Here is a 68,493-nt window from a genome sequence, read left to right as displayed (position 1 = left end):
TCCTCTCTCCTCCCGTAGCACATCTCACCCCTGATTGGTCGGTTTGTTCCATTTGCTGCTGTAGCTGCTGCTAACTGTATTAACATCCCACTGATGAGACAAAGGTAAAGTGGACATTTTACACTCATCAGAAGTACTTAATCCTAAGCATGTAGACAATTGCAGTACATCATGTGGCTTATTGTACCTTTGGTTGGGAACAGAGTTGTGCTAAAAAGAAAACGGCTGATGCAAGAAGTTAAGATACATTTTACAAGATACAAGAGTTTCACATAAATGCTATCATTTTAATTCTAAGAGGACTATAGTTTCAGTGTTGTGAAAACAGGCAGTCTGTAATCTTCGGGTCTTTGACAGCAGAATTCCTAGAATACAGGAAGTGTGTTTTTTAATGTAATGAATACATACCAAAATACCTGGTAAAATATCTGTGTATGTTTGAATTTATATTATTATTATTGTAGAAAGATAAACCAAGAATATTATATAAACTAGATGCTTTTCTGAGTAATGTTTACCTGTCGCAGTTTGTGCTAAAGAAATATCCTTGTTGTTTACATTCGTATCTGAAAATGTCAAACATGTTGGGCCATTACCCCTTATCTGTGTAATAAAAGGACAGTTGATTCTGATTGAAATATGCTTTTGGTCCTTGTTTTCAGAGAACTTAAACACGGCATTCCCATCACAGATGAGAATGACAACAGGTTAGGAGAGTCGACGAACGCTGCAAAGCAGGCTATCTCTCAGGTTGTGGTCTCCAGGATCCTCATGGCCTCTCCAGGAATGGGTAATATGTTCGGATCATTTGTACAATAAATACCAACCCACTTTATTGTGTTGTCACAGATTTAGTTGAAAGTGTTGAAATGTTAATGTGTGTCTTTTTTAGCTATCCCTCCATTTTTGATGAACCATTTGGAAAAGAAGGCTTTTCTGAGGGTAAGTTTCTGTTTTCTTTACGTCAACACACATCAGAGGAATGAAAAGCATTGAGGGCACGAGGCCACTCTAGTATGGGAATGCAACACTGCTTTTGTGCCCCTCATTCGGGTTTTCTTTCCTGCCTGGTCTTTTCAGAAGTTCCCATGGATGAGTGCACCTATTCAAGTCGGCCTGGTGGGATTCTGGTGAGTTGTTAGAGACGGTCCACTTCATTAGCTGCCACGTCAAATTCCATTGAAATTTCCAATTATTATCTTTTATATCGATATGAAATGTCAGCGATCATAAGATGTATGTGTCTTTTACAGTAATTGGGAAGTATCTCAATGGGAATTTGCACGTAAGAGTGGTTATTACCTATGCCTATCTCAGCCTTTTTACCATTTCTCAACGAGTCATTTCTACAAAGAGCTTCAGATCCGGTTTTTTCTTCCTCTGAAAAATGATCCACATATCTGTCAGGGAATAACTCTGTATCAATGTTTAACTTTTGCACTCTGACGCAGATGCCCAACCTTGGGCAACCGCTATCTCCCTTCAAGGAGGGGCTGCCTAAGCATTTTGTTGTTGTTACCAGTTTATGACCGGGCAACTTTCGTACTATAGTTATTGTTGTGGGACACCTGGAACACATCCTTCTCGGGGTGTAGATGACCCCGAGCCATAAGCAACAACAAATGTGATTCAGTGCCCTCAGCTGTTTAGTCTATCTTTTGAAGAATGTTTGATTATTACACTCTGAACTGTTAAAACCTGGGGACTTACAGGAGGGTTCTTCAGAATTGATTGTGGCATCTCATCCGTGTGGTCAACTCCTGGCCCGTGACATGTCTTGTGAATTCTCCGGCCTAAGCTCCAAATAAACCCTCAAAGCTCCAGCTCTCCTCGTGTCTCTCTGATTCCTGTTTCCAATTGCTTCAGAAGTTTCCCCCACAATATCCTCCCACATGTATTTCTGAGGATTTCCTGACTCCTCTTGTGACCTCAAATTGACCCGTTTAAAATCATGTGTCACATTCCTTCAGTTCAGTTTAGACTACATGACTTTGATTTGAGCAGCACATCCTGCCAACTAGCGCACTTATCAACATCGGTGGAAGTTGAATACTTGGTTGTTTTTTAATTGACTGAATACTAAAAAACATTATTAGCCAGGCTTGCAGTGTAGCTCCATCAGTACGAATATCAATCTGTCAGTTCCTTTGGTCCAGACTAAAATATCCAGAAATAGGCATTTTTGATGGATGCCATTTTATTTTTGCACATATATGGTCCACAGAGAATAAACCAGATGACATCAGGACAGTTAGTTCTGAGCTGTGTGTCTGTATGTTTCATAGATCTGTGTTTTTTTTCAGCCTGGTGTTTGCCACTCCACTGTGCTGTGCATTGTTCCCTCAGAAGAGGTGAGTGACACGTTAAAACTTGACCTTGAGATAAAAGTAGCTTCTCTCTAGGTTAATATATTATTCTCTGCTTGAGCAGTTGCATAACACGCCTGCAGTGTATATGTGTTTGACCCATTAACCCCCGCGTTTCTCCCATTCTTTCCCCAGCTCTATATCAGTTAGCCACCTGGAGCCCGAGCTGCAGGAGAAAATCCGGGCCAACAACCCAGGAGTGGAGAGGGTCTACTTCAACAAGGGGCTATGAGTGTGCAGTACCCCCATCCAAACACTGCCATAGCACAGCTGCAGGCTCAGTCCTCGCCTCTCGGCCAGCCCCTCCTCATTCAGTGTGCCAAAGTTAAGTTAGTGTCTCCTCATTTTCAGTATTCAGATGGATATCTAGGGACTACCTCTCTGTCAGTCTCTTTGTAACAAGATGTTTGCTTTTGTCAATGTGATTGTTGATTTTATCGTAACTGCTATAGAAGATTTTCTCCGTCTGGGCCGGATGAAAAGTACAATGTTTATCATGACGTATGTGTATAGTGGCCATTGTAAGGGTGTTTTAGGTGGACATTTTGTCTGTGAAGTATTTTATTTTTAAGTAAGCAACTTGTCGGTTGCATGTCGCTGCCAATTGATTTTCATACTCTATGTAAAGGTTGGCAGTCACCCTATTTCTCACCTGCATTATAATCAGACTTTAACATTGATTTTACGAAGACCTCTGCTGTTCATGCATTTGCCAAATCTGTACTCACATCAACAATCACAACCTCAAAAGGGTTATTCCTAATAATGACATCCACTTTGATCAGTTCATTTTGCCAAATGAGTGACGTTCAGTAAGCCTTGAGGCCTCTTGACGTCGTAACCATGAATCTGACAACAACTCTCCCGGGATCCACCCCACGAAATGTGACGCTATGATGTTAACAACCATCCATGGGCCAACATGGTGCTACTTGATGTCTTAATAATCAGTGTATCGTACTATTTATTCTGCTTGCCAACATGCATGAACAAACCGTTTGTATGAATTAACCTCTGTGAAAACTAATGATTTTATGTATACTTAGTCACACAGAGGCCAAACTCAGGAGAGCTGAATGCCAGTGACAAAATGTGTCAATAATAATAATTGAGCAAACACACAGGTTCCAACTTCCATATGTCCGAGTGTTCATCCAGGATTTAGTGATCACCATAAGTGACACCACAAACACTCATTCATACCTTACACAAACGTGTATAGTATCCATCTTCTGTAATTCAACGCAGCATCCTAAGAGGCTTGATTATTACCGCACAAAGTGATACATTTTAATGGTAATGTGGCAGTTATATCACATTGTTTTGGAGGTACTATATTCCACATGTTAGACATGGCTGTCAGTGTTTGGAAAACAATACCAAAATCATGCACAAGATAGTATTTTCCAGGGAAAGAATTATATATAAAGGCAGGGATCAATCTAATGAATGTGTTTTAATTATGACGGACATTATGATCTCTCCCTGCTGTTTGGACACGGTTGGTGTTTCCTGTGCTGTGTGGGCCTTCTGGCTTTTTAAAGCTGATTGCATTTTCATTTTGCATTTTCAGCTGCTGTAATGAAATATAACTGTGAAGAAGAATTCTAGGAGACTGTACAGCGGCATGGCAGATCTATAATTGGATATTTTAAATTAAGAGAGTGAAAAAGATGGACTTGGAGCCACAAAACTAACAGTATTAATTCTCCTCATTTTGAAAAGGTATGAAGGATCCAGTGTGTTAAAAGACTTGCTCCAAATAATTCAAATGTTTACTTTAAAAAAAGAAAAATCAAATACTTGTGAATGATGATTTGATTTCATTGCATCTTTTGCTCATCATGGTGTGTAATTTCTGTGAGGTGTTAAATGTTAAATATACTGTAAATCTATTACATATATTGCTGTACAAGTAACTTTTCTTTAGACAGTCAGTGTTTCCAGAGAGATGTGTTGAAGATGGAGCGGTTCCCTAGCTGGTTTGAAGTGAAGTTTGTTATTCTAGTGTTAAAGGTAACTGAATGTAGCATTTTCTAATTTCAGCTGTTAACGCTGTGTTTGTCCAGAAAGCACAATATGGTAACAGATTCTAAATGCTGCACATTTTAAATACTTGTTTAGACCTGTTCAGTTTCCTCACCACCACGCTTTTTAGCTTAAATCAGCAAGGGAAGATGAACTTGCTCTGACTGCATATAATGAGAACTAATCCCCCTTTAATGTGTTAAAAATATGAAATTAACTACCTAATAACTAACTAGTTTCAATCTACCAAATGAGATTGTCATTACAGCCAAAGCGATACAAATCAACTCAAGAGGAAGAAGTCATTTAAAGTCTGCATTAATCAAGATGAACATTTTGAAAAATGATTTAAGAAAATGTATCTGTTTTTCAGTAAACTGGGGTGATGATGTTTAGACTTACTGGAATAAATAAAGTTGATGAAATCTGGTGTCAGTAATGTTTAGCTGTCGGCTCCATGGCGCCACCTTGTGTTTGAAACTGCACACAGAGTGAGATTACAAATGCGTTTTATTCCAAGGCACATCACGTTCAGAAGAACTATGAAAGACAGCAAACATGGACTTGCTTAAATTTAAGTGCACACAGAGCCTAAGCCCTATGGACATCTTTACAAAGCCACGAACAAACAACAGATTGGCACCTAGCTGGGTGTGATAGCTACAGAACATAATGCATCATGGGAAAGTGGCAGGACAAACTGATGGCATTTTATATCACCAAACAGAAATACTATAGAAGCTTGGGACACAGAAATGCAAGGAATAGCTGGACTGTAATGATTATCTCCAGATTTGACACAGCAGAAAATAATTCAGCATCATTTTTGAAATACTTTTACATTATAGAAAAATAAAGCTGACCAGAAGCTGTCTTTGATTGCAAGATGTAATCTCAACCTTTCCTCTCCTACAATGATTTTAAAGAAACAATCTACTTAATTCTTCAACATTTGCCTCTCAGTAACTTGTTTGGTGGAACTGCTGAGTCACAGCTGTGTTTCCTGCTCCCCTGGGTTTACAGATGTTTCTTCGATCAAGTGCAACAGTGTGAATCACATAATAAAAAGCACAGATTTGCCACCACTGGAAACAGTAACAACATCTTATCTAGTGTGATGACAGAAAGAAAACAAAGGCTTTCGCAAAAGGCCTTTTCCACAGCAGACATTTTGAGTAGGAAAAGGATGTGTTACTGAAAATGTCCGTTCTATTAAAGTTTCCCAACATCATTCCTTATTAACTTCCCTTCTGCTTTTCCTGTGTGTGACATGTCAACATGTCTTCTGTGTAAAAAAAAAAGACACATTTTTCTTTTTCACAACGAACTGCATCCAACACAAAACCTTCTCTTTGCAACGAGCAAATAAAGCAATTTCAGCACAAAGTCACCTATGTAACAATTTCTGTTCATTTCTAACAATGAGCAGTGTTCACATTCATTGACAGACATATTGAATCATTAACTGAAGACGCAGACACACCTATAGAAACCTATGAGAGGTGTTCTATAGCTGCAGTCACCATTCAGCGTCTGCTGCGAGGCGTTGACCTTATCTCTGTTCAAACTTTATCCACATGAATCCAAAGTCACCTCTGTGCGCTGCTATCTTTGGAATGTGATGGACTTTGCCGAGGTGGTTCTTGGATTGGCACTTGGGTTACATTGTGACATTAACAGCTAACTCAGGTAGCACAAAATTCAGTCTTCAGCTGGTTTCTTCTTCGATTGACTTCACGAGTCTTCATTCCTTAATCAGTAATTACACATTCTGTGGATACATTTGGATTCGACAACTTCACTCTTCACATAGAATATAATGAAAAAAATAGATAAATAAGGGTAATATAAATACAACATATAATTATACAACATTATAATTTCCCATTTAAGGTATAAGTGTTCAAATATAGCCTGGTAGTGTCTTCTCTTATACCGGGCACCACGGTTAAAATGTCTTTGGAAAGATTGTACTGGCAGGTCAGAGGCGATTATCTCTGCTTCCTGGATGTGGACGCTTCAAAGCTCTGTAGATGCTTCATGCCCACAGAGAGTCAAAGGCTCGGCCAAAGACTGGGCCCTGGGGCGATGACCTCAACAAAAGATAGTCTGCAACTGAGGGAGAGAAACCCCCCCCCCTCCTCCCTCTCTGAAGTGCATGTGATCAGCTGGTTGAGCTAAAAGAAAACCCAGGGACATGTAAGCTTTTTTTCCAAGTCAACAGTGCCGCCCTAAGGCACCTACAGCAGCAGTTATTCAATTTCCTAGCCTAGAATAAATGTTGTTATCTAGTTCAGCTTAAAACCATGAGGGCCGTGTGAGCCTCAGCAGAACTCCTCCTCACACCGCGCCTCCTCCACCAGCAGGGAGTGTTTGTCGGGCTCGCTGAGCACCAAGCTGTTGAGGGAGTGCTTGTCGGAGCGCAGGGAGTTGATGGAGGCCCGGCTGTAGTTGACGATGCGGTCCAGCAGGCTGAGTCTGGGGGAGGGACGCCGCATCTCGCCCATCCCGATGTGGACGCTGACGTCGGACAGGCTGCCCGGACGCCTGCTGTTCCCAAGCCTGGCCTCCAGCTTCTCCGCCGTGGGCTTTGTGTAACTGAGCAGACCAGAAGACGGGATTAGACTAATGTGGACAGCGATGGGAAATGGTTTTAGAGGAATATTTTTAAAAAAAAAGGGAGAATGAAAAAGCACACCTCAAAACACGTTAAGGGGACACACTACAGGTGAATAGGGTTACAAACTCAAAATATATCATAATGAAAATGATAGACATTAACACAATTATCTTTTGTGTAACACTTTTCTTTCTTTTTTAAATGAATGAAGTGGGAATTTCTGTCTCTGACTGATAAAAAGCTAACTTGTAGAAAACTGCCTTTAAAGATAAGTATTGTAAATGAAGAACAATTTGTTTGAAGCGACAGGCAAATAGGGTAAAGCAATCACACTAAATTAAAGTAAACATACAGATGGCGTCTCAAAACTTCCCAATTACTTACAATAAGATCTTTTTTTGGTATGTTTTCCAAATGTGCAAAAAACAATACATTCATCCGTTTGCATTTAGCTAATTATGTATCTATATATATCATATTCCATTGACTTGTATATAGACTATTCTTGCACTATTTCTATTTTATGTCCTATCTATATATATATATATCTATATCTATATCTATCTATATCTATATCTATATCTATCTATATATATATATATATATATAGATATATATATATATTCATGTTGCACTGTTGGAGTAGCTTGTGACTTCATTGCCATATCTAAATGTGCACATGAAAATAAAGCCTTGAACCTTGAAGAGAAATGAACATACCGGTATGCAAACATGCTGACATGTGCAGTAGAATTAACACTCAAACGTGTATTTCAGAGAGTTTCATTCCATGTTACGGAAATTGAATAGTGCCGGACAAGAGGATGTGTTTACCAGTAGTTTCTCAGATGAAATATCTCTTACCATTTGAGCAGCAGGGAAGATAAGACCACGGAGACCGAGGACAGCGCCATGGCAGCAGAGCCCATCCACGGCTGTAACACCAGACCAATGGGGAGAAACACACCTGAGGAAAGACACGGCTCTAATCAGTGCGGTGATCCAAACAGTGGCACTGGTCACTGTCAATGAGAAGACATCATTCAAACAACAGTCACCTACCAGCAGCAATAGGGATGCCAACCAGGTTATAGATAAGAGCAAAGACAAAGTTGATCCTGATCCTCCGGACGGTCTTTTTAGAGAGGTCGATGCTGCCCACCACATCCAGGAGGTCATTCTGCACTCAAGACGAAACCAGCGTAAGAAAAAAGGGTAGATATTTCAGATAAGGAAACAGTTTGATTCAGTATTTATACTTAGATTTTTGAAATTTTTAAACCAGTGGTCCAAAGTGGATGAATATATTTTGTAAAGCTAAACTATTTTCTTTTTAAAAGCATTATTCTGCATTGTCATGTTATTAGCTATACATTGCTGGTTTTAAGATAACGAAATGTTTGGAAAAATAAAGCTACATTTAGGAAATAAAGACAAAAGTTACATAATAACCAACGTCTGTACTTTTAAGTAACAGTACTGCTAAAATAGAAATGTATGATTTTCTCTTGAGTTACCCAGAATTAGTGACCAGTAATAGATTTATGTCTTGCAAAAAACTGGCATATTACAATTGAATTTAACATCTTGTCTGAGGATACAGTGTTGTGCTCTGTGACACCGTGTCAAAAGATATTCATTTATTGCAACCAAAAAATAAAACTCCCCCAAACTCAAATCCTCACCCTGATCAACACCACGTCTGCTGCCTCTATGGCCACATCTGTCCCGGTTCCTATGGCGATGCCTACGTCAGCCATGGCCAGAGCAGGAGAGTCGTTGACGCCGTCGCCCACCATGGCTACGATCTTTCCTGCCTGCTGCAGCTGCTCCACCTTGGCCACCTTGTGGGAGGGCAGCACCTCGGCAAACACCTTCCTGATGCCCACCTGAGGAAATGCAGGGAAATGGGCTCAGAAACACAGAAATATACAAAAAAGAAGACCTGGACTATGTGTCTAAGAAGGTTTTCTGTTGCTGCCGGATTGCTGTATTTTCTGTGGGCTGGAAGTTAGCATCGCCCTGTTGCCTTGGACAAGAAGCCATTGATATTTTTCCATTGAATTTTGGATTATTGTATACAATAAGCTCTGTGGCGAAGATAACGGTACTTACAGTATATGTATTGTTCAGCAGCACAATCTTAACAAATGAACAACAATTTAATCTTTTTTTTTTAAAAGTGTAAATGATTCCATATTATTTGATTATTATCAATTTTGTAAATGAAAATATAAATGTTAATGTCAATGTCAGTGGTAGCATTATTTCAACGCCGCCACTAAGCTAGAAGCCGACTAGTGTTGCGTTTATGATGTTTTGCGTGATTACATTAATGTCCCAACAACCATTGTAGTCATATGGAATTTTTGTGACATTATTAACCACTCCGCTTATTTCTGGCATCTCACGAAAAACCCATTCAAAAACCAGAAGTGCAAAAATTCTCACTCATTAAAAGTGCTTAATATTATACGACTTGGATACCATGATGTCGTAATATATTGTGATTTGTATGTTGTTGTTTATTCCAAAAGCAACACTGTAATTTAAATTAACATTGTGTTCTCCCAAACAATTGATATTCACATCGCCCAGCTCTACGTCTCTGTCGTACCTGAGCAGCGATAGCTCGTGCCGTCTTGCTATTGTCTCCGGTCATCAGCACCACCTCCAGCCCCATGCTGAGCAGGGTGTGGACGGCCAGCTCCGCCTCTGGCTTCACCGTGTCCGCTATGGCTATCATCGCACACAGAGTGTCTACAACACAAAGTAACATGCTTAACAAAAGGAATACATGTCGTTTTAGACACAAAATTACTTTCAGCAATCAGACAATTATGACAAACAGCTAACAGTGTACATTTCATCTGAAACAGAGCTACTCACTGTCGACAGCCACGAGGACAGCCGTGCGTCCTCTGCGCTCGTGCTCGATCATGGCCTCATCGATGTCCGGTCTGACCTGCAGGCAGTTCCTCTTCATCCACTCTCTGTTTCCAATCAGGACAACGTAGGTGGCCGTCTGGACGAGGCCTTCACACAGAGATCAATGAGGTTAGACAACACCATAGAAACAACTGTCTCACTACCTACATTCATTCATTTACAACAGCTGTTTGTTTTGGGATCAGACAATGAAGACCACAGAAGGAAATGTAATTGTACTACTTTAAAGCAGATGTGTATTTAGGTGGTTGGTGTAAAACTGTGGAATTCTCCACAGAATGATCTAAAGAATTGTATAGGTATTTTTCAGTTAGAGAAATTGTATAAATTAAGAAAAATGAGACTATATGAAGCGGAATGTGAATACGTTTATGTACTCTGGTTCTGCATTGGTATATTTTTGTGATGTCTGTTCTTTATTTGCAGGTCCCATTATTATTGTTATTATTATTATATTAACATTTATTATTTTCATATATTATTATTCCCCTTCTTCTCCAGTTGGACTCAGATGAGGGTGTTGCACCTTTCCTTGTTCATGTGATGTTTTGGTGTTGTTGTAGTTTTTTTTGTTTCTGTCCCGTAACTGTCAAGTGGGAACTAAGTATTTTTTGTAAGTTTTTGTGTTCCTCTTATTTTCCTACAATACAGCAATGATTGCCAGTGAATAAGAAAATATGAAGGACAGACCATCTATTTCTATTTTTTTTTAGAGAAAGGGGCAGGTCATATAAGATTTTCTTCTCCCTGCTCCTTTTCGAGTATGGTATGTTTACAGAGACATGTTTTGTAAATAATTGTTATACATTGAGTTTGTGCATACCATGAATGGAACAAATACAAATGAAATGAAATATGAGAAGATAGATATTCTGCCGATGACTACACACANAACATTTCAAGTGCTACTCAACTGGCTTTAGATAAGCCAGCCCTTTATTACTTTAGACTCCACTTCGAGCGATTGAATTACTAACAAAGCACTTATATACTAATAAAGGGCTGGCTTATCTAAAGCCAGTTGAGTAGCACTTGAAATGTTTGGCTCTATGAAACCTGATGTACTTATATGATTCTGTTTTCTTCAAGGTTGTATCTTCCTGGTCGAATGCACTTATTGTAAGTCGCTTTGGATAAAAGCGTCAGCTAAATGCAATGTAATGTAATGTAATGTAATGCTCACTATCACAGATCTTTTCAGATTTGTGAACAATATTTGAGAGAAATGGTTATTTTGTGTATGTAGAAAATGTTTTAGATCTTTGAGTTCATCTCATGAAAAATGGGAGCAAAAACAAAAGTGTTGCGTTTATATTTTTGTTCAGTGTAGTTTGACGGTATTTAACAGCAGCAAGTTACACAATCTACAAAATACAAGATAGATACCTTGTAACAGTAACAAGGGTTTAGCAGCCAGGTATAAATTACACATTTATTAATGGCATATATATATTGCACATATAGCACATATTGCACAAAGTTGGTTTGTATTTAGCAGCATGATGATAAACTGACTTTTCTGAAGTCTTAAGCACATCCTTCACATTTTTGCAAAGCTAATAATGTAACAGATATGTTGTCTGCCGTTTGTAGCAGTCGGTTGGGGGGTTTCTGGGCTAATAGAAACCACTGAACCACTGAACCTCTTTTTTAAACTTCCCACACAATTAATGTGTGGTCTCTACTGCCAGTTTTATTTTTGACAGTGTGTCTATTTTGGGTTTACACGTCATATTATATAAACAGAAAAGCAACTCCAATGTTTATTTGCTTTTTACACTACTGAATGGCCCCACATTTGTTATTTTTAGAAATGTTGTTTATAGACCTGACCTGTCAGAATGCGCCACACTGGAAAGACTACATTACCCACAGTCACACTCCTTCCTCTCAAGGGCACATGCGCAGTTGTTTGTTCTACTCTACACAGCTGTAGGAGAAAATGGCAGCACTCATGCTAGGACAGCAGGTAAGACATTCAATGATTTTGGTGATTTTAATCATGTTACAGTGATTTTGACCGACTTGTTTATCATTTCAGTTGCACATCTTATTGTGTTGTATTGCCTTTGGAGACCAGGATGTAACTCTTAATGTACAAAAAACCCACACGAGGCCTTTGCACTTGAATGACTGCTAATGTGTTAGCCTACCAGCTAGCTCAGTTTAACGTAAACGGTACACTTGGTTCCTAAAGTTTAATCGGCTAATGTTCTGCTTTATCTGTGTTGACATCATTTATTTTTTATTTTCTAGGCCCGCCAGTTCAGCACGTCTGTCATCAGACAAAAACTGGTCAAGGTAAATATCGTCACACTGCAGGACGCTTGTTTAAGAATGATTAGAGTTCGCAGTTAATCTGTGTGTACATGTCTTTAAAGGCTCCCATCACGGTCTACGGGGTGGAGGGACGCTATGCCACTGCTCTGTTCTCGGCTGCCAGCAAGCAGAACATTCTGGACCAAGTGGAGCAGGAGCTGGGGAAAGTGTCTGTAAGTGAACAGTTAAGACCTTGAAGTGCAGTTTTAATTATGTAAAGGTGACTATGAGGAGGAGTGTTTTCTCAACGTTTTATCACAAGTTGATAAGAATATAATTGTTGGTAATCAATTTACAGTGTTACAATGTCCTGTGTATCAGACATAAGGATAATTATGGATTCATTTTCAGTTTTTGCTCATCCATGGTGTTTCAATTCAACATGCATTTCTATTATAGTACATGAATTGAGTGTCCTCTTGCCTTCTGCAATCTTGTTTTTCAGTCCCTGATCAAGGACCCCAAGGTTTCCAGTATTGTAATGAATCCTCATGTAAAGCGCAGCTTCAAGCAGAAGACCTTCCAGGATGGTCTTGCAAAGTCCAAGGTTTCCCCCATCACCTTCAACCTCATCAGTGAGTTACTGCCATCAATACTGCTAGAAGTTTTAGCATGAATTTGTACTAATTAAAGATGAGTAGAACACAGGTATGCAATGTGAATTGGTATGTGAGTGTAGTGTAAGGTCGTTACCATAAAAAAGCATAAAGGAGTCCAATTACAACATGCAAAACGTATGAAAAAGTAATCTTAAATGTGCAGTGTTTTCAATGTTGAATATGTAAAAACACGTTTGTTTGCCTAGCCTCAACCATTTTAATTATTTATAGTTTGTGCTAGATTGAAATTCTACTGACTTCAGTGTGTTGGGTATACACACAAATGTTTCTGTTGTTTTTATCTAAAATAAGAAGTCACATGGGAATGAAAACCATCTTGTGCAGCAAAATAGAGTAGTAGAACATAATATTTGTCTGACCTCCGTAGAGGTCAGAGACATACGTTAGCTTCTTGTGGTCATACGTTAGCTTCTTGTGGTCTAATAATCTCTGTAAGGGTTTTTTGGAACAAGGCAGTTAAACGGTAATTGCCTAAACACTATTTATATTATAAAGTTAGATATGTTAGGTTAAATAGGCTTTTCTACACTCTAGCTGAACTGAAGGCCATCCGTTGGTAATGCAGGGAAACGGACAGTGTTGCATCTTCCTCAAATGTATCCTCCTTTTTGTTTTGCAGATGTGTTGGCTGATAATGGTCGTCTTACTATAACTGCTGACGTTATCGCTGCTTATGGCAAAATGATGAGTGCACACCGTGGAGAGGTCTCCTGCACCGTCACCACTGCACAGGTATAAAATGAGTTGACACAATATCTATCTGACTCCACATCCTTGTGGATTGGACTCCACATTGACACTGGTCACCTTAAACCGCAGTCATTATTCTGTATCAGTTACTTTTGCATCTGTTTACTGCAAATATGTTATACAATCAACCAAGGAACATTTGTCAATTTTCAGCCTTTGGATGCAGCTAGCCTTGCTGACCTGAAAGTAGCTCTCAAGGGCTTTCTTCAGAAGCATGAATCTATCAAGCTGGAAACAAAGGTATGTTGCAAGATCACACACACATACAAATTAACATTCTGCAGTTGTCGTGACTCCAAGTTTATCTCATTTATTAAGCCTTTGGGTACATGGGATAACTTTTTTTATTTTATTTAAGAAACAAAATGAAAATACAAGAAATACTTTTGCATATATTCTATTAAAAAACTATAGCAGAAAAAGTTATATTCACATATATGAAATGGTAGACCTTTTAAAATAATCCTGTGAAATTCTTAGAGCACTGTTATCAATAGTCAAGGTTGACTGTTGCCCCAAAAAATGTTCCATGCCTAGAATTCAAGATTGGAAGCCAATCGGAACAAAAAATTATTTTCCGTACCATACTAAATATAGTCTTAGTTCACAAATGCATTAATATAAGTAAAGCTAATTTAAAAAAACACTCTAACCTAACATTTTAAGTGTTGCATGTAATTAAAACGTTGTCTCCTCTTCACAGCTGGATTCTACCATCCTTGGTGGCATGATCGTCAGTATCGGGGACAAATATGTGGACATGTCCACCAAAACAAAGATTCAGAAGCTCACCAAGCTCATCAAGGAAACATAAGTCCTATGGACTTTCATACGTTTGGAGAAGTCCATCGGGGGAAACACTGAAATGTATATTGCTGTCCTGGCACTGCATTTGCTCCATAAATCCAGTGTCTATACTTAAGTTGATATGGATGTTAATAAAACATACAAAAAGTGAAGGTGTGTCTCTGTTGTTGTAATTGTGGCACATGTACACTCTTAGTTCCTAATTACCAGCAATACTGATTTTAAAAGCGTAATTGTATTAGAGTACTTCCACACTTTGAACAATGTAGCAGATGATGGTATTGCTGGAGTTGTGTCCATTTTTATTTATTTGTTATAATGTAACTAAGGGTCCTTTGTTTAGTTACGCACGCTATTATGATGCGTCTTTGTTTAATCTGCCAGAGCCACAATGGGGGATGCCGATTTGTCTCTGCCGTTTCCGAAAATGTGCGCATGCGTGGTCAGCGCATCCTGTTTTATCAAAAAAAAATCCAGGCGAAAATGGCTGCTCCTCTCATCTAAACCTCTGCTTAAAGGATTAAATGGCCATGAAATAAACAGCCGAAATCGCAGCCCCGCTACAAGACAATACTCATGAATGCCAGGGCGTAGTTTGAGCAGCGTCTTCATAAACATGTTGTCGCTGACAGAAAAGGATAATGTATGCGTTCCGAAATTAACCCTTTCCATCTAACATTCACCAAACAAATGAGGTACGAACTATTTATTTTACGTTTAAAATAAACAAGGTATTGCATGCGGTAACATTTATTTTTCTGCGAGACTTGTTTGGCTTTATGCTAACTATAGTTGTAGTTTACCTCGCTTTGTCTTGACGTAAAATGTGTTTTGTTGCAACGCTAAAAGGCCTATTGGCTCCATCAAAAGTAAGCTACTAAAAATGCTTCTTTGGGTTTGTTTTTCTTGGTTCACATTTGCATGAGTAGCTTTTCCACCTAATGTTTGTATTTCTCTGCATTCCAACAGAAAATGATGCATCAAGTGACAAGCAGCAGCAGTGACTATTGTATGAGTGGGCTGGCAGAGGACTGTCATCCAGCCAGCCACTTTGATCTCTGTAGCACACAGTCCAACAAATTCTACCCATCTCAGACAACCCCTGGTTTGCAGCTGTCCCTTGCCGGCCTAGCCCCTTTGCCGCAGGGCATGCACAAAGCCATGATATGTCAAATGCAAGGCACCCAGAACGACTTCCACCCTCAGACAGTGAGGATCAGGAGCAGTGAGGCGGCGGGGCTGGATGGCTCTAAAAAGAAGAAGAGCATAGTTAAGTCGGGGAGGAGAGGGAGGCCATCAGGGACCACAAAGTCAGCAGGATACCGTACAAGTACTGGACGTCCACTCGGGACCACTAGAGCAGCTGGGTTCAAAACAAGCCCGGGAAGGCCCCTTGGTACCACCAAAGCAGCAGGATATAAGGTCAGCCCCGGACGGCCCCCCGGCAGCATCAAGAATCTAGCTCGGCTCAAGAGGCTGGAGTTTGGTTGTGACGGCACCAAGAAACTTGACTTTATTAACTGCAGTGTTCCCAAGAAACTGGACTTCACTGGCTGTGATGTTCCACCTTTTCCATACAACCTGATGGAGAAAAGACCCCTCTGTGAGCCCATTTGCAAAGTGGATGAATCCAGTGAATAGTTCTGCAGCTCTCTCTCCAGTGCTGGAAAATGTGCATGAGCAAGAAGATGCCGATGGGATCTCAAATGTTGGAGGAAATAACTTTTTGCCATTTAGAAATGGTTCTGACTGAGTGTTTGTACAGTGTTTGACATTGTCTTCATTTTATCATAATACATGAATCAATTACAAGTATGTTATTCCAGTTTGGCAGAGATGCATGTGAATGAATTAATCGCACTAATCAGTAAAGGCAAAACATGTATTTATCAGTCGGGTTAAAACCTTACTGAGAGTTAATCCTTTTTTTTCATCAAGCATTCTTGCCTTGAGTTGTTCTTTCTCTGCTTTAATGTGTTATGACCCAGTTCTTTGTGACATTTTCTACGTTTATAAAACTGCATTTTAGTACTTACTGCCAAACAAATATACTTTTTCCTGTGCATACATATGTTGAAGTATAGTTATCCTTTATGTGGCGTCTAGTTCCATCTGTGTATTATTTTGTGATATTATCCTGCATCATACCTAAAATGGCAGCACTGCAATATACTTTTAATTGCTTGAACTGGTAAGACTCACTTTATAATATTTTTTTGAACACAGTATTTGTTATTATTGCACTTTGTGAATAGTTTTATGTATTGTAACATCATCTCCAAACTCACTTTATAAGCACTTCCAGATTTACGTGTATGTTATGCTGTTTATTAGGGGGGGAAATTACTGAAAAACTGAAAAAAATGCTTTGTGGTTTGTGTAATAAATACTAATGTGTTGTATGTGAAACCAAAATAAAATACATTCTTTTCCACGTACCTACTGTACACAATTTCCTGTAAAATCGAAAGCATGTAATTCTCCCTGTGGACACAAGAGGGCCCGTATCCCCAGATAATATAATCACCTTCTAATAAATCCTTTATTTACCTTCTGTGAAATCAAATGACGTCCTAGCTTTCTGATATCTACAGTCTTACAGTTAAGTGTTACACCGTGAGATATCCGAACTGGTAAATAACAGTGTTTAGTGTAAACGCTAACGCTGACTATCAGGGTAGGTAAATAAGTTGCTTTCTCGAATCTGTTCAGTGTTTGTACTGGATCACTCACCAAAAATGTGTGAGATATGAGTGGCCTACCTATTTAAATCAACAGCCTTGATAGTATTTTTTAAAATCCGCACAGAGAGTTCCTGTGCTGTCAGGTCGGCATGTAACCGGATGGTCTTTGTTTGATCTTCAAGGACTGGCCCACTGCAGCGAGCCTATTGTGCTTTCGTGTTTATGGATATTATGTCAATTCAATCTCCAATACACGGATCAAATTCTTACTCGGGTCAAGATGGAAGACGATCAGTGGGGTTTTTAATCGGCGAAAATTCAGTTTTTGTGCACGCTTACAGCCACATTGACTCCTTTATTTTATTTTTCCTGAGCGCCTAGCGGCCTATTTCCTCATGTCAGAGGACTCAGTGGAAAGGCAACATGGCGCACGGAGTTATGACCGGCGAGGCCGTGTTGCTGTTTGCGCAATGCAATCATTCTGTATTCTCCATTTCCCTGCGACACACTCAGAAACACAGTCCTGTCAGTAGGGTTAAGCTCAGAAAACAATGAAAGACGCACAGAAATGGGTCACATATCCAAAAAAAGTCATTCATTACTGTTTATTATGCCATATAGCTATTATACACCATTAATACACTTCACCTGGATGCGCATGCACGTGAATTATTGTGTGCGTGCTTGATTTTAATTGTGCGAGCGTGCGTGTGTAAAGAGGGTGAGTGTCACGGCCCTGTGCAGACGGGGGGTTGGGTAGCAGTGCCGATTGGTTGCTGCTCACCAACACAGTCAGTCTGGGCTTGTTTTAACATAACCGGGGGCACTTCGACAGCAGGCAAAAATCATGTAGTAAATAAGCTGTTGTTAGGCTTACGGACCGGTTATGGCACATTTTAATTTCGGTGTTGCAGCGTAATGGAGATTTACTTGTTATTTTGTATTTAGGTTACAGTTTTCAGGGGGCTGATGAGGCGATGAAGTGCAGAGAATGAGAGCTGTGCCTTGGCCTACTGCTAGTGCTGCTGCAGCTGGGATTGTGCAGATACGCTTCCACAAACCGAGAAAAACACTCGCTTTGTGCCACATTATCAAACATCCGCTGTTGGTTTCACGTTGGCCGACCTCCAAATGGTGAGTTTCTCTCGTTTTTACACGTGTTGATAGTGTTGTAAACTTACTGCCGATCAGCCCTTTTTAGAGTTAATAGGAGCTTCCTCTGTCGGTGTGTGGCTGTAGCTTGTTTGTGTGAGCCACTCACTGTGATGGCTCAGTGTCAGCACCCCCACTACAGCGCTCCTCCATTGACTGTACAATTCAGCGATCGCCATGACCCACAATCATCAGACAAAGCGGTACTATTTTCTGATAGTTTGTGAATGAAATGTGCGATAGGAGCGGGACAGCGGATGTGTTTTGTCTTGTGCAGTCCGACCGGCCTCTAGTATGGAGGCCATGCAAAGTCGGCTTATTACTCTGTGTGAGCGCGCACAGTTCATGGTAGCCTGTGCTACTTTATAGGTGTCTGTTTACCCGAAATGCTTGTCGCTCTATTTCCTCAATGATTTGATGTGTCTACCAGATTTATTGTGTTTACACTATACAAGTCTCATTTGTCACTATTGTAGTTACTGAGAAACTTAAGTGGCACATTTCCCCCGTCTAACCTGCTTTTTCTTTATTTGACAGGATCTAGCCATGACAACATGAATCAGTCATACAGACCTGTTGTTAGGGTAGGCTCAGGGTTTGGCTCAGGCCAGCCAGAGCTGAGGCCCCGCAATGGTCTTGTAGGCACTTCCTATGGAAACCAATGCAGTGTGAGACGTGGATCAGACCAACTGCCAGCCGTGCAGCTGCCATCCTCCAGCATCAAACAGCCTGCTGTGCTGGGGTACACCCAGCCAGACCGATCCCACCGCTACAGCCCGCTGAAGAGGCTGCAGAACCTGAACACTGTGGTCAGCAGGCCGGACCTAGAGAGGGACCTCCGACCGAGGAACAACTTGCACTGTGCAAGCCCCATCAGTGATGATGGCGATGACGAATTTGAGGCACCGTCAGTGCAGCTGCCTTCTTCTCCAGGGATTGATGATACGGAGCCCTTTGAGACTATTCAGGATGTGAGCAGGAATGGCTTCTCCCCTCACAGTCCTGACAGCATGGAGCGATGTTCTCCCATTCCAAATGGCTACCTGCATTTCGAGTCCACACTGTTTGACAGCAGTGACATCAAGGAGGAGGAGGAGGAGGAGGAGGAGGAGGAGGAGGGGGAGGAGGATAGTGGTAGTGAGGACATGGCACCTTTTTACCACTCCCCAAAGCTGGGTCAGGACCAAACTGTGAGTGACAGTAGGGGCTCAGGGCTGGATAAAAGAACATACAAACCTACTGTCTTTAACCTCATGTCCAAAACTATATCTGAACTCAACCCTACACTAAGCCCCAGTGCACTGCCGGAAATCACTATGAGGGATGGGTGGAGCTTGGGTGAGGAATCAGACAGTGATGTTGAACTTTCCTCTCCTGTTGACCATGGACTTATTTCACCAGCTGGCACCAACTCCAATGTGAGTCTGAAACACCTTGGATACTTTCTTTCCTTTACCGCTGTACAACAAAATCTACATTATGTTTTCAGAATTTAAATTGGTTATGTACTGTTAGGGAGTAAGAATGTCGATGCGTTGAAGTCATCATTTCATTGTGCCTGGACCACCTTTCACCAACAGCTGTACACCTGTACCAATGTCATGCTAAAAATACTTGTATTGATCGTTTAGAGATTAATTGTGCCGTGTGTAGGGAGGAAAAGTTTTACATATGCACTCAAAACAACAGAGAAAAGTTTAAGTGCAACAGAAACATAAACTGTTTATTAGAAAAAAATATATTTGAATACTTTTGGGATTTTTTTTCCAGTTTGCATACAATATCACAGTTTTCTGGATTATACATTAAAGTTTTTTTATTGTCTTGGATAGTCCAACAGCCCAAAGAAAAAGCTTCTTTCTACTGCGAAATACGTGGAAGGGGACTTGGTGTGGGCCAAGTTCAACAGGCGGCCCTGGTGGCCCTGCCAAATCACCTGTGACCAGGGCATCTGCACCAGGATGAAAGGTGAGTAAAGCTGCAGAGGAAATTTAATTTGAATATGGATTCCATAACCAAATAGTTTCCCACATCAAAACCTTTACCTGATAAGTAACACCTTCCACAGGAATTATACCGTGTGTGCGCAAGTTGATTAATAAGTTGACCATTTATATATTATTATGTTTTATTTTAGTTCCCAGTCCTCGTCCTTGCCGGATGTATTTCCTGGAGACGATTGGGGAGACTGAAGAGTCTGCCTGGGTCCCCGGGAGTGCCGTTCTTCCTTTTGAGGGAGGCCATCAGTTTGAAGGCCTACCTGTGCTTAGACGGAGAGGGAAGCAGAAGGAGAAAGACTACAAGTATACGGTAAATTCAAGAAATTGGTTTAAAAATATCATATAATGTTATTGTGGACATTTTTTTTTTTGTGGACTAATATTATTTCTGTTCTTGGCAGATACCCAAAAGTTTACTGACTGCCTGGAAAGTCAGTGTGACAGAAGCTGAGTCTCTTCTTCCAAATCGACAAAAGAATACTGAAAGCGTGCTTTCAATATCCGTCAATGGAGAGGAGCGTGTGCCCAGTCCATTTGCTACTGAAAAGACACAGGAGGCCTCCGCGGTCTCTGTGGATTCTGCTCAACCTCCATCAGCTAATATGACCAACAATGGCAATGAGCATGATCTCATAAAAAACTCTGCTGCAGTTCAAAACAATAGGGGCAAAGCTTGTAAGAAGAAAAAGAAATGTTTGTCAGACATATTTGGCCATATAGTTGGTGGATCAAAGGAGTCATCTTCCATCACAAACACAGCGGATCCTTTTCATACAACAACTCGTGCACTGAAAGATGAGCCAAAGGACTCACCTTATGCAGATCTGAATTCAGTTCCAGTACTGCATCGTCCTAAACGCACAGCAGTGTCTCCTATAAAGGATGTACACAGATTGGTCAGGAAAGAACAGGGTTCCACAAAAGATAAAACAAAGTTGAGTGAAAAAGTGAACCACTCGACATTAAGATCTAAAGACAAACAACCTGAACAGAGTTTGGGCAGCTGTAATGAACTGTTGTACAGTTCAAATGAAAAGCACTCTATGAATCTTCCTGCCAGCAGTCGTCTGATGACGAGGGCTCTGAAAGCAGAGGAAGAGACAGATCTCAAAGATGCACTGGGCACAAACCAAATCTCAACAGGTGCTCATGCTGATGATTCTCTTGACAATATATCTACTGATGCAGCCGTCCAAACTGAAAAGTTGGAATTGCATAGCAAAGTATCATCCTCTGCAAATCACAGCTTTCCAAAAAGGCGTGCAAGGAAACCTGATAAGAAACAAATTCGTAATGGCTCATTAATGAGGTCTAAGTGTTTGGACTCAAGTGAACCCACTGTGCAGCCTGTTGAGGTCAAGAAAGAAAACCCAGATCTGTCATTATCTACTTCCCCGTCCTCGTCTCTGTCTCCAATGGACGCTTTCCAGGATGTCAAGGAACTAACATTTAAATCTCTTGTGAAGGAGGACAGCAGTGACTCGGAAGGGACTGCATTTCGGCCTGATTCCAATTATAAATTCAGTACCTTCCTAATGCTTCTGAAAGACATGCATGATACCAGAGAACAAGATGGTACACCCCTAGCTCTCCCTCCATCACCGGTCCTCATAAAGGAGGAACCTCTTGTAATCCCTACTTCTACAGGGGGTGACCCGCTGAAGAGTGATGGTTTCGCCTTCGGGGTGAAAACGGAGAATGGGAGGTCCAGGAAATCCATAAAAAATACAGTGGTGAAAACTAATAGGACTAAAGCTCTCATGACAGCTGACACCTACCATTGTGAGGGCTTTCCTGTTCTCTCTCAGACTGGGAACTCGGACAAGCAGCGTAGAAAACAAAGGTTACCTGCCAAACTGAAACTCGCCATACCTGGACTTTCTTCGGACCTGGCGGACTTGGCTTACGGCAGGGAGTTTGTTAGTGGCCACGCTGATTTAGCTAATCCTGGGTCCTGTCCTACTCTCACTACTGATGCCTTGGCCAGCTACCTCAATACGAACTCAGGATCCACAGTGGCTCCAAAGAAGCGCTGGCAGATGGTTATGGGGGCCGCTGAGAATAAGGGTGAAGTTATGAGTGAGGTGCCTGCAGACCTGAGTGGGTCTTACACCAGAGGAGCGTCACCAGATCTTGATCTGGGAGTTGAGAAGATGGCAGAAAGTGACTGGCACATCTCAGAGACAAGCAGCTCACCTGGTAAGAGACAAAAGGCTGCTGTTAAATGTGTTCACTAAGATTATAAAATGCGTAAGATAGTGTTTGAGTGTGTTGAGACAGTTTTTCTGAAAGGTTTTGCTTGATCTACTGTGTTTTGGATTGTACCTCGTTTGTATTTCTCTTACGAAAAATGATTACATATTTAATTGTGTTTATTATGTATTTACGCAGGTAATTCGGAGAACAAGCGTCAACGTAAACCAACTAAAAGGCTCCTCGAGTCAACTGAGGAGTATGAACAAATATTTGTCCCAAAAAAGAAATCAAAGAAACACAGCTCAGAATCTTCCAAAACGGTAATGATCTTCCAAAACTCGTTCTTTTAAACAGCAACTGGTGTTACTGTGAAGTGTCTTTTTCATTTCATTCCTGAATTTTCTATGTTCCAGAAAAACATAATCCAACAATATCCACACATGCAATCATTAAAAATGTTCACTTACATAATTTTTCCATCGTCATCATTTTTACTAGGTTATCAAGATATCATTGCAGACACAAATAGCAAATTCCTCTCTGAAAACATGTAAAATATAATTGGAACTTGATGGTTACTTTGCATGTGTGTACGCAGCAGGCATCAGGGATGACAGCACTGCATGATCCCAGCACCTCACCGGGAATAATTACCTCAGCGGCATCTTCTGTTGAGCCCTCCGAGGCTCCGGCAGAGCTGGAAGGGAGTCCTTGTCGGGATGAACTTTCTCCTGTAGCTTCCCCTGCTTCTCCAACCACATCACAACACCTCCTCGATGCAGAGACAGCAGATGAAACTGATCTACCTCCTGAACTTGGTAAACAAGTTTAAGTGTGTCTTTTAACCGGATATCGTGTTTAATTGAAAATGTAAACTCTCTAGCTGTCTAATTTAAAATAGAATAATGTTGCTGCAAGAATCAAATTAATTGATTTTTAGAAGGAACAGTTGTTCCCCAGAGATGTTATTTTTTACATTGAAGTTATACTGAGTTATTATTATTTTTTTCCTAATTTAGACACAGGGTCCTCGGTCCAAGAAAGAAAGCGGCCAAGGAAGCTTTCTCACAAGGTGCTTGACTGTACCATAGAAGAAGTGTCTGTTGCTCATACAAAGAAGAAGGTATGTGGAGATTCATTCAACAACTATTCCACTTAGTGTTTTGAACTAGAAATGTTAAATGAACCGTACAATCTTTTTTTTGGAGCCAAAGCAGCAAACTAGAGTTACCTCAGAAGCGAAAGAGTTTGTCAAGAAGACTCAGGTACTAATATTTAAAATCATTCACTGTCATTATTGGGTTCAACCAAACAGTATGATGCTAAAAATATCCATTCTAAACATGATTAAATCTCACATTGGATAGGTTGGATCTGTAAAGAGGGAGAAGCCTGTACCCGGCGCATCCTCGACCCCTGCTGCTGCCAGAAGACACTCGGAGAGCAAAGACCTCCCAGAAGTCCTCAGTCCAAACAGGCCGTCCAGCCCTCGTGGATCCAAGACCCCAAAGCAGGAGGCTGAGGTGGAGGCCTGCAGCACTGTGGAGAAACAAAACCTACACACTGGAACACTAACTCCCAAATCTGAGGTGTGCATTTTCTATTGTTCCGCAAACAAGACATTGGTCATCCATTAAATCTGTAGCCTTGCAGAAGTTTAAAGTATCTCCTATAGAGCTGCAATGATTGTCTAATCTTTTAGTGCGGCAAGTGAAAAGTAACTTCTAACTATTTTATTAATTCATTGATCATTAATGTAGTTGGTCTTGCAAAAATTGCAGAAAATAATATTATGGCCCCTCAAATCTGGATATTTGCAGTTTACCTCTGTTTTGTATCATATTTAAGTAAAATCTTTGGGTCGCGGACTGACCAAACAAGACATTCAAAGAAATGTTCTTGGACTTTGATGAACTGGAATTATTTAAAGATTATTCCGTTATGCAAAAAATGGTTAGTTGCAGCCCTCATCTCTTCTTTCATCTGTTCAGGTGCTCTCTGTCAGCCTCTCTTCTCACGTGGATGTCAAAGGGAAAATAGGAGCCACATCCTTAAAGGAGAATGTCTGTCAGGTGAGATAATCCACCAGAAACTCTATATCTCTAGCGTTTTATGGCATGGGACATCGTTTATTTGTAACGGGTAGATCGATAACATCTTATTGTGTGTGTTTGTGCAGGTGTGTGAGAGGACGGGAGACCTGCTGGTGTGTGACGGACACTGTTATGGAGCCTTTCACCCGCAGTGTATTGGCCTGTCAGTGGCTCCCAAGGGGAAGTTCCTCTGTCGTGAATGCAAAGCTGGTGCGTACACCTTGTGCCTGACTAACTGCTGAGTCTATGACCGCTCATAAAGTATCTGTCCTTACCCACACTTCAACAAATGTTAGTTATTGTTTTCTTTCCCTTTCAGGTGTCCATACCTGCTTTGTGTGTAAGGAGTCTGATAATGAAGTAAAGCGCTGCATGATAGCATTGTGTGGGAAGTTCTACCACACAGACTGCATAATGGCGTACTCCGCCACCCAGCAACACAACAAAACCTTCCGCTGCTCTCTGCATGTGTGTCTGTCTTGCCACATCACCAACCCTCTCAACATCTGTAGCTCTAAAGGTAAGCTCAAATCACATATTTGAAGCTATGTTGATTTTAGTGCCAGATATGTCCTTATTGTCTTAACTATGACCTGATGATCATAGATGATATGTTACTGTCAGGTTTCTTACAACATATGGAACTATGCCTTACTCTCCTCCATTAACTTGGCAAATATATACTGTATATACCTTGACTATTTATTACCAGTTTAGACAGTCCTGATCACCTTCTATAGTGTGTACTCTCCTGCAAAATGGATACATGTTTGAATTTTTAGCAAATTCTGAACTTGCTATCACTTAACTTGCTCTTTGTTCTTGTCTGTCAATCCTGGAGCAAATTAATGACTTTGTTTTGAGGTTTTCTAAGATGTTCTGGTTACACAACACAATCTGAAGCTAGTTGCATGTAACCAGTTTGTTTGGATAAACCTTGAGCAGCTTTTCTAAACCTACTTATTGAATGGCTTTTAGCTTTATGACTGGAGATATCAGGATTTGTTTAGGTGATTTGAATCTTTATGGGTGAATCACTGTCTGTAGCAATGAGCTGTTTTGAACAAAGACAGTGATACCTAACAAAGAGGCTGCAATTGATAAGTACCCCGAGATGCTTCTAGAACATCGTATAATAAGTACCTGATGCTGCACTGCTAACAGTGTGTTGCAATTACTATTACTGCAATTTGACCTGGCTCTATTTCTATATTAAGTGTTCCAAGAACACTATTTTGTCAGTTTATTGTTGCAAAACTTCCATTAGATGTCTAAATACTTTAAGAACTTTAATACACAAAGGTGTATTTGTGTCCTGGTGTCATAAGTGTGTTATTGTGTTTTGATATTTGTAGTGAATTGTGTTTTATGACACTCAAATAGTTTATTTTAACTATGCTATACTGGTAAAAGCCAGTTTAGGGACATGCGTGGCAAAAACTATAAACTCTCGGTGCAGCTCATCAGTTCCAAGCTCTTTAGTGGAACTACATTTGATTTCATCACCCTTATCAAATCAAGTTCAAGTGTGTATCGCTTAAGCTACCTTTGCTCCTCTATATTTGTATTGTAGGTCGGTTGGCTCGCTGTGTTCGCTGTCCTGTGGCCTATCATGCCAATGACAACTGTATGGCAGCAGGCAGCTTGGTGCTTGCAAACAACAGCTTCCTATGTCCAAACCACTTCACCCCCCGCAAGGGTTGCAAGAACCACGAACACATCAACGTCAGCTGGTGCTTTGTGTGCTCCGAGGGTAAGTCTCCTCCTGTTTTATGCTTATTTTAACCTGTCAACAGCTAAACTCCTGTGATCATGAATAAATTATAAGATGCATTTGTACCTAAAGCTATGTAAGTAAATGTAATCTGAATATGCGTCTCCCAAACACCCTGTTTCAAATGTTAATAAAAAAACATAAAAGTGGCTGATTTGGAAAATGCACTGTGCTCCAGAGCATATTCATGTCTATACCCAATATGTACCAATGTAATGCTCCCTCTTGGCAAAGTGATAATTTTAAGGCTCTTTCATATTTTAGTTTAATGAAATTGGCAGATAAGATCCAGTTATTGATCAGATTTATTTTTGAATGTTAAGCTTTACCTCCTTTTGTGAATAGATGGATGGTCTGATATTTATTTGCTTGTAGTAGCTAACTTTTGTTTGATTTTCCAGTTTTGTTTTATATTGTTGTATATCAAATAATTCATGCAAATGAGCTTTGAGCCCGGACACTGTGTGATGGCCACTAGTCTTCACACATCATTTTGAACATTTTATGGATAAAGCAAACAAACTGATAAAGCATATAACTTAATTGGTCTGTTTTGCTGTGATTGTGTAGGGGGCAGTCTGCTGTGCTGTGAGGCCTGTCCTGCTGCTTTTCATCAGGAATGTTTGAATATTGAGATGCCTCAGGGCAGCTGGTTCTGCAATGACTGCAAATCTGGAAAGAGGCCTCGTATTAAGGACATACTGTGGGTCAAATGGGGGCGTTACAGGTAAAGTCACAACATTGCCTGGCCTATACACACTGTAACGTTACAGCTAAATGTACCCGTGTTTGCATTTCTGAAATCTGGTCTGAATCTTCAGGTGGTGGCCTGCAGAGGTCTGTCTGGCCAAAGATGTCCCGAGCAACATCTTAAGGATGAAACATGAGGTTGGAGAGTTTCCTGTGCAATTCTTTGGCTCCAAAGACTTTGTGTGGACGTACCAAGCAAGAGTCTTCCCCTACATGGAGGGTGACACTCAAAACATAGAGAAAATGGGAAAGGGCGCAGATGCAGTGTATAAAAATGGTATGTAATTGAGTCCAGTTTTGTTTTTGTGTCTAAATCTGCTTTTGACATTAACTAACGTATTCAGGGTGTGTTTTATTAACAAAGGTCCTGTTTTGTCTTTTAGCGCTGAATATTGCAGCGGAGCGCTTCAAAGAGCTCCAGGCAGAGAAGGAGATGAAGCAACTTCAGGAGGACAGAAAGAACGACAAGAAACCTCCTCCGTACCGGCACATTAAGGTACTGTCATCAACCCTGATTTGTGCTTTTCTGCCCAGACTAAAACGCTGTTCAATGAGATGAACTGTGAAAAATGAACACCCCTGTGTCTGTCTCTTAGGTGAACAAGCTAATTGGGAAGGTGCAGGTCATTACTGCCGACCTATCAGAGATCCCACGTTGCAACTGTAAGGCGTCGGACGAGAACCCGTGCGGCATCGACTCGGAGTGCATTAACCGCATGCTGATGTACGAGTGCCACCCTCAGGTGTGTGTGGCAGGGGAGCGCTGTCAGAACCAGACCTTCACAATGCGCCAGTACACACCCGTGGACATTTTCAGGACACTGGGGTGCGGCTGGGGATTGGTCGGTGAATCGGACATCAAAAAGGTATGTTGGAAAAATGTAGATAGGCCATGGTCAAAAAGATTTATTTTTGGTTATTATCACTAATGAATGTATAATTTCATTTTTGATATCACTAATGTTATCTCTTTTATATAAATTGTGTTTATTTGTTCATCTCTTTATTTTTGTTTATTTATGATGACTTTATATTTATTATCAATATTCCTATCTTACCATGTAAAGGGGTATTTAGCTAATGACACTTGGTTAAATAACCCTTGGGGAAATGGGCTATGACACTAAACAACTGAACTGCTGTTCCATGCAAGCCTTGAAACTTTAAATAAACAAAACGATACAAAAAAAGAAGAAATAAAATAATTCCAAAATGCACGACTATGATATTTGCGTATCTCTCTACGTTTTTAATACTCTCTTTCTCATTCTTTTTCTGGTGCTTCTAAGGGAGCCTTTGTGAGTGAATACGTCGGAGAGGTGATCGATGAAGAAGAATGTAGAGCCAGGATCAAACACGCCCAGGAGAACGACATCTGTAACTTCTACATGCTAACACTGGACAAGGTGATCAAATACACCTCTCTGAGTCTTTTTATGATTTGGCTTAGCAACACACTCAAGTTAAAGTAGACGTCCGATGCAAACCTGTTTTTTATTTTTAATTCTAGGACCGGATCATTGATGCGGGGCCCAAAGGGAACCAGGCTCGCTTCATGAACCACAGTTGCCAGCCAAACTGTGAGACTCAGAAGTGGACTGTGAATGGAGACACCAGGGTCGGGTTGTTTGCTCTACAAGACATCCCACAAGGTCTGAGTGACAGCCTACTTTCATTTTGCTCTTTTGTGTTGTGTAGGATTAAAAATGCAGATTATTTGATAACTTTAAAAGAATCAAAGGTCTAATAAACTATGTACTTTAGGTGTGGAGCTGAAATTCAACTACAACCTGGAGTGTCTTGGCAATGGGAAAACTGCCTGTAAATGTGGAGCATCAAATTGCAGCGGTTTCCTAGGTGTCCGTCCTAAGGTAAAAAATGTTAGGAAACACTTTCAACCACCAGGGACACATTTAAACATGTGAAATGAGCTGCTGTTATAACCTCTGTTTTCCTTGTTCAGAACCAGCCATCAGTGGAGAAACTGAAACTAAAGGAAGGTAGAAGGAAGAAGAAGACCAAGCAAGAGGTGACCAAGGAGAGGGAGGACGAGTGCTTCAGCTGTGGGGACGGGGGACAGATAGTGTCCTGTAAGAAGCCGGGCTGCCCCAAGGTCTATCACGCAGACTGTCTCAACCTGGCCAAGAGGCCTGCAGGCAAGTAACGGGGAGGGGACGAAGAGCGTACCGAGTGTAGGACTGAAGGAAAACCTTTTTAGTATAATATATTTAGTATTAAGTATAATCTGAATTTTTTCGTACCTAAATGCAGATTATATTCTAGATTTGACAATAAACTAGAATAACTTTGTAAATGTAATAAATAGGCCAAGCCAACAAATTGCTTACTATAGTATAGGGCTTTGTCATTACTTCATTTGTCAACGTACAAATTGAACCACAATCTCAGTTTTTGGCAGCCATACTTATATCTCCGCCTTGTTACACAATGAGCGCCAATGGTTTATATACCGTTACGCCCCCATTCCTTTTATACTCTGTAATGACAGTGATCTTTTCCCCAGGGCGATGGGAGTGTCCATGGCACCAGTGTGACGTCTGTGGTAAAGACGCCGCCTCGTTCTGTGAGATGTGCCCCAGTTCTTACTGTAAGGAGCATCGTGAAGGCATGCTCTTCATCTCCAAGCTGGATGGCAAGCTGTCCTGCAGTGAACATGACCCCTGTGGGCCTGACCCCCTGGAGCCGGGGGAGATTCGTGAATATGTGCCCACCATGAGGCCCGGGGCCACGGCTGTGCCTGGCACCGTGGGCGCAGACTCAGGGGGAGATAGTTCTGCTCCCATTACCTCCTCTGAGGGTCCGGCCACATCGCCTGGGCCTCCTCCACGTCTCTACATCAACACAAAAACTGCTACCTCCAGCTTCGTCCCCTCCAGCAGGCCGCACCGCAGAGACAGGACTGAAGGGAAAGGGTTTTCCACTCCTACCTCCTCCAAGGACGAGAGGGAGGACGGTGAGGTGGAGGACGGGGAGGTGTGTGGGCTAGAGATGGAGGAGGTGGACGAGGACGATGATGATGATGATGATGATGATGATGATGATGATGAAGAAGAAGAAGAGGAAGCAGAAGCAGAGGCAGGGGAGGAAGATGATGACATGGAGGAGATGGAGATTGTTCAAGACGAGGAGGATGAGCAGCACTTTGGAGGTGGTCCTCTGGAGGAAGGCGGTGAGGAAGAGGAGGACGAAGGAGGCGATGTGTATGACACATGGGGGGATTATGTGGATGAAGAAGCTGATGATGGGGAGGTGGAGGTGGAGGGGGATGATGTGGAGGAGTGGGGGAGAGTTGAAGATGATGACAAATGACACCCAAACTCCCAAAAGACCCTCAAAGGACAACAAAACTTAGTAAAAGACTGAGAGTTTGATATTTTGGTACCTACTTTGGTGCTGCGTTGCCTTCTCGTCCCCAGACTGCTGGACTCGCGGTGGGGGGGTGTACTGGTGCTACGGTTCGAAGATTGTCTCCGTCTCTTTATACTTCTGCCGATACGTTTCTTTGTGTCTGGTGCTGTTCTGGGGCCGTATTCACAAAGCATTTTATCTTACCGCTAGGAGTGCTCCTAACTCGCGCTAAAACATTTTACGTAGGAGTTTTTTCTTAAAAGTTATTCACAAAGCCGCTGAGACCTACTCATACTAAGGATAAATCACTAAGAGTGAACTAAGAGTGACGCGCCGTTGCTATGGATTACGTCGATTCTCGTGCATGAGTTTAGAAGCGGTCAGTACGGTGATTGGTTGTTCAGAGCAGGCGATCTCGGTGAAACTCATCCGCAACATCCCACAAACGAGCCCACTAAAACAAGGAAATAGCCTAGGCTAGAAATGTATTCCTATCAAATAGTTATGGACAGTGCAGTTAGCAGAATACACGCATGATGACAAGTTTGTGCAGACCACGATAATGACGTTGTATATGCACGTTAAAGAGAGAGAGCAAACAATAAAAATATGTAAATTGCATTAAATCAAGGGGGCAATTAAAAGCACCCTGCAAACTATTATCCAATGAGCATATTTCCAGCACTTAAACACTTTCAATAACAGCCCATACCGCCGTTCAAGTCCCCCTATCATGATGAATGAAAACAATCTGCGTGTTGATGGAATGTACTTTCTTTCTATTGACGAACACGTCCTCATCTTTTGATGGCGCAATTATTTTTATGTGCGTCCCGTCAATAGCACCGACCACACCGGGCATACCTGCAATTGCCATGAAGTTGGCTTTGATCCTGTGTAGTTGTTGATTGTCCAAAGGAAACCGGATAAACTGTTGGATGATATGTGGTCTAGAGAGCGCGTTGATGGTTTGGTTTATGGCACGGCTGACTGATGGTTGCGATATCCCTAAATCGTCGGCATTGCAAAGTTGCATTTTCCCTGTTGCTAAATATCGTAGTGTTGCCAAACATTTTATTTCCGGACTAATCGGGTTATTCCTGTTAGTCGGGGATGTTATTGCATCCCGCACTAATTCCACAACAAGTTTGATACCCTCACGATTTAGCCTATATCTCTTGATCAATTCACAGTCTTCCATTGTCTCCAAAACATTTCGTCTCGCAGCCATTTTCAGATTCTTTGTGAATAGGTCTTACTGAGTTAGGAGTCCTCTCGAGGACTTTTAAGCTCTCCTAAACTTAGGTGCTACTTTTAGGCCTAAAATACTTTGTGAATTGCTCTTAGTGAATAAAATGAGGAGTCCTAAATTTAAGACTGACACGCCCATTATGTTTAGGAGTTTCTCCTAAATTCGCCAGTTAGGAGCTACTTTTAGCCCTAAGATCCTTTGTGAATACAGCCCCTGTTCTTTTGTTTGTTCTCAACATTGTTTACATTTGTTCTGCCTTTTTTTAATGTTTGGAGTATTAAGAAAAAGGTGAGAAGTTTCCTTCGACCAAACTGTCATCATAATGGCATCTTCTGTTGTTACTGTCTTAACCTTGTTTTTCTAATTACAAGAGTGATCAAAATAGTGTTCTCACTGGTCCATGTTACAGTTAGGCAGAGCAATGTCTGCCTGGTGCTTCTGAGGAATGCAAAAATAAACCCACTGGAGTCACGAAGACTTTAGATGATTCTTCTCACTACAAAAACAGCCTGTTCCTTTTGTGATTTACTGTTTTTATATTAACAGGTGCTCAGGATTTAAGTCACACAGAAATAAAGTGATGTAATTAAATGTTGCCATCTCCATTTAGACAATACAATCGAAGGACATGATCGCTTGGTATCTAGTATTATGTTCCTCACATATAACAATAAAAATCCTTTCTTAGAGTGAAGTCGATCAATTAAAAGGCTTTAAATAAGTCAGCATTATACATCATGCCATATTTTGTAAGCGTACATGTTTTATTAATGAGCAAACAATGTCGGCATTCAGGAGATGGGAAGCATAACATATATGTTCTTCTAAAATATGAATAACAAAACACAAAAAAAAACACACACTATAACTGTTAATAATCTGATTACATCCACTAATTCAGGAATTTGCAAAACACAAGCAGCAAATGTATTTTAAACGTTAATTCAACAAATACTAGTTACCACATAAAGGCCCTTATTTCAATTTCAATTTTACTTTGGTGTGGCATATTCCCAGAATAATGTTCAACTAATTGGCACAGACCAGTAGATGAACAGGAAGCCAGTTTCAGTTTGCATTGTTGGTAATCCAGCAATTAGTGGGCTTGTCCAGTTCACTGGTGTGAATTGAGCATTATTTCAGTTTTGTGAAAAAGTACAACAAAATATGCTATACTACACAGAAATAAAGAAGCATTTATAAGATCACTCAAGTCAATAATGGCAACAGTGTCCTTGCACCTGAGGTGATGGATTGTGGCTCATGGTGCTATCAGCTGTACCTATGATGTGGCAGCAGCGTTGTTACAATGGGAATTTAATAACCACTAATGTATTGTATTATAAAAAATAATAACTAATAATGCACTTTATCGGTATAGTAGTCTACTTAAAATAGGCCAGGTTCAAAAGTGTAGCCCATTGGTTTTGTAGCTTTCGTTAGTTGTTTCAAGGTTTGTATAACAATGGTGTAAGGAGGTAAAATCATACAATAGTTGCTGCATCTCTGAACGTTAGTCTAGTTATTTGCAATTATGTTATGAGTTATGAGGTGTTAAAAATATATCATTGGATTAACAGCTTTAGGTTGAAATGGCTTTATTTGAATATTTGAACAAAACATAATTAATTTCTAAAATAGAGCATAGTTTATAATTTTATAATTGTCTTTCAGTCTCGCAGTTTCACACTCCGGTACAGTAGGTGGCGCCATGCACCATTACACGTTGGTTTGCAGCCCGCCATAAATCAAGAGAAGAACAAGAGAGGACGTGACGTAGCTGTAGTTGACATAAAATGGCCACCATCGTGTGTTAGTCAAAACATAACGAAGGATCGCAAACAGACACAGAAAATCCCTTTTTACGGGGAAATATCATCCACTTGGTGTTTGTTGTGTCCTAACAAGGTAAGCAAGTTATTGATAAAATTAAATAATTAAATATAAACAATCTCCTTCACTCTCAAGTCACTCATCTGGTAAACTAAGGTTAGCTAACGTGAGAGGGATAGTTTCGGTTGAAATTGTATTATTGTGGACAACATTCAATCACTGCTAGATGGGGCTTCGGGACAACAAAGGGAAGTATAGTAAAATATTGAAATATGTTCACAGATATGTATCTAATAAACCCCTCGCTGTGTCACACGGCTGTACTAAAGCAAGATGTGGAAGAAATACTCAGATATTATTCTTCAGTAGAACTACCAGAGTGTAAAAGTCCTGCAATCAAGTATGTTAGTCCTGTACAAGTGCAAAAGTATTAGCATCAAAATGTTCCAAAAGTAAAGTGCAGATTGACGATTTTTCATAATAATATGTATGATATTTTTTGATTATAATTATTGATGCATTAAAGTGTTTATCAAAGCTGGTAAAGGTGCAGCTAGTTTTAATGACTTCGTATGCTGCACGTTAGCTGGTGAATTTACTCCTGGTGTAACTAAAGTATTTTTTAAGAGTTGATTATATTTCTCACTAAAGTAACTTAAGGTAATACATAGATGTAGTGGAATAAAGTGCACTATTTACCTCTGAATTGTAGTAGGACAACAAAGTAAAACATTTAAATACTTGAATAAATCCCCTCAACATTTTACTTAAATACAGTACTTGAGTAATGTACTTAGTTACTTACTGAAGCTTTATATGTCTGTTGGCAGGTTCAGCCATGGATGAGGAGGCGACAGTTGGCGCGAACCCGGAGGGGCTCGTGGCCCTGGATGAGCCCAAGAAGATGACCCGCGAGGACTGGAGGAAGAAGAAGGAGCTGGAGGAGCAGAGGAAGCTGGGAAATGCTCCGGCTGAGGTGGACGAGGAGGGAAAGTAAGTTCATGTCTGCCCAAAGAGAGGGTCCTCAGCAGAGGTGGAAGAAGTATTCTGATTATTTACACAAGCAGAAATACTCAAAGTCCTGCATTCAAAAGTGTTACCTCAACAACGTCCAAAAATGTATTGGAATCAAAATATACTTTAAGTACCAAAAGCAAAATTACTCATGGCTAGAATGGTCAATTTAAGCCCCCACATATATTATATTAGAATGATGTATTGTGTCCATCACTTCAATGTTGCACTTAATAAAAGTTGGGTTTATTTAAATTACTTTATACACTACTGGGTAGCTTACTATAGTTATATATAATAATGTATTGGTTGATTTATATTTTGTACTGAAAAATCTAAATCTGTAAAATAAATATAGTGAGTTAAGGTCTAATGGGGAATTATCACCATTTCTCAAAAGAGCACTCAGTGATTTACAACTGAACTTCCATTAAGTTCAGGAACTTGTGACTTAAAAAAAACCATTGTTCAACAACTGACTTAACTCCCTAAAACCCTGGATACTACTTTTCATGACCTATCTATTTATGTGGTTCAGAAACATGATCACGTGGTATGAAGAACAAACAGAACAGATCACACAAAGTGAAAATTCAATGGCTTAATTATATCAATGTTGCATAAACAGAGCTAGGACATTCTTTAAAGAGCACCTAGTTTACAGATAGCTTTTGTTTATTTCATTTGATTTAAACATAGGTCTGCAGTTTGACTTATTTACGATACTACTGTTGTAATTGGACTAACCTGTGCTGCTTCCTTCTTTTCCAGGGACATCAATCCTCACATCCCACAGTATATTTCATCGGTGCCATGGTACATCGACCCGTCCAAAAGGCCCACACTCAAGCATCAGAGACCACAGGAAGAAATTGCGGTGCAATTCTCAACCATTGGAGAGTGGTACAAGAGAGGAGTGAACGATGTAAGGGTTAATCAATCAGCTACTTTCATGTAGACGTTACAAATGAACTTGAAAGGTGAAAGCATCCTTTTCTTTTTTCTTCCAAACAGATGTCTGTCACCACAAAGTTTCGTAAGGGATCTTGTGAAAACTGTGGTGCCATGACACACAAGAAGAAGGAGTGCTTGGAGGTAAAATGGATAAAGCAATCTTGAATCTTCCACTAATTATAATCATTCACATTAATATAATTATATCCGTCACGAATAACCTCTGACCTTCATCCTTGTCTCATTAGCGACCCAGAAAAGTTGGGGCAAAGTTTACAGGCACCAGCATAGCTCCAGATGAACACAGTCAGGTGGAGCTGGATTTGGACTATGACGGGAAGCGAGATCGCTGGAACGGGTACAACCCTGAGGACCACCATCGCATCGTGGAAGAGTACGCCAAAGTAGATGTGGTAAGCAGTCTAGTGGTGAATCAAGCTTCAAGTGTTAACCTTTGTGTCACCATAGTCATTCTAGCTGAGTTGTCTGCTTCCTGTTTACCACTGGGATCTCACTTTGTATTTTGTTCTGCTTCACAGGCCAAAAGGACCCTGAAGGCCCAGAAGCTTCAGGATGAGTTGGCTTCTGGAAAACTGGACCAAGGTGTAAGTGAGCGGTCAAGATCGCAGTAGCAATGTTGTTGTGTAATGTAAAGCGATAAAAGGCAATCTCTTGTCTAGAAGACTAACTTTCTTTTTCTTTTAATAATTTCTCTGCAGCAGCGGGAACACGACAGTGAGGATGAGGATGAAGATAAATATGCAGATGACATCGACATGCCTGGTCAGAACTTTGACTCCAAGAGAAGAATCACTGTCAGGAACCTGCGTATCAGAGAAGACACAGCTAAAGTACGGAAAACATCTGGAGACTCAGGCCAACTGCATCTGCTGGACTGCTGTGATACCTCTGATGTCAACTGTTTAAATTGATTATGTAACTCAAGTGACAACCACTAATATCAACTTCTCATGTCTGTTTCTTGCAGTATTTGAGGAATTTGGATCCAGATTCAGCATATTATGATCCAAAGACTCGAGCTATGAGAGAGAACCCATACTCCAACACCGGCATGAACCCCGACGAGTAAGTTGTCGATACTGTATTTCCAAATAGTTAAAACATTTGAATTGTTTTATATTGATGACAATTTTTGAAATGTTTTTTTGTCTGACAGGGTTGGGTATGCTGGAGACAACTTTGCTCGTTACAGTGGGGCCACCATCAACATGGCTCAAACACAATGTAAGTCCTCAATTCCACTCTAAGATCTGTGATTTGTCTGATGTTGCAAAAACAGAGTTTACTTCTGAGGAGATAACATTAACCCCCAGCTAGCAGACAGAGCTCAATTAAAACATGATTTGGGGGGGATTGCTTACCCCCCCCCTCAAAGCATATCCACTCTTCTGATATGACACGGAGATATGAGATGGGACACAAAGAGAATCTGGGCTTTTTTTTGTCGATAGTTTTAGGAATAACCCGCACTTTAAAATGGCATTATAATTTTGTTATGAAAAAAAAGATACTGGAAATATATATCATAATAATATATTATAAGTGCTACTTACAGAAGCATATACATTCAAAATTAGCAAAAATGTTTATATTCTAGCAGCAGGTTTGTGTACACTTTTTTAATCAGATATAAGTATAACAATAGTCATATAATCCCATGCCTTATATCATGCAGACGTAATCCCTTAAACCCTGACCATAAAATAGACATACAAATGACATTCCCTCTCCCACTTGTAGCTGTTGTCTGTACTGTACCTCGTAAATAACTGAAAATGCTTCATCTTGTGCCAGTGTTTGCCTGGGAGGCCTATGAGAGGGGCTCGGAGGTGCATCTGCAGGCCGACCCCACCAAGCTGGAGCTGCTCCACAAGTCCTTCAAGGTCAAGAAGGAGGACTTTAAGGAGAAACAGAGGGACAGCATTCTAGAGAAGGTAAGAGGTCAACCCTCAGCCAACGTTTACGGTAGTTGAATTCCTCCAGATTGGAGACTTCACTGCTGATGTTTCTGCGTTTGTGTGCGACTCTCAGTACGGAGGTGAAGAGCACTTGGATGCCCCGCCACGGGAGCTGCTCTTGGCCCAGACGGAAGACTACGTGGAGTACTCTCGTCACGGGGCAGTGCTGAAGGGGCAGGACAAGGCCGTGGCTCGCTCCAAGTATGAGGAGGACGTGGTCATCAACAACCACAATGTAAGGACAGCAGAACACACCGGAGAGATGTCCCGCTGAGTTGTATCACATTTTGTTGTATTCTAAAAATCGTTCTCCTGTCTTTAGTGTATTTGGGGCTCCTTCTGGAACGACGGCTACTGGGGATACAAGTGCTGTCACTCCATGGTCAAGATGAGTTACTGCACAGGAGATGCTGGACTTAGAGTGGTAAGGAGATCAAGTGTCTGAAGGCTCTGTGGGATTCACACATCAGTTTTTATAACTTTAGCTCTGTGACTTATTTTGTGTTTTAATTTTTTTCATAACCTGAAGAACCACACAGACTGTGTTCCATTTGAGGAGGGACTGATGGATGACGAGGATGAAGAACCGCCCAAGACTCTGCTGGAAGTAAGTGGCGCTGAGACGCGTTTATGTTCATTTTGCCGCCTTAATTGTGTCTTTTGGGGGTTTGTACAAAGTCTTGGATTTAATTTATTTTTTGTTTTCAAAGTTAGGGATGTGCTTGAAATATATATGAAATATGTAATCCTTAAAAAAAATGCCTTATTCCCAAATGTATCTCGCTTTTTACAGTTATATAGTTGTTTTATTTTGCTTACTCACCATTTTGATTTCTTTGACTAGAAATAAATTAAACTCACGATCAAAACATACCGTCACATGCAAAACGTATATTTAACCACTAAGATATCTTTAAAAGGTTCAGTATACAGTTAACAGCTTCCGATATAGAGAAATTGTGTGAACTATTCATTTCTTAATTGCTTTAATACTAACAATTAAGATGTGATGGTAAGCGTGTGTGAATCTTATTGTTGTATCTTTTTAAGAGTACTTCAATGTATTCTTAAAGAGCTCTACCATCCCTGGGTTAGTAAGTTAACCGTGTCCATGTCCCCAGATGCATCGAGATAAGATGATGAAAGAAAAGAAGAAGAAAAAGAAGAGCAAGAAGAACAAGAAGCACAACTCTGACGGCAGCGATTCAGACGACGCAGAGAAGAAAAAGGAGAAACTGAAGAAGGTAAAATATTTTATGTTTCAGATTTGCCAAAATGTTGTTCTGTGTTCGTCTCAGGTTTTGCTGATTTCCCTCCAACTTGTTTCTTCCTCCCAGGCACTGGAAGCAGAGGACAAGCGGGTGAAGCACATCGAGGCGATCATGCAGGTGGAGGAGAGGAAGAGGCCGTACAACAGCTTGCAGGAAGTGAAGGCGCCCACTGAGGAGGAGATGGAGGCCTTCCGCATGAAGCGCTGCCGGGAGGATGATCCCATGGCTTCCTTCCTCAACCAGTGACCTGCTGACTCTCCCAAACTCTCCCAAGGACTCTCACCAGAGCTGCTGCTCGGTCAAAAATAATCAAGACTCCAAAAGTTCAGCAAATGTTTGGTTACAAACTCGACAAAACGTGTACAGTAATGTGTTCATTTCTTTTTGGAATACTTTTGTTTTTGAGGCCACAGGTTGACAGACCATAGGACAATACTGATATATGCTTAAGTTCCATGTGAGAGAATGTAAGTGCTGTTTTTAGATGACCGAGCCTCCCTCATGTCTCAATAGTAGCACATCCAACTACTTTTTATTCGGATTATTGCATAATTTTTATAATAAAATGTATGTTTGCCTGAATTCTTGTGTGAATAGTTGTTTTATTTGTTATGCATATTGGTCAACATCATTGCAATATGAAATGTAGCTCATGTCTTCAGTGGTTCTTAATGATGGATAGTAATTCAATAAAAATGTTTTCGACAGATTCTAACAAATTCTCTTTGGACATGCAAAGAGTAGAGCTTGTAAACAGCAGTGGATTCATGTGTGGAGTATGTCCATTTTACTATTGATTTGTTCCCCTCTGTTGCCCAATTTAATTGTATTCCTTTTATTAGTTGACAACTACATTTTAAAAACAACTACTAGATTACAGCATGTGCAGGTTTTACTGAGAACTCTTTTTTTTTTGGTGACCACGTGTTTTTATGAGATCATTCTTTAATTGTGTTTCCCAAAAACCAGCTGTCATGTTATTTATGTTCCCATGGCTCCAGTTAAAGGTAGATCTCTAAACAAGGCACTGCCCCGCCCAGCAGCTGGGACATTGTATTGACCTTTTAGATCTGGACCACATCTGTAAACACATCTGGTCACATCATTACGTTTTATACACTTCTATACCGCAGACCATCTTGTTGTTCTGTTGGATTTTGCACTTGAACATCTTGTTAGGGAGTTATATTTAAAACGCACACAGTTGTAACTTTATCAAAATTGTAAACAGTATAACAAACCTTAAATGCTTTGTTCTAAACATGTCTGTTATATAACATCCGTTCTCTCCAGAGTTTGACCGAACAAGCGATGCGTCACCACTTCAGCTGTGCACCCCTGCTACACTGACTGGAGTTTAATGACGTCACTGTGAAAGTATGTGTTGGCCTTGTACTTGCTAAACAGGGCGGATGTTAAAGATTCACTGGGCTGCACTTTTCTCTGCAGCTCTTCCTGAAGAATGCTATCTCATCCGGTTATTGGAAAACATTGTAGGAAAGTCTGTGCCCTTGTGCAGAAAAAGGACGTAGAGCTGAAAGATGCCTATGGGTCATACATTCTCAACTGGTGAGTTCTTTCTCTGATTAAGAAGCGTTTTATGCACTCCCTTGGCGAAAAACATGCTGTAGGCAGATTTTATTGATCTCATATTCATCAGTAAGACCTGAGTCAGAGCATGACGGTGACTAAAACATTATGATAATAATTGTTTTCCTCAGATTATAGCTGATACTATGCATTTACTCACCACTTTCCATTCCCTTGTTTTTGGCAGATGTTTTATGATAAAAGACAGTGAATCATATTTTTCAACTTTCTCATAAAACTTGAACACATTTATTGATGTAAACATTTACATTACTTCATCTTCTTGTGGCTCCACAGTTAACATCATGCTCCAGATGTGTGTGATGTTGTGTTTGCCGTCAGTTGTCTTCTCCAAATCAACGTATTCCTGGCCTCCGAGAGGTCGCAACATCACCATCCACTCCTCCCAGCTGCTCTGCAGTCTGCCAGGTCCAGAGGGGCCTGCCGGGCACCCCGGAGCCCCTGGGTCTCCCGGGGCCATGGGCCCTGAGGGGCTTCCAGGGAAGGATGGCCCGGACGGGAAGGGTGGAGAGAAAGGTCAAAAGGGAGATAGAGGTAGTTACTGTCTGAATCTCTTCTATCGTAATGCGAATCGTTTGGGGTTGTAGAGACGCTCAACCCTTTACAAAGATCACATAACACAACATCTTACCGGCTTGAACCTTAATGTTGATTTACGGTTTTCTGATGATTGGGTTAGATAAAAAAGTCTTCTACAGAGACACATTACTTCTGTTTGGGTTCTCAGGGACAACAGCTGTAGCAGCTACACACATTTTTATTAAAATCTGCCCTACCTATGATTGGGGTAATCAATAGTTTTTTCTATGAGAAATGGAAAGGAATAATTTAATAAAATCCTGTTAATTGAAACACATGTACACAGCAAATAATTTGCATTTAACCTATTCTATTGTTAGGAGCAGTAGGTAGCTACTAGGCAGCGGCCGGGGAACAGTGTGGGGGTTGGATGCCTTGCTTCAGGGCACCTCGGCAGTGCCCAGGAGCTGGACTGGCATATCTCAAAGTGCCAGTCTATAATCTGTATTTAGCCCTTTAAATAACCTGAACCTGAGCCTGAAGATTATGAACTGTGAGTATCAAGTCAGACTTCTGAGTTTTGTTGATACATGATGAAGTCGTGGTTGTAAGTTGTAAAAATACAAAAACGTCCTCATTTGTTAGGTGATCCAGGGAGGACAGGGAACCCAGGCAAGCCAGGTGTGAATGGGCGTGAAGGTGTCATCGGCAAGGCTGGACCTCGAGGACTGAAGGGGCTGCGAGGAACACCAGGGGGTTTGGGAAAACGGGGCCCTAAAGGAAAGCTGGGTGACGTGGGCCAGCAGGGAGCTCCAGGAGGATGTAACTGTGGCAGTGCAGCTCGATCAGCCTTCTCTGTGGCGGTGACAAAGAGCTACCCCAAAGAGCGATTGCCCATCCGCTTCAACCGGATTATGCTGAATGAAGGGAATCACTACAATGCCAGCAGTGGGAAGTTTGTCTGTGCTGTCCCCGGGATCTATTACTTCACATATGATATCACTCTGGCAAACAAGCACCTGGCCATTGGGCTGCTACACAATGGACAGTATAAGATCAGAACATTTGATGCAAACACAGGGAACCATGACGTGGCGTCTGGTTCTACTGTCCTCCAGCTGCAGCAGTCTGACCAGGTGTGGCTGCAGATCTTCTACGCAGAGCAGAACGGACTCTTCTTTGATCCTTTCTGGACAGACAGCACCTTCACTGGCTTTCTCCTCTATGCTGACCAGGAGTATCTGAATGAGGCTGATAGAAAAGCTAATGCTAAGGATGACAGCTAATCCTGAGATATCTTTTTTCAGTTTGTAACACTTGCCTTTACTTAATTTCAAATGTAATGAGAATGTGAAGAGATTGGTAAGCAATGGCAGGCTTCAGTGAATTTCAGTGGTTCGGACACCAGGGGGCACACAAGGGAGGAAAAGTCAGCCACAGTTGGGGAACCCCTTTAAATTGTATGGAATTTGAAGCCATGGGTTTTATCAGCAGTATCATTCATCATGATGGTATTAAAACGTTTTACATTTTCCAATAACATTTGTTTCCATTCCTCTGGTACTGTCTTACATAGGAGCTGTAAGGTTTCCACATGTTTTTTTTTCTTTTTATACAAAAAGACAAAAAACAGTTGGAAGTGAAATTATACCAGATTTTCTATAGTACTTATGCAGTATAATGTGTTTTAATGAGCAGACATGATGTTATGATGTTTTACGGAAGAGGATTGAGGCCTCATGATGCAAAAACCTGGGGTGTGACCAAAAGTTAAAAAATAATTGAGTTCTGACTTTAATCTCTTTTCTGAGATAAAAGTCATAATTCTGAGAAAATATTTAAATGATTAATGCGTAATATTGATACAAATACTTTGAATATTTATAGGAATTTGAAAAATATAGTAAACAAAAAATAATAGTTTAATTGTACATTAAAACTGTTTTGGGAACATCTGCTGCACAACCCTACTTTTTTAAAATAAATATTGCAGTTTGTCATAAATTGTCATATTGATTGTACTAAGATTTCTTTTGTATATTTATATTTGGTGTCAATACTTGTTTTTATTCTTTTTAATGTTAAAACGTTTGTATATTTGTTATAGTCGTTGTCTTTTTGACACTTTCTTACAATTTATTTTCTTATGTTTTTTGTACGTTTGCACTTCCATACACCAAAGCAAATTCCCTTGTATGTGTAAACGCTATGGTGTAAACGTACCTGGCAATAAACTCGATTCTGATGTGTGGGTGTTTGTAGTACTGACACTCAACTCTAAAGGACTACAACTCCCATGCAGGAGGAGGGCCCTTCACGTCGAACGCATGAGCCCACCGCAACAGCAGCAGCTGGTGCAGCCGAGGACGTTACTTTGTTACCACGGAGCTACCGGAGAGAAAACGGCGAAGCAAAACCTCACGGAAAAGTGTAAACAGTGGGGGGAAAACGGCGCTACCTGACGCCTGTTGCTGGAATTTATCGGTGGCAGCTATTTTATGAACTTGCCAGCGGATTCAACCGTTGTCTTGTCGCCGAAAAAGAGAGGTGTTTCTCAAAGTTGAGCCGAAGAGGAGTTCAGGATGTCGGACTGAGACAAAGGGGTCTGGGGGGCATTCCCGTCGTACTGGTAAGTGGCACATGGAATAACCTCCGAGATGTAAAGTTCATTAGGTTGCTGTCGTGTTCGGAGAAATTCTCTGTGTTTGAGCCGAGATGTTTATTTTCATCGCAGTGTGATGTGTTTTAAACAATGCGAGTGTTTATGAGCAGTTAACTTGTGTAGCCTCACTCGTGGTGCTCGTAGTGTCTGAATGTTAACCATAGTGTGAGATGTGGTATTTATTTCTCGCTGGAAGTGTACCACCGTGTGAAAAATGGCATTATGGAAAGGCTGCTTTGATTCCTTTGACCTACAGCGTGGTCGAGCGGGCATTTAACTGAGCCTTTTAAATTCCCGAGCAGAGAAAATGGCCTATGCGGGGAAAGAGACCACTGCTATCGGCTTAGCAAGGTGTTCACAAACCTCATGAAAACGACTGCATTTCTCAACAATTACTATTTATTTAATCGCCCTATTTTAGATGTCGACACAAACACAATCACCTAGTTGTTTGCATGCTATAGTCAGAGGTGGGAGAAGTACTGAGATCTTGTACTTTAGTAAAAGTGTCTGTACCAGACTGTAGGAATACTCTCTTACAAGTACAAGTCCTGCATTCAAAATGTTACTCGAGTAAAAGTACAAAAGTATTAGCGTCAACATATACTTAAAGTACCAAGCAGTCATTATGCAGATTGATCCATTTCAGAATAATTTATTATATATTTGTATTATAATTATTGATGAATTAAAGTGTTTATCAAAGCTGGTAAAGCTGCAGCTAGTTTTAATGACTTGTATGCTAGCTTGTGAATGTTACTCCAGGTGTAACTAAAGTCTTATTTAAGAGTTGATTACATTTTACATTATTAATCCGAATTTGCAAAGTAACTAAAGATATACATTCAATGTTGTGGAGTCAAAGTAAACGATTTACCTCTGAATTGTAGTGGAGTAGAAGAAGAAAGTTCAACAATTAAATTACTTGATTTAATGTAATTAGTGACTTAACCACTGCCTATAATGAAAACATTTGTAGAATAACTTTGATTAAACTCTTCTCTCCATTGTCTGATGGTTTTCTTAGTATATAGGCTATACAGTTAGAAAGCATATATATTTTTATTCTTGCCACTCTCAGTCCAGCACACAACTTAATTTTTTTACACGTTTGTCTCAGCAGGTTAAACTTGATTCTTGAAGTGTCCTCTGGATGGGAAAGATGGAGAGAGAGTTGCAATGGTGGAAAGGACAACTAGCTGCAGATATCCATCAATCGCTCCGCATCAAGGTGAGTCTATTATTATTGAGCAATACTTTTTTGACTTGTTTTGTTGACAGAAGGAGCCCCAAACGTGTGTTTATTGTGTTTAACAAAGCTAACCTTTTAGATCCAGTAATCCCATTTAGTCTGTCTAGCTTTTTTCATCTTCATAAACCTGAAGATAACAGTGTTTTGTACACCTCTGTTTTTGACCATTTTCGACTCTATCTCTAAACTTCCTTTTATGTCCAAAATTCTGATTGTCTGCAGGACATCAGAGCCTGGATGGCCTTGAACTTTTTAAAATTCAATGAAAAAAAGACAGAGGTTATAATATTTGGACCCAGTGGTGGCCCCAATGCCCCGCTTGTGCTGGATTCTCTTGTCCCATATGTGAAACCCATTATCACAAACCTGGGTGTACGGATTGATCATGATTTCAAACTAGACAAACAGATCAATTCTGTGCTAAAATCCAGCTTTTTTCAGCTAAGAATTTTAGCAAAGGTCAAGTATTTCCTTTCTTTGAATGACTTTGAGAAAGTAATACATTGTTTTATATCCTCCAGGTTAGACTTGCTCCAACTCTGCCTGTTTTTAAATCTCGTTTAAAATTCCACTTATTTCCCCTTGCCTTTACAGACCAGGTGACACTTGTGCTTTTACATTTGGGCTTTTATCTTACTAGTGTTTTGTGTTGTTTTTAGGTCATGTAGGAGAGTTTCTCAGTCTGTGGCTTCTGATCTGGTTTCATTGTCTCGTGTTTTACGTTCGTTTCATGTCCTGTCTGTTCTTTATGTATTTCTGCTATGTTTTTATACAGTTGTTGATGTACAGCACTCTGTTGTTTTTAAATGTGCTATAGAAATAAAGTGGATTGGATTTATATCTCCATTTAAACAACAGACGAATAACTAAAGCTAAACGTTTAGCAACTGAATCGGCATCAGTATTCAAATCTAATTATTTGTTCCAAGTACATTTCTTTTTTCAAAGGGTAAACATGAACTGCTTCACTCAAATGTGAATATCTTTCTGTTTCTCTCTATCCTAACAAATTCAATATTCTGAAATGAGGTTTTTGACTGTTGGTGCTGACATTTCTTTCAATTTTTTTTTGATTAATTAAGAATTGTATCTGTCGATTTATCAGTAATGAAAATTACTACAAGCCTTTTTTAACTAATTGATGAAAACAACATCAAGAGAGTACTTGTATGTTCACAATTTTCAGAGAGCTTAGTTAATAAATGATCGATTGAAAGAATACACCTAGTTTCTAGCTCCGTGTGTAGATTATCAGTCTAATTAACTTTTCTTCGAGGATGAAAATAATAGTTTTGTAGCCCAACATGTATGAGCCAGCAGGCCTGTTCCACAGCAGCATCCTTGACTTATAAACCGCACAATATATTGAAAGGTGTGAAGGAAATATAATTACGTGGTCATGTTTTCTATTTAAACCTGATCTAAATTAGATTACACGGAGGAGTTAAGGCTCATTAATTGAAAATGTCTTAATTAACCTCAAGCGTGATCATATTTCTCCCATGTGTCACATTTAATGGAGACATCTGTCACTCGACTGGCATCTCTGAGCCGGCACGCTGCTGCCAGTTTCAAGCTGAGGGAGATTACTGCAGATCAGGTTTAGATATCGGGTGCCTGAAAGTACTAGAGATTGCATTTATGCGTAGGGCTGTATCAGATTGTGGATAGGATGTTTGTGAGCCATATATATGATTCATTCTTATACACACAGTTTACTCATGCTGGGCACTCCTGACTCAGTGAGACATCAATTAGACTGAAAATCTGCACACAGAGCTGGAAACTAAACAACACACCCACTCTTTTCTCATTCTGTAATGAGAGAGAGAGTGTCAGTCTAATGTTAGGTTTGATTGCCCCATATCAGCATTTTAGTGAAATCCCAAGCGACAGGCTCAGCACAGTATATACTGTGTAATGCAATACCCTCGCAAATACTGCAACGTCTTGCATGGGGAATTGAGAAATACTTGAGACTTAAACTATTAGAGTTGATTGCTTTGCGAAATCACCTGTAGAAGACAACATGTCTAATTGTGTCTGTGTTTTGACGAACAGTAGGTATGTTTATTTCTGCTTCTTAAGGGCAGATTTGCTGCACTTCTCTCATATACATGACTACAAATTGAATGTGTTTGAATGTTGATCTATTGTTGGAACACAACAGTTAGCCTGGTTTTGTATAGGTCTCACTATCAATATATTTTTCTGTCTTAATGAATTCAAGTCAACCTGGGCTCTTAATGTTTTTCATTTGGGTTTATTTGATTATAAAAAAAGTTTGCAGGGTTCTGGTTTTCTTACTAAATTGCCTATTTTCCAGCTACAGCCCTAATATTGTCCTGTTTTTAAGATATCCACATTGACAAGATTGCTTGCATGCTTTATAGTATTCAGTAAGTTGTAAGACTGGATGTGTTCAGACGTTGGTTAGCTGAAAGCTCAGTAAAATGTGCACTGGTAATAAATGGTAGAGAGCTGTGTGTAAAACGGCCTTCAGAGTGTTCAGGTTTCCTGCATGGCGCCTGCTCCCCCACAGCCTCCCCCAGCCTTAATGACGCTTGCTGCTGTGCTAATGCCCTGATGTGGGAGATAGCTGTGGTGTATAGCATGTGGCAAATTATCAGACATGCAAATCAGACGGAGGCAGCTGTGGAATCCTTAATTATGGTGCGGGTCCCCCACAAAGGCACCTTCTCCACCCCACACAGACCCCCCCGGAGCCCCTCCAGACTCCAGCAGCCCCCCCCCCATTCTCCTGCTGCCCTTGTACCCCCAGACAGACAGATGGACCAGAGGCTGAAGCAGTGGGAGGAGAGCAGAGTTTGGGAAGGACTGGGTGTTTGTGGCACATGCCGGGGTGGAGTGGATTTGGGTGGGGGAACTGTTTATTTATAGATTTCAATTGAATTGTCAGTCTGAGGATCATTGTTGTTTCGGTTACGTTCAAACTAAGTTTACTTTGCACAAACCTGACAGTGTTGGTAAATTGCATTATTTTAAGTATTGACTGTAACGTGTTTTTCTTTTGAAATATGAAGATTTAAAGCCGCGTTGTGGGCTTTTATGACAGCCTTCAGTCAGGGATGTTCCTAAACAACAGTCCTGATATCGTGTGGATGTTTTCTGCATTTCTCCTCGTGGAAAGACCCCTCACTGTTTGAACCTAAGCAGATTATTCTGGCAATCCTCAATCTCTTATTAAATCAAATCCCTTGTTTTTACACAGTCACAGAACATTAAAAAAAAAAAAAAATGTTTTCATGTAAGCAGCTTAAATCAAAGAAAGTATATGCTCGGAGTTTGTACATCCACTACTTAATGTTTATTCTTTTTAACTGTCAGGCAGATTTTGAAACTGGAGCCTTTTTGCTCTGCGGCTTTCTGTTGCTGATAGTGAAGATACCCGAGGCTGATTCAATGATAATGCCCCCGAGTGTCTTCCTTCCACTTTGAAACACATGCAACTAATTGAACATGAATAGGAGATATGCTAGGGGTGAAACCTAATCCTATCTACTCTTCAACCTCTACTGGAGAAACCATGCCCCCCCCCCCCTCACACACAAACACCAGACACACACGCACACACTCCCTCAGACCCTGAACTGACCCAAATTAGCTCCTCTTCTCTTCAGCAATGGTGAATTAAATAGAATTTAAATGAGGCCGAAGCATAATCAATAATATCTGACGGTTAATGGAATTTTATTCTTCGAGTATTTTACACACAGCAGTTAAACCCAGTCAGCAGGGAACATGCATGGCTCACTATTATGCATATCCTTTACAACCCCCATGACTCTCCACCGCTTCCTCCTGCCCACCCTGCTCCTCTCACCCCCCATAGTTTGCATCCCCCTTCATCTCTCTTCTTTTTCTTCTACAGGAGCTGAAGCTACCGGTCTACAGAGCCCACTCTCCACAGATTGGTATGCGGCGGTACTTTGCAGACCTGTTGGCCATCCTGAGTAACCGCTACCAGCTATGTCCCACAGCGCGGCACCTAGCCGTCTACCTGCTGGACCTGTTCATGGACCACTACGATGTGGCCGTCAAGCAGCTCTATGTCATCGCCCTCTCCTGTCTGCTCCTTGCAAGTAGGTCCATTTTTAAACTCCTACCTTGTTTTTAAAATCCATTTTGAATGGTTTGTTGGTTGCTATTAAATACATGCTAAATCAAAACTCAGACATGTGTTTGAGTTGACACTGGAAACGTTATGGATCTAATCTAAACCTAAGTCTACTTCAGAAGTCACTTAACTAAGATCATGCTTTGTGGGTGTGATCTTGAGCATTCTATTTGGACTGTTCCTGTAAATGCTGAAGAGCCCCATTTTAAGTTTGCTGCGCTAAGAGAGATACTGTGACTGTGGTTTATGCACAGATGGTACAAGGTGAAACACTTCCTGCAACAAGGCTAATTTGAGATACGCTCAAGAGACCGCTGCAGCTTTTTTTCCTTCCAGCTACACTTTTCAAACTGATCTGATAGCCTGCGTCGCCAGTTTACTGTAGCTGTTGGTTAAAAACAAACATTGCTGTGGGATGAATGTTTGAGGACAAACTGGTGGATGATGCTTGTGTCTGCAGAACTTCTTGTATGTTTTTGATTCTGGCTGCAATAACATGCCTGCGGCGGCTGCTGTTACTTCAGCTGCCAGCTAGTCGGTTTGATATGAACTAGTATCACACCTGCCAAGGTCAAATGTCCTCTAATCAAAGGTGTGATTTAGTTTTTCCTTTCGTCATTGTAAAATGTGATTTGTTGCAGAGAACCACCTATACGCAATCCTCATACAAATGCATTTTGTCCTTAGGCTGATTCTCTAATGAAACTTTAATTTGTATTCAGCCTTTTTGTTCATACCTTAAGGATAAGTATGAATTGGTGGCAGCAATGGACAGGTATAGGCGAAGCCTGATGTAGCTAATTCCTCTGTGTCATACAGCCCTATGGTTGTACAAGAGCTACGATGACTGTGTAGCTCAATATTACTGGATAAACGCGGTCTCTGTAGTTTATTTTGACTCATCACACATACACTCTGGCTTCCCCAAAAACCTGAACGCCTCATTTGAATTCATCTGGGACTTGATGTCATATGTCATAGAGAAATGAACAGTTTCTTCCTGTTTGAGTTATGTTTGTTTAAAACTACGGTAAGCTGTTTCAAAAGATGATGGAACCTTAAAGAAAAGGCTAGCAGTCTTCAGTTTTAACTAAATGTATTGAGCTGGAGGATAGGGAAGTATTTTTTAAGAAACCCGCATTATCATTCAAATGTCATACTTGTTGATGTCATTCGTCTGTGCCGATTTTAAAACAATCGTTCCTTAGACTGTTAACCGGTTGATGTGAGACCTTTGCATGTCTCTTTCATTCTCAAGCGGCCCGTGTTTCTGCAGAAGTGAACTAGAAGCCAACATGCCTCTCTGCTGTGAAATGTAAAACTGTGTCTTTGTGTGTGTTTCGTGTAAAGCAGGTATGGTAATCATTCTCCCCCGCTGATGCGTGGTTCAGGTTGTGTGGTAGTTATTAGTGTCTCTGCGTCTGTCTTGTGATTAACAGACTGTGAGGTTTTCTGTACATTAGTGCAGCCCTTGGCATCATGGGTAATTAGACTAATGATGCCGTCAAAGTGGGAGTCTGGAAAAGGGCCCGCTCACTTGGGGGCGCTCAGTGTATGCGCTTTTGTGTGTGTGAAGTCGCACACTGGCCATCTTTGCAATCAGAGCAGTTTCTTTGGTGCAATACATTTGAATACGACACTTGAAAGAGGTTTTATTTAAAAGCAATCTCAAGAGAATCCAAAAATAGCTTTGAGAGATGTCTGTTGAAGTTAAATAAATATTATCAAGCCAACCTGGACAGAGGTGCTTCTCCTATCCTTCAATAGATGAATCTGGTTTTATACTGAGTCCTTTGATTGTGGCTCTCGGTTAGTGAGACTCTCTTCTCTCTGCTCTCCTGCCTCTGACTCCTGCTCGACTCTGGGGAGTCTCAGCCGTGATTGATGAAGGCTTGAAAGGGCGTTTGAATCAAAGTTGTCTTGGTTTTCTTTTCTGTCCTGAGGTGCTTTGGAATCTGGCCTAGTTATTGAACAGCGTCCCCAGGTCCCACTGCCTGCCGTTGACAGCCACTTACATTGTCTTTCTTTGAAATGTTCTAATGTTCTCTGTTAATTAATCTCTACTTCTTTTGTCCTTCTCAGCAGTCAATGCTTAATCCTGTTACTCTTTTGTGTCTATATGTTTTGAGGGTGCTTGAGTGTGCATGTGTTTGTTCATGGATGAGCTCTCCTTCATTAGCAGGAGTGAGATTATGGTCAGTTTTATTAACTGCTGGGATCCTAGTTAGAGACCTTACTTAATTCCAGAAAATCCAGTTACTCCACGCAACCAGAATACTGGGGCATATTAATGTGGATTTCAGGGAAGACCATTTGAGTATACTCTGCATATTTCTATTTAAAAAAATCGGCTCGCATACCCAAACCTAAGTTTCTATTGTGTTACATTCCATGAAGTCCTGCCGTGCGCACATCAGTCTTCCTGACAGATCTCGGTCCCTGAAGTCAGAGCTCTGCATACTGCAGCTATTTGTTATGGTAAATGACATCACAGATGGGCCTCTGTTGCCAGCTAGTATACATTGTCCCAAGGTTTAACTCTGTCTATTTATATATTTTGTTTGTTGTTTGGCTCTTTGTTATGATCATTGGATGCTTGGTGTATATCTCCCGCAAGGTTATATTGAAACTGGATTTAATCTACTTTGTTCAACGGACTTGATTTAGTAAAGGGTCTCTAAAGGACACGAAAAAAGAGCATCCTGCATGTGGAACGCACAAGAAGCTCAATGATATGGACTACACAGTGCACTCAGACAGGCCTCAGAGCCCAGAGGCGGGGAGGAACTGTGTGCTGAGGGGCACCTGCCATATGCTCTCCGAGTCAGGCCTCAAACAAAAGCCCGTCAATGCAAGCAGGACAGCCAGCCAGCCAGCCAGACCATTCGCTGAGAGGGGGAGGGGTGCTGAGGCGTGGAGGTTGTTGTTTGTATGGAGGAGATTTGCTGTAAGCTAACGTTGCTAAATGAGTAGATGTCGCTGTGGCAACCTTGTGATGAACCTATCATGTTGTTGTTTATCTACTTGAGATTCATATTGACGTGTTATTCACTAGAGATTGTCCCACAAAAGGTTACTGCTTTACTCCCACAGTCAACCGAGCGGGCTCTGGTGTCCTTTTACCTTTGGCTGCTGGCTCTGTTTCCTCTTGGTTCTCTCACCTTGTCAGGGACAGGCAGAGCGAACCAGTCCTGGGACAGGGCGGCCAGTAAAAGCAGCCCCACATCCCTGGGGGGTTGGGAAACGAATGGAGCTGTACTTCAAAGGCAGGTCGGCTGCTGATGTTAAACAGGGTAGAAAGGGAGAGAGAGGTGGTGGCCTGCAAAATGGGACATGTTAGAACTGAACCACCCAGCAGGGGGCCCTGAATTGTAGATGAATGGGGAACCCACCTCCCCTTTACCCCCTCTCAGAGGTTTGACAATAATTCTGATTGAACTCTTGTCATGTGGGGATCTCATAATTAAAGGAATTATGTAAAAATGTACAGATGGGCTTAAAAAAGTTAATATTATTCATTGTAATCACACACCACTCCACCATTGTGTTCATCTGAGTGATTCTGTGTGATTATAATCCACAATCACAAGTCATATTTCGTAGTTGTGTCATGCCTGAGGCTCTCTTTGCCCATACCCCCAGTCGATAGATACCCCCAAAACACACCACACATACTCACACACACATCATTGCTGTGGGCTGGGTTAAGATTCTCCTAAGTCACCCAGGCATGAGCATCAGGGGTCAAGGGTCGGCCCGGGCCTACATTGTGAGAGGTCCCGGGGCCAGGGGTGGCCACATGGAATTCTGTGACGGAGCTGTGACCAATTTCATTGACCCAATGAAAAATGAACCAGCAATTAAAAGGAGTTTCAGCCGAAGAGGAAATTCCTTGAATTCACTTTCAAGTCGAGGAGAAAAGATGAAATTGGAGAGGAACATTTCAATAAATTATAACAAGAGGAAGCATGGAGAAAATGTTGAAACATAAATTCACATGTTTTTTTAATTTATTTTTAAAATATAGGATTAATGTGTAGCTCAGCTGCAATGTCCCCACTATGTGTCTTCTATGATGTAACTTATTCCCATTTCTTCCGGTTTCGCTGTGTCAGTTTTTCAATTAAGAAATGTTCAACATTTACTAGCCTCCAGCTCTGTGTTGCAGGGAAATGATAAAAACTGTAAAAGCCTAACATTTATTGTAGTGACCCTATTTTTCTTTTAGAGGAGTTTAACTTTTTGAAAGGGTGACCAAAATGGACGAACGAAGCGCAACAGAAACAGAGTTCTTTGTCTCAGTGTGAGAATACAGCTCTCAGGTTTCCTAGCAGCCCCCATTACTCAAAACCCCTCTGCCCCTCCTCCTCCTCAAACAGCGCACCTGGGAGGGACCCTTACCTCTCCCTAACCCCTGACTCCTAACTTCTCCCTGTTCCCTTGACCTTTCTCTTCACCTACATCACCTGCGGGTGCCCTGAGCGATGGTAGGTGTCCTCTAGTCACAGAGTATTCAAAGGTAGATTGTGTTGATGAAAAGGAAGGCAGTTTTTTCTCCGTTAGCAGTGTCTCTTTCCTGCTCGCGTACTTAAGATATGATCATTTAGCCCCCTGCATTCCAGGTAGGCTGTACTCAGAGCAGAGGAATGCACCGTGTCTCTCGGGCCACATCCACACTGACTACCAGAACAAAGGGCTGCATTTGGGTTGTTGCTACATAATACCAACGAGAAGATGACATGCAAATCAGGACGTCCAGTTTAAGGACTAAACCGTAAGCACTGAATCAGGGTTTGTTAATGTTTGATGTGCCGTAATCCTACAAACAAAATAAACAGTTTGATGCTCTTTTTTCTCAGGACTTTTATCTAACTTTCTGTTGTGCTGCAGATAAAGGCGAAGCAGAATCAACTTTGGTGCCCTGTGTTGTTTTGCTGGAGCCCACCCATGCTGTGCCAACTCATTGAAATGAATCAGACCACAGTCTTGTCACACAGGCTGTGATAAACACATGGGTCCGTTTTCTTTTTAACAGTAGTTCAAACCGCTTTGTGGCTCTCATCATACTGTACTCCTGTAGGTCCCTCTGAAGTGGCTTTGTGTTCTTTTTTCAAAGCTTTCGGGCATCGCGTGTCACTCATGTGCCGGGTCACCCTCTGTAGTAAACCAGAGGAGTAATCACAGAACACAATGAGGAGATTGACTTGCACAGTGTCTCTCTTAAGATCAAAGCGGCTGGGGTTGTGTGGAGATCGGGGAGCATTGATGGTGTTTTATGGCAGCGTCTGTGTGGACATAGCAGTCTAGCAGCAGACAGGTCCAGAGGATATGAGGGTGAGAGAATGGGGCGAGTGTGGACTGGGCTGTGGAGGGAGCCCTGATGGCCGTAATCAGCGCTGTTTCATTCTGCTTCCTGTTCTGGTGGGGAGATCTCATTATTGCCTCTCTGCTAATTACCCCTTTGGCCGGTTAGGCTGCCCCCCCTTCAGGCTCTCTCAACCTTTCCCTGTCTCCCTCTCTCCCCTGCTTAATGGTGGGTCGCAACATCAGTGGTAAAACTCGCACTGTATAGGAAGACGACCCACTCACTCAGACATGAAGAAGTAAATGAGGTCCTTGGAAGACGCTGCACACAGTTGTTGATTGAAGGACGCACTTCTAACTGCAGCTCGGAAAGCCAATACAGCCCTTATTTTTAATGTTTCGTTGCCATGGATCCAGATTAGAGGCTAATATTTACCCTAACAGAAGGGTTGTTGTACTGGATGCATATTTTGACAAAGCTGATGCATAACTTCAGAGTCCTACCGAGTGGATATCATTCCTAGAAATCCTGAAACAACAGCTAGGAAGCAACGATAAAGTAAGATAACAACTCAAGAATACCCAACAACAACAAAAAGCAGATATTTAATGTCTCTAAAGGAATGAATTCAACACAATCATGTCTCTTCTTTTTGAAGTATTTTATTATTAAACTTATAAAATAATCGAAGTGCCCGCCTTAGTGTTCATACTCCATACCCGCCTTAATTACCAGAATAAAACAAAAGAAACCACAAATAAAAAAAATAACGACATATCCTGCACCGTCTTAAAAAAAATAAAGGTTGTTAAACGCTGTAAATGTTTTTGATTTCCTCACTAGAGTTGGTCCATAAATAAACCCATTTTAAATGTTCTACTATGACACTTTGCTTTAGTCTAAGCTGATTGTGTGTTTTGCATACAAAGTGTCTCTTATTTGAAACCACATTTGAATACCTTTGGCTAATGATTGTTGTTTAGCTCTCTACATGATTTCAACCGTTTTCATAAACCAAATTTATACATTTAGCAAAATTACGGCCTCAAATAACCATCACTGGCTGCAATGAGTCTCCACGTCGTCCTTCTCAAAGCGAGTGTAGCTAAAGCACATGCTTGAGAGGGAAGCCTGTATCAGAGTAACCTGATACCCCCTCGCCCTCATTCTTAAGTTTGAGCAGAGGAGGCCTGTGGGACTCTTGGATTAAAGGCAGAGTCACCCCTCTCCATTGGTCACATGGACCCCCTAGGCCTCAGGGCTGTTGCCATGGAGAAGAGGATATCTTGGGGTGGGGTTCACTGTAATGCTACGCTGCAAAGTCTTTGAGGGCATGGAGAGGGACAGAAATGGGGGATCTGGCTGAATGTTTGTTTTTCATAGAAAGCGTTAGGCTTGTTTAATCCACAGTTGGTGCTCCACACTCTGCAAGCCGGGAGCGATGTTTCCTGAGAGCGTTATAGCTTAGCGCTACAGCCAGATGTTCAGCAATAGCCAGCTTAATTGCTAATGCTAAGCAGGCTCTTGTTATGTTTTGTTGCACAGCATCCTGTAGCTACATGATGATTATATTTATAATGTAATACTGAAAGGAACAAAGAACTATCATCACCTCATGTCAAAACATGACTTTTTTTAATGAAGATATAATGACCGGGAGTCCGGGCAGTTGTCCCTTTTGCCTTTTCACATCCTTGTTAGTGTGACTACTTTGGCTATGATTTACAAAAAGAGGATCTTACCAATTACATATTAATATAAAACATATAATATTTTATATCTTAATTTTCAGTTCATCTATATGGATTTTTCTTTTTGAATTAAAACAACATTTTAAAGTCCTAATAGAGAAAAAGCTGTCCTTGCGTTTGAGGAGCTGAATGTGTTCTATTATTAGTTTATGATTAGTTGAAAATTATGAATTGATTATAAATTGTTGCAGACTACTCCTCTGTTCTGTTGCAGTCCATCTTTCATGTGTAGTCTATCTTCGTGTCACTTTGAAACCAATGCTTATACACAAATTGCACTAAACGGTGTCCAGTGACCTGACTGCATCTCTTTCTTTCTCTGCAGGTAAATTTGAGGAGAAGGAAGACCGGGTTCCCAAACTGGAGCAGCTGAACTCTCTGGGCTTTATGTGCAGCCTGAACCTGGTGCTCAACAAGAAGGATCTCATCAAAATGGAGCTTCTGCTGCTCGAGACCTTTGGCTGGAACCTGTGCATGCCCACACCCGCCCACTTTATTGACTACTACCTCCACGCCTCGGTCCAGGAGGGCGACCTGTACAACGGCTGGCCGCTCTCCTCCCTCTCCAAGACCAAGGCGTTCATGGACAAATACACTCATTACTTTCTGGAGGTCTCACTGCAAGGTGGGTGTAAAAGGACAAAGGATCAAGCCTTGTTTCTTTCAGAGGTGTTTGATTAATTACCGTAATTTTCGGACTATAAGCCGCGCCTTTTTCCCCATTTTTCGACGCTGCGGTTTATATAACGGTGCGGCTAATCTATGGATTTTTACAGCCAACGGCCAACACCTTTAACTCTATGGGCTCTATGGCCGGTCCGCGGACCCCCACCTTTAAGCGGCGGGTTCCAGCAGGAAAAGCTGGAGGCCGGAAAAGAGTGAGACAGGTAGCGCGTAAAAGTGGAACCGAGAGTGGTATGCCGCTGCTGCGGCTTATATTCAGGTGCGCCTTATAGTCCGAAAATTACGGTAGCTTGTAGAAATATTTTCTGATCCTTATTTTCTATTGTCTTTTTTTTTTTTAGACCACGCCTTTCTAAGTTTCCGACCATCCCAGGTTGCTGCTGCATGTGTGGCAGCATCTCGTATTTGCCTTCAGATTTCTCCAAGCTGGACGACTGCTCTGCATCTACTAACAGGCTACACTTGGGAACACCTCACCCAGTGCATCGAGCTCATGCTGCTGTAAGACACACACACACACACACACACACACACACACACACACACACACACACACACATACATACATACATACATACATACATACATACATACACACATACACACATACACACACACCCAAAAGGTCTCATAGAAAGCGAGTCTGGCAGTCTTTTGAAGTGTAGTGGGGGGCAACTCAAGGTAGATGACATCAGGGCCCCTATCCTTGTTCATTTTTAGTTGCCATGGTTTTGGATTACAGGATGCCTGTGTTTTTTAAACAGGTTTTTTTCATCAGGTTAAGCCTGTCCACCTTTCTGATAGCCTTAGTGTCATTTAACAACTGTCATTAAATCGCACACTTTCTTGGTTGGCAGCTGTGTGCATTTATTTGTGTGCATCTGGGTTAGTGTAATTGTTGGCACATGTTCACACTAAATTGTGGACGATTAAAAATGGTTGGTAGAGACCAATCTCTACCCCATAAATGGATTTGTAGCCATTTATTCTGGAAAATGTTCTAACCACGTTGCTCTCTACACCAGCAATGCAAGCAAGGATGGTTTAAGTTATAATTAGATTGATTCATCCAAATTCCTGTTTGTCAAGTCCCTTGAACCACAGAAATAAGTGTGTGAGAGTGTTGATGAAGCGTTAACTATTAGCCAGCGTTTCGCTAGCTTTACCTTAGCTAACTTAAGCTGTGAAAAGAATGTGGCTTTACTTAGTAAGGTTACCTTCTTAAAGACATGGCATTATAAATAGGCAACAGGAAAGAAGAGAGCTGGTTGAGGTTTGCTCAACTATTATTGGAGCGCAGAGCAAAAAGAGTCAATTCTTCCATATTTGTTGACTCATTTCTCATCTCTTTTTTATGTCTTACCTTTCCTTCGCACAGTGCTCATGACAATGACGTGAAGGAGGCCAACAAGACCAAATCCACTCCTCCTCACCGGCCCTCCTCCCTGCAGTCTCAGCCTCAGACCTCTCACCTCTCCCCAATGTCTGCCATCCAGAGGCCAGCCTCCTCCACCTCCTCCTCCGCCTCCTCCACACCACAGCTGCTCTTTCAGCCGGACAGTTTCGCACACCTTACCCAGCATTCCCCGTCCCTGTCCCAGCTGCAGGCGCTGGCTGACTCCCAGGCTCTGGGGCCCATGGTAAACATGTCTCAGGACTTCCTTCAGAGCCACAGGATGGGCCTCCTCACTGGGGCTTCTTCCATGACTCCTGGGGGGGGGTTCCCCTCATACCCAAGCTTGACCTCAGGCCTTCAGCCAGGGGCCCGCGCTCTGCCGCTCCAGGGCCCCATTTCTGTGCAGATGGCCCTAGCTGGAGAGCCACGCCACTGTCTGAGTATGGCCTACAGCGGGGGCTACCTGGGGTCCCATCACACTTTCACAGCCGGCTGCTTTGACAGGTGACGCCAGGAGACGGAGAGGGAACACAAATCCATGCGGGACTGCACTGCTATGTTTCCGAGCCAGTTCCCCACCCCAAAATATCCTTTTGCAGACCTCCTCTCTCTCTCCGTCAGCTCCGCTACACCTTCAGCTTGTCCAACCCCCTCGTCCCAAACACAGAGACGCCTCAAACGCAAGCAGAGGTCCAAATGCAAGACAGACCCTGTGGAAATCATCACACTGACGTGACAAATGCTCCACCATCGTGAAATACAGAGGCATTGCAAAGATGCCGTTTCCATTCTCTGACCTGGTTTTAAAAATCAATGCTATTATGAGACTGTCATCACTGTGAATGAGATGAAAGCAGCAGTGTGATCCAACACCCACCTCGTTCAGTGCCTGTTCTCAGTCATGTGATAGCTGAGCCATTTTTAGAGGAACACAAAGCATCTGTGATAAGGATATCTTGCTGCTTGAAATTATTGTTTTTAATTTCTATTCCCAAAAATGTAACATGTTGGACAGGGAGAATTAGGCAGGTGTTTAATTTTTTTCTTGAGCCACCATTTGAGAGACAGACAAGAAGAAAAACAGTGTCCGGGAACATCGATCCGACTCCTGTAGTCTCTGTTAGAGATGAAGGGCCCCTCTGGGTATTCCTCACCGCATTAGCCCTCGGAGGAGTCGAAGAATTCATTGCTTTGAGCACAGCAGGTAAAGTCCGCAGCATCTGCAGTGTTTCCTCTTTACTCCTCTTGCTGTCCTTGGTGTCTCTCCCACCTCCAAAGTCCAGCCTTGTGGCAGAGTGGACACTCATCCAGGTGAAACTGTGTCTCTCTGGAACCTCCAGGCTTTGTCATACTAAAGTTTTAATGTTGGTGTCTCTGCACCGCTCAAAGAATATAACACAAAATGATGTGACTGGACCAGAAGGAGCCGTGGACGTTGTTCGTGTATTGTAAATAAGAATTGCTGCTGCCTTCTCGTGAACTGTTGGTTCTGTGTCTGTGTTAATGACTCCGATGTTTACATGAACCACTAATTATCAGGGACTTGAACAAGATTACTTGAATATGATGCCATTGAAACATGCCATAGCTTTTATTTATGATCATTATTTCTCTCGATTTCCATTTTTGTTTGATATAGTGTAGCTTTTCTTTTACCATCTTAGAAACACACCATTGATTAATTATAGCTTTCTTTGTACCTGTTCATAGAAACGGTTTATTCAGACTCAGGTTTCAAGGCCGAAACAAGCAGCCTTCCCATCATCCTGTGCTCTTATGCTTTAAAGTGGATCCTAGTGCAGTGTCTGTGGGGGCTGGAATAATCCCCTTCTTCATCACTGGACCATCCTCTGCTGTGTAGTCGGTAACTGAATGCATGAAGCAGTCTGTTTGCATCGCGGTGGAACAACCTCATGGTCACTGGTTTCACACATCTGTGGGCAGTCCACGGTAATTGCCTCCAAGACTTCTGAAGCTGCAATCCCCAATCTTCCACTTCCTGTTAACGTATAAACACATCCAGATTGCTAGTTTTGATCACATGGGTTTCCCACTGGTTGCCATGGTAATGCCTTAAACGACGGCGGGCCTCGCGCTTTGGGATGTTGTTAAACTAATTTGGGTATGTAACGAATGATTATTTTCTTGATAACATACAAAACATTTTGAAGAAATTGTAAAAAATAACAGCGTTAAGTTCCCACGGCGCTCATGTTTTTTTCGAATTAAATGGCCTGCTTTATTTGACCTGCTGTCAAATAAATGTTCAGCTCCTGATCACTTGGGATGAAGAAAAGCATCACATTTGAGAAGCTGGGGATGCAGAAGAGATTTTTTGCCTAAACAAAATGACAAAACCGATAGCTTTTCTCTCTTTCGAATGACAAATGAAGCCCGTGATCTCTTCAGCTCGACTGAAGACCATCAGATGTTGACTGAAAAATGTCGTGGTGGACAGAGGCCATCTTACCGTGTCGTGCCTTGTCTTGTCCTGAGCAGCTGCCGTGCTTGAGCTGTGAGTCTTAAATCCATACTCGGAGAAGCATTTCTCAGATAACACTAGATGAAACCTTCTGAAACTACAATAATCACAACTCATATGTACAGCTTTGTCTTCCCACCCCTAAGTAAACAACCTGTTCATTTGCTTTCCGGTGATATGAGCTAAGATACTATGCCTTTTTTGTTTTAACTTTTTATGTACAGTTTTGTTATATTTTTTACATTCCTTATTTCAGTGTATTTTAGTTAAAGCTTTTTGTGATCCTCCCGATGAATGCCGCTGGTGTGAACTAACATTTTGTTTTTAGAGTACAACTTGCTCTTTTCCTCATTATTCATGAGCAACTTCTCACTGAGGTGTCAAAGGTGCAATATGATGTTTTTCTGTTTAAACTGACCACAGCCATCACTGTCTCGTGTACACCACTGGTTCATCTTTTGTAACTTATTTTTGATAATTGTGTGATTTGAGCTGCTGCAGCTTCATCTCCTTCACAGGGCAGTGGGCTCTGAACACAATGAATATGTTGCATATTGCAGCCACTTCTGTTGAGTGATAGATATTACTGAATGCTTTTGTCTTTTAGTTAGAGATGCAGTTGTTCCTCCTGTGAAAGGTGCTGATGTCTCTCACACCAAACAACACTTGTCTAATGTGATAGTAATGAAAACACAAACACTACAAACTTCCAATTTATATTTTTGTATTTTGTACCAATATGTAGTTTTGGTGTATGTGACACCGAATGATAGAAGGATTTCTTTTGTCATGATGTGCCACGGAAAAATAAACACAAAAGTGAACCTAGTGTCTGAAGGGTGTGTTTCTTCACTGACGATAGACGGTTTCCCCTGTACTGCTCCTATTGGTTCAGGGTCAAGACGATGCAGCAGCTCCAGTGATAAACCCTGCAGGCTTTACACAACCCTCCAGCTGTGACCACATGCTGTCAATGCAACACATCTGTCTTCCAAACCACTACACCAGTACGGCCAGTGGTGAACTGTAACTAAGTACATTTACCCTGCTTTATACCTTATTAAAAATGTTAGGTCATTCCACTACTTCCGCTTTGCACTTCTTCTTTGCTACATTTTTCAGATAATATTGTTTGTTTTACTTTTCTACTTTTACTTTACAGCTGTGGTTATTTGTTACTTTGCATATTTAATCTGGCAAACAAACATAAATATATATTAAACTGGCTGTTTTATCAATGTTTAAAGTTGGTAAACTAACTTCAACTGTAATAGCTACTAAAACAAATGATAGCGTGACTCATGCTGCTCATGAGTATTTGTATTTTTTATAATCTTCAATATATTTAATCATGCTTTAGTTTACATTCTGAAAGGAGCGTTTCACATTCTCCATGAATATTGTATGCGAGTTATTGCAGCTAAATCATGCACATATTTTATCCACCATTGACATTTGCACAATTTCTATTTGAGGTCAAACCGAAAGCAAATAATCTCTCCCTGTTACCAAGAGCGGAATAGTATATTAACGAGCAAACAAAGTAATAATTCAGTATGAGAGAATGAAGTTCGGTCTCGGCTGCTTCTTAAGTCCTCCTCCACAGCTCAGTCAGAGCTTTCTGTGTTTTAACAACATTTTGATATATAAAAAATCCATTCAGTGTCTCTCTCTCACACACGACACATTATACCCCAGCACAATGCTTGTAGACTGACCGCCCTCCTCGTGTTGGACGCAGCACAGAGGACCGCGGACATTTGTAGGCCTCCGCTCTGTTCTCTCAAACACAGCAGGATCTTTAATTCATCATGCAACTGAGGCGTTTTCATTGTTTTTTCCCCACAAGTTTGGAACACAAATACTTAATCATATCAGCTCACAGATCTTTAATAATCATTAAGTGAAGTAGAAACATTTGAAGAAAATATAGCAATCCAAATGCTCCTCAAAATAAGCCTGAAACGTAATTAACTTGGCAAACAGAATAAACAGCAGTCAGTATTTGGTTCACACTTTACAGAATTTGTGTGTGTTTATGTTGAGATTAAGTGTTTTTCTGAAGAGGCTGCTCGTTTCTCTTTAGTGTGTCCTGCAGGAAGAAAAGGGGGAGGTGGGGACAGAGAGAGCAGCTCAATGTTTGGGGGTCTTATTACATTTGCTTAATACTTTTTTACATTTAATCAGCCTTATCAACACCTGGACTGAGTGTGTCAGTGCCATAAACTGGTGGCTAATCTCAATGATTAGTAAATCACCGTTTTTAGGTTCATGCCAATGCACATTTGTATTAATTCATTTGTGTTAACTGAAATCAACACACAACTATTACAGGTTAAAAAAGCCACATTTTAAAAATAATTTACTTACATTTACCATCTACACAAATTACATTTGTCTGTGATGCTTCATTAAACTCTAAAGGTAATAAAGAAAATATATACGAGTCCAAATAGACCAATAGATATAGGGGTAACCATACCTTACTCATTACTTTATTAATGAAAAATCAAATGTTTTCAGGTATTTCAAATGTGTGCAAGAAAAGTCGTTATTATGGAAATCATCATTCAATGAGTTCCAATAATAAAAACAAACATTTTACTAAAGAAAAAGCAATTCACTGAATTTAAGCTTTGCAAATTGTCAGTATGTATAATACAAATGTGATGTCATGCCCCTTAGTACATGTGATCAGAAAGAGCTATCTTCCCTTCTTTTGATGTGTGATGTCAAAATCATTAAAATCTCCATAACAGGAACTTGTGATGATACCATAAGTAGGATATATGTTTGCCTTATAACAGCTGCAAGTATGAGCACGTTTTATTTTTCATAGTGAGTTTCATAGCTTGTCAAATTGTTTGGACAAGGGGGTGAATGTGAACAAGACTATCTGTTTTAGAGGGAACAATTTGTTACTGCTTTCACACAACAAAAGGGAATCAATTGAGAACTATATACTCCCTCATTTATCCATTAAAAGAAGCAAACGGCTCACTGCTGAACACATTTGGATTTGGAACTGAAATTCTGGTAGAACCGAAAAAAGTTATTGTTTTTGAACACCATCAAAACAAATGACATCTTTACAAATGTGAATTTACCCATAAACCCCATGCAATGAAAGTGAGAGGAGATACTCCCTGTGGTGTTTCATTGAGGTATGAGGGCGCCTCGCGGTGGTGACAATGGGAAAGTGCAGCTCTTCCTTCACTAACAACAGCCCTTTGGAAAGCAATCCTCGTCTACATTTTAGTAATATATAGTTCATTAATTTGTTCATGATTTAATTTCAGTATCAGCAGCTTTATATTAATGGCAGCTGAAGGTGTCCTTGTTGAGGTGTTGTTGCTCCTTGTGAAATATTATCTCTAATGCAGTTCAGAGAAGACGTTTATTAATGGGATCAGTGTCGACAATTTAGATCCAGCGCTGTTTGTTGATTTAAAAGAAAGATTTTAAGAATGTAGGTATTTTGGCCTGGCTTTATGTTAGTGAAACTCAGAGGACCTCTGCACTTTGGCTATTTCAGGAAGAACTGGCCTTGACAAAAAGCTCAAGGTGATTTTCTTTCATTGTAGGAAAACATGGTTGTAGTGGTAGTACAATGTTTCTACATAATGAAAACCATGCAAACTAAGCAGCTCTATAGTCTGGTGATGGAGAAGGTGGATTGTTCTTGAATACCCTTTGGGCTCTTCTCAAGCATCCCCCTCCTCATCATGGGGGCTACATATAGCTTGCTATCAATGGTGATTTCAGAGCCCTTCTGTGCTTGACCGTGCAGATCCCAGGCCAGTTCCTAATGTTCCCTGTCCGCAGGCTCTGTAAAAGTTAACAAAACCTTGGCAGGAGGATTTTGCCTCGTCATGTGTTTTTACCAGGATGAAGATGTGCGATGATGACCATTTAAGGTTGTTTGTGATGCTGATTTCCAGGAACTTAAAACTGTTACTTTGCTCCACATTAACTCCATTGATGAAGACAAGGGGGTGTCTTCTAACTTTTAGTAGTAGGTTGTTCTCTGAGCACCATTCTCCAATATTGTCCAGACCACAGCTTTAATTGTAAAAGAAAGGGGAAGTAGAAACAATCAGCTAGTATTTTAAAAAACAAACATTTACATTTTCAATTGAAAGCAGAGCAAAAATATTGATATTAATGCAACATCAATCAACATTTTACTTTAGGTATTTTGTTCACATTGACTTGATTGTGGGTTTCTCAGCTGATCAGTCACATTTGATTATCAGGCTGAACTGCCATTTCACATACATGCATGCAGTATTCTTAATGAAATGATATAACATTTCTTCATTACAATCACTGACTCTAAAGAAAATTGGAGATGTGATGATTAAGAGGGTATGGAACTGGCTGTGTTTCATTTGAAATCAATACCTTACAATACACCACAATGTTTGCAATTCAGTGCAACAACTCAAAAAAGATGGAAACAAAGTTAAATGAACACCTGTGTCTCAATAAACTCTGTCTCAGTTGTTTCATCGTATTAGTATGCACAGGTGTTTGTGATATTGTGTCTCTGAAACCAAACACCTCCTCAGGCACCTTTCACACTAATCAAATATATCTATTAGAATATATCCGACCACCTGAGCACGACGCTCCTGAAACTGCAGCGGTTCATTTGTTTGGTGCAGTAATGCAGACACAGCACTGACATCCCCAGCAGATAATTTCTTCAATTAAAAAAAGATCCATTTAAAAGCAAAAGGATAAATGTGCATTTGAAACAAGGAAACCATACGGTGAATACATAAATAGGAATAATGATAGGAATGTTGAAGTTCTTTATAAAACCAGGAATACTGTTTTTTATTTATTTTTAAACTATTGTGTTTTAAAGTTCAAGCACTGTTTCAACCTGTTGGTACTTGAACCAGACTTTAGTAACTCTAATTAGTAAATTAGAACAAATGTCTGGAGGATGACACATGTATTACCAGCACACGTAGCTGGGTGTGTCTGCATCACATTTAAATATCGTTTGTTTCCATGGATTCAAACTTCAAATAACACTAATGCCAACGATAGGCGTATACATATATCCTGATTTATCTATCTTTAAATGGTATTCAGCTTGTGTTTTTATTTACATTATGTGCACAAGAAAACGTCCTGTATGTCAGAGTTCATTACCACAGCATCAATGGTGTAAAACAAGTGAAATAAAATAAAAAGATTGCCTGGAAGAGAAATGTTTGATTTGATTTCAGTTTTATTGGATCAAACATGGACCCTGGTAGAAATACAATATATATTTACCAATTTTTTCATAGATATATGAAACGAGAACAACCAAACAAAGTTCAGTGAAGTCAAAAGATGTCCCACTTGTTCCTCGCTGCAGATGGTTACTTTATTCTTTCTGCTTCAGTAATTCAAGCATTTTCATGATATGTTTTTTGTCGCCGAGGGAGCCTCTTTTCTATTGAAGCATGTTGAGTCCCGCAGCATTACATCCTCTTGCTAATTCTTTTGAAAGCCACGCCCTTCTCTCCTGAAGTTATGCAACTCTGGAGGACATGTGCAAAAGAAAGAGATGATTTGTGATGAAAATATAACAATTTCTATTCATCTTGTTATAAAACATCTGACAGAATTAGTCTCAATGAGTATTAAGGTGCAGGGTTTGATTGCTTGAACACAACTGAAGTGTTCACTTCCCTTACCATAACCAGCTTATCCTCGATGATCTCTGCTGTGAATTGGTACTGAGGAAACTGAGCTGAAATCTTTCCGCCCTCCAGAAGGACAGTAGCCTACAGGGCACAGGGGAAAATCTCCAATAAACTTCCTCACATGAAAGATCAAGACAAGTAGTGAATATGTGGCACATTTGCAGTTAAAGGATCATGTTCTCTAGTGCCTGAGTTAATAGCTCACCTTGAATTTGTCACCCTTCATTGTCACCAGCTCACATTCCTGACCGATGGTGAACTTATTGGACCAGGCCCAGTTGGGAATGCTTTGTGTCCAGGTGAAGTTGTGCCCATCCTGAAGCACCTCGGTTACCACGTTGTGGTCTGTCTTGGCACTGAGAAGACCTGTGAGAGCGCAGGGGAAATTCCAAATGCTGAAGATTACATACATGACCATAAATCAATTTATGAATGATGTATCATGAAAGACAATCTCATACCAAGGGCTTCTAGAAATTCCTCATAGTTTTCTTGATTCTCTGACTCATATTTCCCAGCGAATGCCATGATGGTGAAAGGATAGAGACAAAGTGAGGAAGGAGTTTATGAGACAAAAATGAGTGTCCTGTATTTGTGAAGTGTTGCAATACCCACTTCTTCTCTCATATACTTTACTGCGTCCGCCCCCTGTGTGTGTGTGAAGAGTTGAGGCAGTTTTCTCTTCCGGCTCCCAGTTATCCAGAACTTTGCAAGTTTGAGCATGTAGGCTATGTTGCAATAAAATGCTCTGTACAAAACTGATTATCAACATCCTTTAAATAGTGGTATGTTTTGTTGGTTTCTTTAATTAGGGATCAGCAATTTTGACAACTATAGGACTATATGAGAATGAGTCTTTATAAATTGAAGTGAGTTATCAGTCAGTATTACACAGATCTGCATGCAAATAGTGATTATTTTCATTCTCCGCTGATTATTCCTTTCATTGTTGGTCTCTACAATGTCAAATATAAAAGTAAAAAACGATTTCATAGAGCTGATAAAATGTATTTCAATGACTTGTTTTGAAATGCTACTTTCAGGAGAGCCACTGAATTGAACATGTGTAGCCTATGTGAAAATGCTGTGCCCTTATTTAACTGTTATTTTTCTAATTATAGCCCGCATTCAGAATACTTATTTTGTTTGACTTGAACAATGGCAGTCAGATTACCATCTTTTAACAGCTGTATAATCTTACATATAAAAACATGACAGACAGACAGACAGACTTAGCTTGTGTAGCACTTTGATCGACAGGACTGAAATGATTGTTATATTTCCGACAGCATATGAACGCACCTAAGTGTCTTCCTCTTTGTACTTCAACAGCCGCCAGCCGGGTGATAAACTCCCGAAAAGCACTACTTTAGTCTAGGTCGTTTACATTTGTGAAAAATGTCCTCCGATGCTTTGAAAGACACGCTGTTGAAACTGAACCCGAGCAATTTAAGATGGTTCTGCAGACGGCTGGCGTGGTGGTCATCGAGCAGCTGCCCGAATTGGAGCGATGCGACGTTAGACACCACAAACATCTCAGAGATCACCGACTTCATGGTTTCAACTTACACGGAGGATGGTGCTCTGTCAAAGGCTGCAAATATACTGAGGATGATGGACTGCAACGACGAGGCTGACACACTGGAACCAGAAGGTTGCAGAATATTTAAACCATAAATTCAAGATACACAATTATACTATGACTTTCGAGCAATCACTTTTTTTCTCTATGTTGCCTTCCTTTCCGGGTCCGTGTACGTTTTGTCAGTTTGATTTTTCGTTTAAACCAAAAGCCAAAAAACGAAAATACCAGCCTTTTTTTGTTTTTGATTTAAAACGAAAAACGGGAAACCAAAGCCGTTTTGGGTCCGTGTGTTAGTGTAAGTTTTGGTTATTGGATTTTCTTTTCACAAATGGATATTCAAAAACAAAAAACGACTGGATATTTAATTTTCGTTTTAAAATTGAAAAACCAAAATTGAAATACAAGGCGTTTTTCTTTATCATTGTCAACTAGGGATTTACAAAACTTAAAAAACGGGATAATTTTCATTTTATTTGCACAAGTTTAATAGTGATTCTTTTGTGGTTTGAATGTTGTAAATACCTATCTTTTTTTGAATTGCTCTCGCATGTTTGGTCTGATATGATTGCTTTCGTTGTTGACCTATCTATGGAGCTCATTTCCAATGGCCGGAAGTGATT

General features: G+C 40.9%; 9 protein-coding genes across 12 annotated transcripts in view; 7 read left to right on the top strand and 2 right to left on the bottom strand.

Annotated features, from left to right (window-relative positions):
• Nucleotides 1-4,829, top strand: part of sfxn1 (sideroflexin 1) — an 8,321-nt gene extending 3,492 nt beyond the window's left edge. The window contains exons 6-11 of the mRNA XM_010773839.1: nt 19-104; nt 663-790; nt 893-942; nt 1,081-1,130; nt 2,304-2,351; nt 2,502-4,829. Coding sequence (XP_010772141.1) covers nt 19-104; nt 663-790; nt 893-942; nt 1,081-1,130; nt 2,304-2,351; nt 2,502-2,598 — 459 coding nt within the window. The 3' untranslated portion in view covers nt 2,599-4,829. The remainder of the gene's footprint in view (nt 1-18; nt 105-662; nt 791-892; nt 943-1,080; nt 1,131-2,303; nt 2,352-2,501) is intronic.
• A 57-nt stretch (nt 4,830-4,886) lies between these two features.
• Nucleotides 4,887-10,080, bottom strand: LOC104947752 (copper-transporting ATPase 1-like). Its single transcript, XM_010773837.1, has 6 exons — nt 9,904-10,080; nt 9,632-9,774; nt 8,700-8,903; nt 8,077-8,194; nt 7,879-7,981; nt 4,887-6,992 (listed from the first exon to the last, which is right to left on the bottom strand). Exons 1-6 carry the CDS (start codon nt 9,998-10,000, stop codon nt 6,719-6,721), a joined length of 939 nt encoding a protein of 312 aa, XP_010772139.1. The 5' UTR covers nt 10,001-10,080; the 3' UTR covers nt 4,887-6,718.
• Nucleotides 10,081-11,864: 1,784 nt separating this feature from the next.
• atp5po (ATP synthase peripheral stalk subunit OSCP) lies at nt 11,865-14,611 on the top strand. The gene is made up of 7 exons (XM_010773836.1): nt 11,865-11,932; nt 12,220-12,264; nt 12,345-12,455; nt 12,728-12,857; nt 13,522-13,634; nt 13,806-13,892; nt 14,356-14,611. Exons 1-7 carry the CDS (start codon nt 11,906-11,908, stop codon nt 14,464-14,466), a joined length of 624 nt encoding a protein of 207 aa, XP_010772138.1. The 5' UTR covers nt 11,865-11,905; the 3' UTR covers nt 14,467-14,611.
• Nucleotides 14,612-14,897: 286 nt separating this feature from the next.
• On the top strand, nt 14,898-16,897 carry LOC104947750 (UPF0461 protein C5orf24 homolog). Its single transcript, XM_010773835.1, has 2 exons — nt 14,898-15,154; nt 15,429-16,897. Exon 2 carries the CDS (start codon nt 15,432-15,434, stop codon nt 16,098-16,100), a length of 669 nt encoding a protein of 222 aa, XP_010772137.1. The 5' UTR covers nt 14,898-15,154; nt 15,429-15,431; the 3' UTR covers nt 16,101-16,897.
• Nucleotides 16,898-17,820: 923 nt separating this feature from the next.
• On the top strand, nt 17,821-30,721 carry nsd1a (nuclear receptor binding SET domain protein 1a). 3 transcript variants are annotated; one of them, XM_010773834.1, is made up of 23 exons: nt 17,821-18,277; nt 18,833-19,713; nt 20,128-20,263; nt 20,433-20,605; nt 20,697-22,494; nt 22,687-22,811; nt 23,090-23,309; nt 23,511-23,614; nt 23,706-23,756; nt 23,859-24,080; nt 24,483-24,563; nt 24,671-24,794; nt 24,904-25,104; nt 26,158-26,337; nt 26,929-27,085; nt 27,180-27,385; nt 27,492-27,604; nt 27,705-27,974; nt 28,398-28,514; nt 28,619-28,760; nt 28,873-28,979; nt 29,072-29,264; nt 29,633-30,721. In XM_010773834.1, the coding sequence occupies exons 2-23, from the start codon at nt 18,850-18,852 to the stop codon at nt 30,436-30,438; spliced, it is 6,390 nt and encodes a 2,129-aa protein (XP_010772136.1). In that variant the 5' UTR covers nt 17,821-18,277; nt 18,833-18,849; the 3' UTR covers nt 30,439-30,721. The 3 variants fall into 3 exon arrangements, with proteins under 3 accessions (XP_010772136.1, XP_010772135.1, XP_010772134.1); XM_010773833.1 differs by having other exon boundaries at nt 17,822-18,277; nt 23,093-23,309; nt 23,700-23,756; XM_010773832.1 differs by having other exon boundaries at nt 17,822-18,277; nt 23,700-23,756.
• Nucleotides 30,722-33,510: 2,789 nt separating this feature from the next.
• slu7 (SLU7 homolog, splicing factor) lies at nt 33,511-39,362 on the top strand. The gene is given in 14 exon segments (XM_010773831.1): nt 33,511-33,637; nt 34,393-34,555; nt 35,348-35,501; nt 35,591-35,671; nt 35,779-35,943; nt 36,070-36,381; nt 36,519-36,616; nt 36,708-36,775; nt 37,346-37,485; nt 37,583-37,744; nt 37,832-37,933; nt 38,039-38,116; nt 38,631-38,753; nt 38,847-39,362. Coding segments are annotated over 13 exon segments (1,818 nt in total). The 5' UTR covers nt 33,511-33,637; nt 34,393-34,400; the 3' UTR covers nt 39,027-39,362.
• An 841-nt stretch (nt 39,363-40,203) lies between these two features.
• Nucleotides 40,204-42,918, top strand: c1qtnf2 (C1q and TNF related 2). Its single transcript, XM_010773830.1, has 3 exons — nt 40,204-40,349; nt 40,668-40,925; nt 41,556-42,918. The coding sequence occupies exons 1-3, from the start codon at nt 40,322-40,324 to the stop codon at nt 42,194-42,196; spliced, it is 927 nt and encodes a 308-aa protein (XP_010772132.1). The 5' UTR covers nt 40,204-40,321; the 3' UTR covers nt 42,197-42,918.
• A 253-nt stretch (nt 42,919-43,171) lies between these two features.
• ccnjl (cyclin J-like) lies at nt 43,172-61,413 on the top strand. 2 transcript variants are annotated; one of them, XM_010773829.1, is made up of 6 exons: nt 43,172-43,539; nt 44,693-44,803; nt 48,717-48,927; nt 56,344-56,643; nt 57,044-57,203; nt 58,081-61,413. In XM_010773829.1, exons 2-6 carry the CDS (start codon nt 44,726-44,728, stop codon nt 58,604-58,606), a joined length of 1,275 nt encoding a protein of 424 aa, XP_010772131.1. In that variant the 5' UTR covers nt 43,172-43,539; nt 44,693-44,725; the 3' UTR covers nt 58,607-61,413. The 2 variants fall into 2 exon arrangements, with proteins under 2 accessions (XP_010772131.1, XP_010772130.1); XM_010773828.1 differs by having other exon boundaries at nt 43,173-43,539; nt 44,696-44,803.
• A 4,394-nt stretch (nt 61,414-65,807) lies between these two features.
• On the bottom strand, nt 65,808-67,822 carry LOC104947744 (gastrotropin). Its single transcript, XM_010773827.1, has 4 exons — nt 66,750-67,822; nt 66,494-66,654; nt 66,280-66,369; nt 65,808-66,123 (listed from the first exon to the last, which is right to left on the bottom strand). Exons 1-4 carry the CDS (start codon nt 66,814-66,816, stop codon nt 66,064-66,066), a joined length of 378 nt encoding a protein of 125 aa, XP_010772129.1. The 5' UTR covers nt 66,817-67,822; the 3' UTR covers nt 65,808-66,063.
• Between the last annotated feature and the right edge of the window lie 671 nt (nt 67,823-68,493).

The sequence above is a fragment of the Notothenia coriiceps genome, unplaced genomic scaffold, assembly GCF_000735185.1.
Source record: "Notothenia coriiceps isolate Sejong01 unplaced genomic scaffold, NC01 NC01_scaffold00012998, whole genome shotgun sequence".
NCBI lineage: Eukaryota > Metazoa > Chordata > Actinopteri > Perciformes > Nototheniidae > Notothenia > Notothenia coriiceps.
Note: the sequence above shows the minus strand (reverse complement) of the source record. Positions and strands in the feature narration are given on the sequence as shown.

Bases quoted from the DNA above. Each gene is read 5' to 3' on its own strand.
- LOC104947744 (XM_010773827.1), bottom strand. From the start codon at position 66,816: ATGGCATTCGCTGGGAAATATGAGTCAGAGAATCAAGAAAACTATGAG. The intron at 66,655-66,749 runs GTATGAGATTGT...GCGCTCTCACAG, and splicing joins GGAATTTCTAGAAGCCCTTG to GTCTTCTCAGTGCCAAGACA. The intron at 66,370-66,493 runs GTGAGCTATTAA...TGTGCCCTGTAG, and splicing joins TGAAGGGTGACAAATTCAAG to GCTACTGTCCTTCTGGAGGG.
- atp5po (XM_010773836.1), top strand. From the start codon at position 11,906: ATGGCAGCACTCATGCTAGGACAGCAG. The intron at 12,456-12,727 runs GTAAGTGAACAG...CTTGTTTTTCAG, and splicing joins AGGAGCTGGGGAAAGTGTCT to TCCCTGATCAAGGACCCCAA. The intron at 12,858-13,521 runs GTGAGTTACTGC...TTTGTTTTGCAG, and splicing joins CATCACCTTCAACCTCATCA to ATGTGTTGGCTGATAATGGT.
- ccnjl (XM_010773829.1), top strand. From the start codon at position 44,726: ATGGGAAAGATGGAGAGAGAGTTGCAATGGTGGAAAGGACAACTAGCT. The intron at 44,804-48,716 runs GTGAGTCTATTA...TTTCTTCTACAG, and splicing joins ATCAATCGCTCCGCATCAAG to GAGCTGAAGCTACCGGTCTA. The intron at 48,928-56,343 runs GTAGGTCCATTT...CTTTCTCTGCAG, and splicing joins CTCCTGTCTGCTCCTTGCAA to GTAAATTTGAGGAGAAGGAA.
- LOC104947750 (XM_010773835.1), top strand. From the start codon at position 15,432: ATGATGCATCAAGTGACAAGCAGCAGCAGTGACTATTGTATGAGTGGG.
- nsd1a (XM_010773832.1), top strand. From the start codon at position 18,850: ATGAATCAGTCATACAGACCTGTTGTTAGGGTAGGCTCAGGGTTTGGC. The intron at 22,495-22,686 runs GTAAGAGACAAA...GTATTTACGCAG, and splicing joins AGAGACAAGCAGCTCACCTG to GTAATTCGGAGAACAAGCGT. The intron at 28,515-28,618 runs GTGATCAAATAC...TTTTAATTCTAG, and splicing joins ACATGCTAACACTGGACAAG to GACCGGATCATTGATGCGGG.
- LOC104947752 (XM_010773837.1), bottom strand. From the start codon at position 10,000: ATGAAGAGGAACTGCCTGCAGGTCAGACCGGACATCGATGAGGCCATG. The intron at 8,195-8,699 runs GTGAGGATTTGA...TCTTGAGTGCAG, and splicing joins CAGACGTGGTGTTGATCAGG to AATGACCTCCTGGATGTGGT. The intron at 7,982-8,076 runs GTAGGTGACTGT...GTCTTTCCTCAG, and splicing joins TGGCATCCCTATTGCTGCTG to GTGTGTTTCTCCCCATTGGT.
- c1qtnf2 (XM_010773830.1), top strand. From the start codon at position 40,322: ATGCCTATGGGTCATACATTCTCAACTG. The intron at 40,350-40,667 runs GTGAGTTCTTTC...GTGGCTCCACAG, and splicing joins GGGTCATACATTCTCAACTG to TTAACATCATGCTCCAGATG. The intron at 40,926-41,555 runs GTAGTTACTGTC...CTCATTTGTTAG, and splicing joins AGGTCAAAAGGGAGATAGAG to GTGATCCAGGGAGGACAGGG.